The sequence below is a fragment of the Schistocerca nitens genome, chromosome 8 (assembly GCF_023898315.1).
Source record: "Schistocerca nitens isolate TAMUIC-IGC-003100 chromosome 8, iqSchNite1.1, whole genome shotgun sequence".
Taxonomy (NCBI): domain Eukaryota; kingdom Metazoa; phylum Arthropoda; class Insecta; order Orthoptera; family Acrididae; genus Schistocerca; species Schistocerca nitens.
The window spans coordinates 378,254,157-378,326,245 of NC_064621.1; positions in this window are offsets into that span (position 1 = coordinate 378,254,157).

Here is a 72,089-nt window from a genome sequence, read left to right on the forward strand (position 1 = left end):
TAAACTTGCATTTACATCTAAGCTGTTAGTATCCCTGTCACGGAGAATAGTTTACAGTACTGAACGCTCTTCCAGCGTTAGATCGATCTTCGATAAAATAATATGGGCCCAACTCAGGTGTGGCAACTCATGGGCCCTTAAATGACTTCTTGTGTCCAGGCGTAACCTTCTTTGTCGATGTGGCTGCGTAGATAATACCAAACACATCTTGTAACCCCCTTCCATCCGTAATATATCATATACCTCCCAGGAAAGACATTAATAAGTGAAAACCTCCAAGGTGGACAATGACAGATTCCAGCTCAGTGTTAGAGTCGGAGGAACCAACCATATCTCGAGCCTTTTTTTAAACAGGTTGGCCAAATGTGACGAAGCAGCGCTCCATATTACGTGACTTAAGACTTTCGTGATGCAACCAAAAGTGCAGTATGTACTGTATCATATGATGAGGGAAGCGAAATCACTAATGGCAGATATTCGTGAAGTCGTGTAATCTCATACGAGTGTTCTGCTTCAGTAAGTCGCTTCCAACTTGGAATGTTGGCCACTGATTTTCATTTGCCATAAACCTAGAGCAGCTCATAATTTGACAATTCGGCGTCAGTTGGGACGTACTTTATATGAATGTTTTCGACAGTCCTCTGACTGTTCTCTGAAATAAAACTACATACATAGTTCCAAATATTCCAAAGGCAGTTGCAGCAGGAATTTTTGTCAGTTTGGGGATCGGCGCTGCAGCACTAACTGAGGATTTTGGTGTTACACATCGGATACCAACCATAGTGTGAAAAGTTTTTTCGGTCAATAGAATCTATATTTACGATCACATTGTCGAATACAGAATGTATAAAAGAACTGTCTTGAGAGTTTTCTATTGATTTTTGTGTACTAGATACTTCAAACAGTCTGGTATCATTAATGGAACTGAAGAATTCAACAGCTGAAAGCACGTATACAAGACCCCTTCATCCATACTTGTTACATCCCGTTGTCACAAGACCTAGCTGCATGTTAGAAACGAAGGATCCCGGCCTTGCAGCAGAAATAACTGCATGTGCAAGGCTACTGATTTTGGTCTTTAGCTTCGAATGGTCTCACTTCGTTTTTGGACAAATGTTTTTTACGAGAATTAATTGCCATGATTCTGAATCGTCGCTTCCAGCTTTATCTAAAAAGTGTCTGAAGGGGCGTTATGTCTCTACTTCGTAAACGCGTGATCTGGGGTTCTCGAGGATTACCGCTGTGGCAGTTTAAACAATTCTGATATCCTATTGTTTCGATCTTTGAACATATCCATTATAATTCTTCAGAATATCTTCGAGTGCATGCAAACCCTCAAAATGAAATTCTCACAGGAAGATATCATCTTTATCTAGTACAGCAGTACCACAAACCGCGAGACCAGACTGGAAAAACCTTTTAGAACAGTTACCACGATACCTGTTGTCGACGTCTAAAGATATAAGCAAACAAGTGTCTCCTACGCCCCGACTTAATGAAGACAACTGATGCTGCAGTCTCTGCCTTCGTCTATTTTGTAAAGATGGTGAGGCGCTTTCCTTCATTTTGTGCGGATGTACAGAAAAATGATTTTTAACAATGTAGTGTGATAAACTGGCTTCAATCAATTACGTTGTCCGAAAAGTACAAATAAATTAATAGCAATGTATGAAGCGACATCTAAGTGGGACTCAGATTTGCAATTTGGTCACTATCGGCGATTTTCTCTTGTATTTGATCGCAACGGCCAGTATACGAATAATGGCAAGGTTGCGATCCGTTATTAAACGGAAAAGACAGAAAGGGTAAATGGAAGTGTTATTCTTCGACAAAAATGTTGTTTAGCATTCAATCTTTCCTCATTGTTTTATAGTAAAAACCATAGTCTTCCGTCGTTTGTAGCTCTCACACTAGTTCGTATATGCTCATAAATCGCTTGCAGAATCTCTACATTTTCTATCACTTTGAATCACACGATCCTTACACCAGCTGTATACCGTTTCTCCACTAACTGTTAGTCTCTGAGCTGTTCATATCCTTATTCTTCACACAAATCTCAAGCCATTAGGGTTTCTCTAATTACTGTCCTTTATTTCCGTCCCTCTGATTTTGCACAGATATTAATGTCTCTGGGGGTAGAAACCATACAACAGAAAATATTTGGGTACGTGTGGAACACTTGCTTACGCTAACCAGCTAAAACATGATGACCCCAGACCTACTATCAACATAAACCGTCCAGGCGACAGCAGCGTCACCTGGCTAGGAATGACTGCTAGTCACAGACATGCACGGTGCATGCAGTTATCAGTGAGTGTGCCGTCCGTCGGTAGAAAGGGGAAGGCGCGCGATGTATATATGGGTTTGACTCTGCGCGACTTGTCAGGTGTTCGAGGAATGCTGTGGTGAGTGTTTTCAATACGTGGCGAAGTCAAGAATAAACCAAGTCCTGACGAGGAGCTTCCGCATCCGACGACCCACGAATGTGTCAACGTTAACCCCACAACATCGGCAGCTGCGACTGAAATGGGCTCGTGACTATCGGGACAGGATGGTGGCGCATTGGCAGTACGTTGCATCCTCTGATGAATAACGATACCTCCTTCGTCATCCGATGGGAGGACGGCGTCTTCGAAGGAAACAGCTCCTGGACATGTGTACTGCAGGGAGGAGACAAGCTGGCGGAGGCTCCATTATGCAATGTGCTCCAGGGAACATTCACGTGGGCATCCATGAGTCCAGTGGAGCTCGTGCAAGGCTCCATGATGGCCAAGGAGTATCGTACACAGGTTCCAGACCACGGACACCAATTTATGACTACCACGTTTTCCGATGAAAGTGGTATTTTTCAACAAGACAATACGCCATGTCACAAGGCCAGAAGTGTGAGAGAGTGATTCACGGAACATAGTGGCGAGTTCCAATTGATGCGTTGGCATCCCAACTCGCCAGATCTGAACCCGATCGAACACATCTGAGATGTGACTGAACGTGGCTTCAGAGCTCACAGGCCCCCTCCCCGGAATTTACGGAAAGTAGGAGAACTGTGTGTGCAGATGAGGTGCCAACTCCCTCCAGCGACCTACCAGGGGCTCACTATCTCCACGCCACGACGCGTCGCCGCTGTTATCCGTGCCAGAGGTGGACATACTGGCTATTACATATGTGGTCATTATGTTCTGGCTTATCAGTCTATTTAGGGACTTACATATATCAGGTACCACAGACAAAATTAATTCAAGAAAACGGAAGAAAAGGTGACTACAAGTAAAGACACTGAGATAAATTTCATGCCAACGGAACGCCAACTTTATGGTTGCTACATGAAGTGACAGTTGAAGAGAGTCTGTCACATGGCAACATGTTATAATATGGCAATAAAACAGTAGTACGTCAACTATACAGGGTGGTCCTCTAATCGTGACCGGGCCAAATATCTCACCAAATAAGCGTCAAACGAATAAACTACAAAGAACGAAACTTGTCTAGCTTGAAGGGGGAAACCAGATGGCGCTATGGTTGGCCCGCTAGATGGCGCTGCTATAGGTCAAACGGATATCAACTGCGTTTTTTTAAATAGGAGCCCCCATTTTTAATTACATATTCGTGTAATACGTAAAGAAATATGAATGTTTTAGTTGGACCACTTTTTCGCTTTGTGATAGATGACGCTGATCAAACATATGGCTCACAATTTTAGACGAACAGTTGGTAAATTAAAATACAGAACGTAGGTACGTTTGAACATTTGTTCCAGTGTGATACATTCACCTTTGTGAACTTACCATTTCTGAGAACGCATGGTGTTACAGCGTGATTACCTGTACATACAAAATTAATGCAATAAATGCTCAAAATGATGTCCGGCAACCTCAGTGCATTTGGCAATACGTGTAACGACATTCCTCTCAACGGCGAGTCGTTCACCTTCCGTAATGTTCGCACATGCATTGACAACGCGCTGACTCATGTTGTAAGGCGTTGTCGGTGGATCACGAAAGCAAATATCCTTTAACTTTCCCCACAGAAAGAAACCCGGGGACATAATATCCGGTGAACGTGCGGGCCATGCTATGTTGCTTCGACGACCAATCCACCTGCCATGAAATATGCTATTCAACACCGCTTCAACCGCACGCGAACTATGTGCCGGACATCCATAATGTTGGAAGTACATCGCCATTCTGTCATGCAGTGAAACATCTTGAAGTAACATCGGTAGAACAATACGTAGGGAATCAGCATACATTGCACCATTTACATTGCCATCGATAAAATGGGGGCCAATTATCCTTCCTCTCATAATGCCCCACCGTACATTAACCCGCCAAGGTCGCTGATATTCCACCTGTCGCAGCCATCGTGGATTTTCCGTTGCCCAATAGTGCCTATTATGCCGGTTTACGTTACCGCTGTTGGTGAATGACGCTTCCTCGCTAAATAGAACGCGTGCAAAAAATCTGTCATTGTCCCGTAATTTCTCTTGGCCCAGTGGCAGAATAGTACACGACGTTCAATGTCGTCGCCATGCAATTCCTGGTGCATAGAAATATGGTACGGGTGCAATCGATGTTGATGTAGCATTCGTAAAAGCGACGTTTTTGAGATTCCCGATTCTCACGCAATTTGTCTGCTACTGATGAGCGGATTAGCCGCGACAGCAGCTAAAATACCTACTTGGGCATCATCATTTGAGGCAGGTTGTGGTTGACTTTTCACATGTTGCTGAACACTTCCTGTTTCCTTAAATAACTTAACTATCCGTCGAACGGTCCGGACACTTGGATGATGTCGTCCAGAATAACGAGCAGCGTACACAGTACACGCCCGTTGGGCATTTTGATCACAATAGCCATACACGATATCGACCTTTTCCGCAATTGGTAAACGGTCCATTTTTACACGGGTAATGTATCACGAAGCAAACACCGTCCGCACTGGCCGAATGTTAACGTGATATGACGTACTTATACGTTTGTGACTATTACAGCGCCATCTGTCACAAAGCGAAAAAGTGGTCCAACTAAAACATTCATATTCATTTACGTACTACCTGAATAAGTAATAAAAAATGGGGGTTCCTATTAAAAAAAAACACAGTTGGTATCCGTTTGACCTATGGCAGCGTCATCTAGCGGGCCAACGATAACGCCATCTGGTTTCCCCCTTCAAGCTAGACGAGTTTCGTTCTTTGTAGTTTTCTCGTTTGACGCTTATTTCGTGAGATATTTGGCCCGGTCGCTACCAATGGACCACTTTGTATATCTGTCACTTGTGGGTCTTTCCGACAGTAAACCTCAGTCGGTACCATAGTAATTGCTGTACGTGCTGCTTCCTCGTAGTTGCAACTTATTAGGTGGATTCATTACTGCAGATGATTGTTACAAAATTGTAGCCATGGGTTAGTATGCTGCAAAGACAAAGAAACAGGCTTATATCCCCTGAAGATGAAAATGGAACAATGTTTTAGAAATGACTATAGAAAAAATTTAGATTCAAACCATCTATTGAAATAAAAATCTTTTGGCGTGGTAGGCTGGGAGACCACGAATGACAAGCTGAGCCGCCTAATCGGAAAGGTTTTTCGTTTCCTTGGCGCAGAATTGCTACTGCCAGGAGTAACAAGCGAGAAGCAAATGAGCAATCGTACGACAGATATGAGATCCCACGAGTGCTACACAGTCCCCGATCGCTTCGTTCGTAGCTGCTACGACAGGGCACCTGGCGCAATGCCTGATCTGTCCTCTCGCGTCGACTGGCAACTGCTCCTATCGAGAACTCCCTGCGATAGCGCCAGCGTTTCTAGTCAACGGGTTGTGAGCGAGCCTGCGACTGTGGCTGTTTGCGCTTTCCAGAGCGACAGTGTTACGAAGGATACCTCCTGAAATAAAACACATAAAAATAATGAAAATGAAGCTTACTGCGCGCCGCTGAGTACCACGAATGTAAACACAGCGATGGCGCCAGCGGGAACTCTGCAACATTTTCATACTGCCTGTTAGAGGACAAGCTTGCCTTCATTATAGCCCTTCTTCGGAACCTTTTTTTGTTTTAATAGCAATTGGCGCTCCCATTTTCATAACAGATAAATTTCACGACTGGTTCTTATTACAGACTTCGCCTTGCAGTGTTGATTTCATTAATGAAACGTTGGAAGGAGTCTACTTCGTACACTTTTATGTGCCACCCGAATATGATAATAATATTAAAGTAAACTAAAATGAAACTATGATAGTATAAACGATGTATGTCTCTGATTGACTTTATAGAGCGGATCGCTGGTTGTCCACGCCCGCAGAGCCTAAGATACTGCTTCTGGTCTGAGATTGTAGTGTTGGAGTAAGAGAGCCCGTGGTGCATAGTAGTGAGTAGATGTATATTAGCGAAAAAGGACGGAGTAGGCAGTTTTTGTGGTGCGGTCTGTGGAGCCGCCAAGTGTTAGATTAATACAGGAATTACGAGAACATGGAAGCGGAAGTCTTCATGCAGGCACAGTAAAGATGTTACATAATTGTGACTTTCGTTTTGTCAGTGCGTTAGTATAGTTGAGTTGGCTGATAATTGTCAATTGTTGAGTAGCCCCAGAATGTACGTAAACTGATTTGAAGAAAAGGCTAGTTAGATATTTCCCTTTTGTGATGTATCTAAGATTTGTTAACACACGTAATTGTAATTTAAAGATTTGTAATTATTCCTTTTTAATGAGGCTAGATAATACATCCGGTATAAATATCATTGTTTGGTGATCAATTAGTAAACATGGTATAATTCTGCAAGTAATTTAATTTAAATTGTCGTAAGTTTTGAAAAGTCAGACTTAACTTGGAATATAATTCACTAAAAACCAATGTTAGTAATTCACCAAGATCAGTACCGCTACCCTGTCCAGGTCATACGCTTTTCTAAGACGTTGGATTTTCCTTAAATGTTTCCATTTATTAGCCAAATGAATTTCATGTACAATCCAAACTATTACGTTCAGCATTGCACATCGCTGAGCCTGTAGCTAGCTTATTTTAATTTTTTCTTATGACCAGAATATATCCCGTTCCACCGTTGCTGCTTCAGAGGCAAGACAATTTAATTTATTTGTAATGTGCACAAGGACCAAAGTTAGTTTAGAACAGGGCCTGACGAATTAGTGCCTAAGGGGCTGAATGTACACTTCTGGCCATTAAAATTGCTACACCAAGAAGAAATGCAGATGATAAACGGGTATTCATTGGACAAATATATTATACTAGTACTGGCATGTGATTACATTTTCTCGCAATCTGGGTGCATAGATCCTGAGAAATCAGTACCCAGAACAACTACCTCTGGCCGGAATAACGGCCTTGATACGCCTGGGCATTGAGTCAGACAGAGCTTGGATGGCGTGTACAGGTACAGCTGCGCATGCAGCTTCAACACAATACCACAGTTCATCAAGAGTAGTGACTGGCGTATTGTGACGAGCCATTTGCTCGGCCACCATTGACCCGACGTTTTCAGTTGGTGAGAGATCTGGAGAATGTGCTGGCCAGGGCAGCAGTCAAACATTTTCTGTATCCAGAAAGGCCCGTACAGGACCTGCAACATGCGGTCGTGCATTATCCTTCTGAAATGTAGGGTTTCGCAGGAATCGAACGAAGGGTACAACCACCTGTCGTAACAGATCTGAAGTGCCGTCAATGCGAACAAGAGGTGACCGGGACGTGTAACCAATGGTACCCCATAACATCACTCCGGCTGATACGCCAGTATGGCGATGACGAATACACGCTTCCAATGTGCGTTCACCGGGATGTCGCCAACCACGGATGCGACCATGATGATGCTGTAAACAGAACCAGGATTCATCCGAAGAAATGACGTTTTGCCATTCGTGCACCCAGGTTTGTCGTTGAGTACACCATCGCAGGCACTCCTGTCTGTGATGCAGCGTCAAGGGTAACCGCAGCCATGGTCTCCGAGCTGATAGTCCATGCTGCTGTAAACGTCGTCGAACTGTTCGGGCAGATGGTTGTGTCTTGCAAACGTCCCCATCTACATTTACATCTACATTTATACTCCGCAAGCCACCCAACGGTGTGTGGCGGAGGGCACTTTACGTGCCACTGTCATTACCTCCCTTTCCTGTTCCAGTCGCGTATGGTTCACGGGAAGAACGACTGTCTGAAAGTCTCCGTGCGCGCTCTAATCTCTCTAATTTTACATTCGTGATCTCCTCGGGAGGTATAAGTAGGGGGAAGCAATATATTCGATACCTCAACCAGAAACGCACCCTCTCGAAACCTGGCGAGCAAGCTACACCGCGATGCAGAGCACCTCTCTTGTAGAGTCTGCCACTTGAGTTTATTAAACATCTCAGTAACGCTATCACGGTTACCAAATAACCCTGTGACGAAACGCGCCGCTCTTCTTTGGATCTTCTCCATCTCCTCCGTCAACCCGGTCTGGTACGGATCCCACACTGATGAGCAATACTCAAGTATAGGTCGAACGAGTGTTTTGTAAGCCACCTCCTTTGTTGATGGACTACATTTTCTAAGCACTCTCCCAATGAATCTCAACCTGGTACCCGCCTTACCAACAATTAATTTTATATGATCATTCCACTTCAAATCGTTCCGCACGCATACTCCCAGATATTTTACAGAAGTAACTGCTACCAGTGTTTGTTCCGCTATCATATAATCATACAATAAAGGATCCTTCTTTCTATGTATTCGCAATACATTACATTTGTCTATGTTAAGGGACAGTTGCCACTCCCTGCACCAAGTGCCTATCCGCTGCAGATCTTCCTGCATTTCGATACAATTTTCTAATCCTGCAACTTCTCTGTATACTACAGCATCATCCGCGAAAAGCCGCATGGAACTTCCGACACTATCTACTAGGTCATTTATATATATTGTGAAAAGCAATGGTCCCATAACACTCCCCTGTGGCACGCCAGAGGTTACTTTAACGTCTGTAGACGTCTCTCCATTGATAACAACATGCTGTGTTCTGTTTGCTAAAAACTCTTCAATCCAGCCACACAGCTGGTCTGATATTCCGTAGGCTCTTACTTTGTTTATCAGGCGACAGTGCGGAACTGTATCGAACGCCTTCCGGAAGTCAAGAAAAATAGCATCTACCTGGGAGCCTTTATCTAATATTTTCTGGCTCTCATGAACAAATAAAGCGAGTTGGGTCCTACACGATCGCTGTTTCCGGAATCCATGTTGATTCCTACATAGTAGATTCTGGGTTTCCAAAATCGACATGATACTCGAGCAAAAAACATGTTCTAAAATTCTACAACAGATCGACGTCAGAGATATAGGTCTATAGTTTTGCGCATCTGCTCGACGACCCTTCTTGAAGACTGGGACTACCTGTGCTCGTTTCCAATCATTTGGCACCCTCCGTTCCTCTAGAGACTTGCGGTACACGGCTGTTAAAAGGGGGGCAAGTTCTTTCGCGTACTCTGTGTAGAATCGAATTGGTATCCCGTCAGGTCCAGTGGACTTTCCTCTGTTGAGTGAATCCAGTTGCTTTTCTATTCCTTGGACACTTATTTCGGTGTCAGCCAGTTTTTCGTTTGTGCGAGGATTTAGAGAAGGAACTATTGACTCAGGGATTGAGACGTGGCTGAACGATCCGTTACATCCATGCGGATGAGATGGCTGTCATCTCGACTGCTAGTGATACAAGGCCGTTGGGATCCAGCACGGCGTTCCGTATTACCCTCCCGAACCCACCGATTCCACATTCTGCCCACAGTCATTGTATCTCGACCAACGCGAGCAGCAATGTCACGATACGATACCCCGCCATCGCAATAGGCTACAATCCGACTTTTATCAAAGTCGGAAACGTGATGGTACGCATTCCTCCTCCTCACAACAACGTTATACCAGACAACGCCGGTCAACTGCTGTTTGTGTATGAGAAATCGGTGGGAAACTTTCTTCATGTCAGCACGTCGTAGGTGTCGCCACCGGCGCCACCCTTGCGTGAATGCTCTGTAAAGCTAATCATTTGCATATCACTTCATCTTCTTCCTGTCGGTTAAATTTCGCGTCTGTAGCACGTCATCTTCGTGGTGTAGCAATTTTATTGGCCAGTCGTGTACCTGTCACATCACTTGTCGATGAAATTATCGTGTCACTGAGTGTATTGCATATTTTCCCGTCAGTGTAATTACTGCTTTCTCTTCATAGCCTGCTCACCAAATCTATTAGAATCAGAAATTGAAAGCGCTTTGGAAGACTTACGGTCAAATAAGGCAGAAGGGAGGGATAACATTCCATCGGAATTTCTAAAGTAATTGCCGGAAGTGGCAATAAAACTAATTTTCCCCTCGGTGTGTAGAATGTACGAGACTGGCGATATACCATCAGACTTTCGGAAAAAACATGATCCACACACTTCTGAAGGTTGCAAGAGCCGATAAGAGCGAGAATTATCGCATAATCAACGAAACAGCTCATGCATCGAAGTTGGTGACGAGAACAGTGCACAGAAGAATGAAAAATAAAATTGTGGATCAGTTAGATGATGATCGGTTTGGCCTTCGGAAAGGTGCAAATGCTCTGAAAAGCTAATCATTTGCATATCACAGCATCTTCCTCCTGTCTCTGTAGCACGTCTTCTTCGTGGTGTAGTAATTTTAATGGCCAGTGGTGTATTTTAGAGTGACTGTATTTCTTTATTGGGAGTTGCATTGCCCAATCAGTTCGTATAAAGTTTTGCTAACAGTAACACATAGTAAGCACACCACTAGCAGTTACAACATACTACACGATAACTCGAGTTATGTATCCAGTCCTTCGTCACGCATTCAATAATAATATTTAAAGAAAGTTATATATTTTTATGTGTACAGTTCATCCAAAATAATACAAGATTATTTTTTAAAGAACGTTACAACATGTTTTGAAAAATTTGCTTGATTATGGCTATATTAATACACATAAGCGTTTACAGTATGAGCGCCTATGTTATGTTGCCTACATTTCTATAGTATTTCATCGCGGATGGTAGCGTTAGCGTAAACTGTCTACGCTAATTATATCTCATAGTATGACAGGATTTTCGGATTACTTATTTTTTAAATTTTATAGAAATTTAGAAAATTTGAAAGCTTGTTACTTTCATTATTTTTAATCCTACGTATGCCTTAGGGCACCATCCTTAGCAAATTGCACATAGGTAGCACAAGCGAGCGTACAGTGCGCTTTTATACGTCCCGCTTCACCTGTGGTCTTAGCTTTTCCCCTTATTCCATTTCATGAAGAACAGATTACTTTTATTTGTTCATAAATCTCATTGAAATGACGAAAATTACTAAACATCTTTTCGTTTTGCATCCCAAAAAAATGGTTCATTGTTTGTAATTAGACTGAAGAATTTTTAGTTTATTTTGGCAGAAGATTATCTTAGGAAGAAGACTGAACAATTAATGTCGCGAAAGCATAGTTTATAAAGTAACGCAAGACGGGGAAATACGCTGTGAAGCTTCCCTGTTGTCATCAGAAGGGTTCTGTGAACACCACTCTGCTGCTGCTGTAGTACTGACGCACATGTTAAATTTCTATGCGTATAAAGTCCAGTCTGAGATGCAAAATTATGTACTTTTGCGTTATTTCAATTTCACTTGAGAAAAATATCAATATTTCAATGTCTGATAAATTTCTTTTCATATGAGTGACACATCCAGCTGTAGCAGGGAAATCAAGGGAATCAGCTGGAAATTGCTCAACTGGAGCATAGAAAATGGCGATTATTCTTCTGTTATAAAAGACTCTGAATGAAAAGAGGAGTACCAGTTGGCTCACTCCATCTCCATCAGTACTTTTAAAATTCTTTCCAAAAATTGTGGCTTGTTTATATAATCGCTCTTTTTTATGCTGAACGTGAAGTAGATAGTGGCAGTGGGATGGAGATAGATAGGTATTAAAGATTGGAAGACAGTAGACAGTGGTTGGTTGCAGTACAAAAATGGTGAAGGAGTCAATGGCAATATGAGAGAAAGAGAGGTAGAGGGTGCCCATTGAACTTGGTTGACAGTGAAAGAACAGTGCTAGGGAAAGAGTGGAGTGTTCAGTGCCAGTGGAAGAAGAATAAATAGAGGGAGAAAGTGGAAATGGGTGAGAGGCAGTGATAATGAGATACATTCTATGGCAATGACAACGAGGAAGATAGAGCGACAGTGAGAATAGACAGTGGCCGTGGGAAAGAATGAATGAGACAGTAGCTGTAAGAGAGAACAAGAGGCTAAGAGTTACTGTGATGGGAGACTGTGGCAATCAGGCAGGAGAGAGTGAAATTTAGAGATACACGAAGAGATAATGATAATGAGTTGGTATGAATGAATTAGCGAGAATGGGAAAGCGGGAGTAGACAGGTATGAGCGATGGACTATTGGGTTCAAAAATGGTTCGAATGGCCCCGAGCCCTATGGGACTTAACTTCTGAGGTCATCAGTCCCCTAGAACTTAGAACGACTTAAACCTAACCAACCTAAGGACATCACACACATCCATGACTGAGGCAGAATTCGAACCTGCAACCGTAGCGGTCGCGCGGTTGGAGAGTGTAGCGCCTAGAACCGCTCGGCCAGCCCGGCCGGCGGACTATTGGGTCTGAGCGAGTTACAGTTAGGGGGACTTGCTGGAATGAGAGGTAAGTTTTGTTTTAAAAAAAAAGCACGAAAATGTTTGCACCCAAAAATTTTTGGGAAAATTCTTAAAGGCGTTAAAGAAGGTAGAGTAAGGCAGGCAATTCGTACCCCACTTTTAAGTCAGAGTCGTTTAATTACAGAAGCATAATACTCGCCTTTTTGTGCTCCCATATAAGCGCCACCCCGCTGTTTGACTTCATTTTCCTGCTGTTGTAAGGCATGTCACTCATATGGGACAGTAAAATTCTGTTAGTTTTAATACAGGAGCATATTCGCCTTCCTTGTGCTCCAGTAGGTGCTTTTTCCGCTGGTTAACGAACGGCCCAAGTAGTCCACATTTCAGTGCAAAATGTCCGGCAAAATATAACGCAAAACTTGGCTTATCTGATTTTGGCAGTGGCGACCCCAGCTGCGTGCTTTGTCTTCGGCACATTGGTGCCTGGGGAAGACGGGAGTGGTGCTGTCGCAGAGAATGGCGTCCCGGCGGTGCCAGCCGGTGATGTCGCGCGAGCCAGACTGACCGCCCCGTCGCGTCATTGTCTCCTTATCTGCAGGGCGCAGCCGCCCAGCTCGCTAAGCCGGCGCCGGATAATCCTCTTAGCACACCGTGTTTTCCGCACACTCGCCGCTTTCCGGGGTCACGCTGTCCGCCGATCCAGGCCAAGTGGCCACTGTGCGCGTCAGCCGTTGCGAATCCCCTCGCCCCTCCCCCCCCCCCCCCCCCCCGACTACAGCCGCGACCTCACTGGCCGCACAGTTCAGCCATTGTTTGTTATTGGGCGAACGGACGAACAAAGGACCTGCTACCAGCCAATGCAGTAGACTGTATTGTTATACTAAAAGATATCAAAACTCCCCCGAAATATTCTCTGCAGTCTAAGAACATTCAACAATTTTGTCTACAACGACCTTAGTTTTGAATTCAAGTATTTTAGGTTACGCTTTACCATGACTTTTATTAATTTGAACTGAAGCTACAAGTTTATTATTTTTAAAAGTTTGTAAACCATAACAACGCCGCCACTGGACTATGTTTTTAGCGTTCCATACCTCAGTCGGTAAAAATGGAACCTTTGCAGGAACACTTTGTTTTCCGTCCGTTTGTCTGTCCGTCTGTCCAGGCCCTTTTTTTCTCAGGAATTGGTAGAGGTGTCAGGTTGAAATTTATGACACACACACTAAAGTCTACGGTCCTTGTGGGTATAATGAACGTTAGCTTCTAAGTCAACAAAACAAACGGCTGTTTATTTCACATTCTTTGACACTCGCAAACTTACTCATCAAAAAACTTCCTGGCAAATTAAAACTGTGAGACTCGAACTCGGGAACTTTGCCTTTTTCGAACAAGTGTTTAACTTCTGAGCTATACAAGCATGACTTACGACACGTCATCTGAGCTTCAATTCTGGCAGTATCTCGTCTCCTACCTTCCAAAACTTCACACAAGCTGTTCATGTCTCCGCAATATCCTTTCTTCCAGGACTGCCAGTTCTGCAAGGTTCGCAGAAGAGCTTCTGTGTAGTTTGGAAGGTAGGAGACGAGGTACTGGCAGAATTGAAGCTGTGAGGAAGTGTCGTAACTCGTGCTAGGGTAGCTCAGCTGGCAATGGCACGGTAGCTCAGCGTGTTAAGTCGGCTCTCAGCCGTGGCAGCGTGCGGACGGCCCCGCGCGCCGGCCAGTGCTCCGCTGCAGGCGTTGTTTACTTCGGCGTCGTAGCTTTAAGGCTTGTGTCCGTCCACCGTGAACAACATGTCGAGCGCTTACCGCCGTGCGACCCTTAAAGTTTCCTTCCCGGTTGAACCTGCGCGACCTCGTGCACATGAAGTTGAAACGTTCATACGTGAAGAAGTTCGTTTAGATCCTAACCACGTTATCGGAATCCATTTTTCGATCACGGGTAGTGTCGTTCATATTAAAATGACAAACACCGAGGTGTGTGAAGATGTTATTCGCCGCCATGCCAATGGACTTAAGTTCAAATACTCTGATGGTCACGTCGGAGCTGTAACACTTGAACTCGCAGAGTACGGTCAACGCACGATTAGGGTGTTTGAACTACCTTTTGAAGTGCCGAAGGACGAAGTTGTCTCTGCGTTACAACCATACGGTAACGTCATCGGTTACGTAGAGGAAAAATGGCAAACCTTCACGACCTACCATGTCCTTAATAGTGTGCGACAGGTCAAAATTGAACTGAAAAAACATATACCATCATACCTGACAATTGGCGGGGTGCGAGCCATTGTCATGTACGACGGCCAACCCCGAACATGTGCGGGATGTGGACAAGAAGGCCACGTCAGATCCGCCTGCATGCGACGCCGCCTGATCCAGACGCCGGTCGGCGAGGAAGCGTCCCCAGCGGTGATCACTCAGATCCCTGTCACATATGCCAAGGTTGCCCTGGAAGGTAGCACCTCTACACAGGGTCTTCCTGCTCCGTTGACGTCGTCTGATCAGGTAGATGCAACCGCTCCTGAAATTCCTTCTGAGGTGCCACCGACACCAGATCCTGGCCTGCCGAATCATCGCAGCACTGTGAATGAAAATGCTACTGAGATGGACGTTGATTCGGAAGTGGTACCTACTTCTGCTTTCCTTCAGACTGGTCCGGAGTCAGACGAAAGCCACCCGCAATCGGACAACGAACGACCTGTTCGAAAACAAGGGTCGACACGAAAGAGAAAGAAACGTAGCCGTAGCCGTACACCCCCTGATGAATCCTTTCTACAGATGGATACCAGGGATGCAGACCCGAAGATGGACGACAAACCGCTCTTTGGTGACCAAATGTCTGATGCGAAAGACCCGCCACAGGCGACCACTGGCAACGAACACCCCTCATTACTGGCGCCGTCGCCTCCACAGGTCGACGTTGAAGAGAGCCTATCCGATGAGACGAAAACTACGTCTCCTCTCCACGTGGATGATGTGCACAGCCGATGCCCTACCGCAGTATCAGTCTCCTGGGCAGACGACGTGGAGATCGAAGGGACTGGGGTGGACGGTTCTGATGATGGGGCACTCCCATCGCTTGCGCCCGCGCCCGCGCTCGCGCCCGCAAACTCTCCACAATAGCAGCCTCTTCGGCGGACCGGCAAGATCGACGACCTGTGCCTGTGGGACTCCAACACCAGCATTATCGTGTCGCAACGATTAACCTCGCGACCATTCGTGCACCCCACAAACTAGCGCTGCTCCGCGATATGATCTATGATGCGGACATAGATTTTTCAGGAAGTGCATGTCGCCGATTTTTCACCACCACATGGCTTCACGGCGCATCTTTCTCCCGCTTCGGACACCGGTAGTGGTGTTGCCATCATCTTACGCGAAGGTCTTCCTGCCGAAGATGTCCTATACCTCCCCAACGGCAGAGGTATGGCCCTTACTCTCTTTGGTGTACGCATCGTCAACATTTATGCGCCGTCGGGCTCCAGCTACCGTCGTGAACGCAATGCCTTCTTCGCGAATGAAGTTACACCCCTTTTTATGGGACCACACGATGACTGGGTCATGGGTGGAGACTTAAACTGCACGCAGCGACCTCAGGATCAATTGCCATGTCACTCACCATGCGCAGCTCTCGAAACAGTAGTCACGCGGCTAAAATTTGTCGACACGTGGAGACATGTTCACGGTGATCTTTTGGGCTTTACGTACTACACTGCGCACTCCTCTAGCCGACTGGATCGCATCTACATCTCGCGATCCCTAATTCAACACACTCGACAGGCTGAAATCTGGCCTGTTGCTTTCTCAGATCATGAGGCTTACTTCAGTGATATTGTTCTCACAAGACAGGCAGTATGGCACGGACGTGGTTTATGGAAACTGAACACGGCACTTCTTAATTCACCTGACTGTCGACTTCTAATAGAAGACACTTGGATCACATGTAATAGACGCCGACCCACGTATCCGTCTACCATATCCTGGTGGATCCAGTGTGCAAAACCTGCACTTCGAAAAACTTTAATCCGGTATGGCAGCCGGCCGAAGTGGCCGTGCGGTTAAAGGCGCTGCAGTCTGGAACCGCAAGACCGCTACGGTCGCAGGTTCGAATCCTGCCTCGGGCATGGATGTTTGTGATGTCCTTAGGTTAGTTAGGTTTAACTGGTTCTGTTCTAGGGGACTAATGACCTCAGCAGTTGAGTCCCATAGTGCTCAGAGCCATTTTTGAACCGGTATGGCAAAGATGTTGTCGCCTGGAGGAAGAGCACTATGGACTTCTACTACAGGATCCTACGAGAATGCTCCACGATGCCAGCCTCACCGGAGAGCCTTACAAGGATGAACCATGCTAAGGCCCAACTCTCCAATCTCATGCGAAGGCATTTGGAAGGAGCGATAGTACGATCTCGTACTGCTGATCGCATGCCTCATGAACATCCGTCGATGTACCATACCATCCAAGAACGCCAAAATCGACGCCGAAAATTGATTCACGTCCTAACAGATCAAGAAGGGCGTCGCTACGTAACCCAATCTGCAATAGGGAATGTGCTTCACGTCCACTACCAGCAGCTATACGCCGCAATTCCACATTCCCCAGAGTTGATCGAGGAAGTCACACAGCTCAACTTCGGTGGTATCCCAGGAGATGCGGCGATTGACTTGATGTCAGAGGTGACTGATGAGGAAGTCCGCGATGCGATCCGGGCAGGAACCATCAATCGCCCCCCAGGACCCGACGGTCTTGCCCTCGAATTTTATCGCACCTTCCGTGATTTGTTAGAGTCCACCTTCACCTCCATATGTCGGGAACTGATGTCTCCGGAAGTACCTGTGCCGGACGCTTTCATGGAAGGAATTATTATTCCTGTACATAAACCGCATGGTGGCAACAATGTCAGTGATTATCGGCCCCTCACCCTCCTTAACAGTGATATGAAAATCTTCACTCGCCTTTTGGCAGCACGACTTAAAAATGTTGCCCGATATGTTGTGTCGCCAGACCAAGCATCTTTGGGAGGGGATAATAATATCCGCACGGCTTTATGCCGCTACAGGGATATGATCGCCGTTACCCAGGCACAACGCCTCTCTGGGGCACTTGCGTCTTTGGACTTTAGTCAAGCTTTCGATAGGGTTGACCATTCGTTCCTTACGGCCGTTCTCCACCATATGGGTTTCCCAGTCACCGTTATCATGGTAGTGATGCGCCTTCTGCGGGGTGCCTCATCCAGGATTATGTCCAATGGCAGACTCACTCCTTCGATAAAAATAGGTCGATCCGTACGTCAAGGTTGCCCTCTATCAGCAATTTTGTACGCCTTTTCCTTGGAATCCTTGCTATGTGGACTAAGACAACGTTTGGTAGGGTTGTCCATAGATCGCTACCGATTCTGTTGCACGGCCTATGCTGACGATGTAGTCATCTGTTTACGTAACGCCGACGAGGTTCGAGCTGTTTTGACGTGGGTAGCGACTTATGGTGAGGCGTCGGGTAGCTCTTTAAACGTACGTAAGTCACAAGTTATGTTCATTGGCATGGGACTTCCCGTGGGGTGCGTTACACCTCTCACCACCGTTGATACCATTCGTTGTTTGGGAATCGATTTTTCATCTGATCTCCGGCGTTCAGCCATCAACTGCCGACGACTCCTTTTAATGATCAGAGCAGGTCTTATTGACCATCGCCTTCGATCCCTAGATATTCTCCAACGAGCTCGATATGTCAATACATATATCGCATCCCGAGTTCCCCATGTAGCACAAGTTCTACCTTTCCCGCTTACTGTGGCACGTCGCATGTTGGCAGCGATGGCATCTTTCGTCAGCTCTGGGCTGTTGTTCAAAGTTAACTATGCAACCCTTACTCTTCCCCGTGAACGAGGTGGGATAGGTCTGTTTCACCTGCCGGATAGAGCTCGCGCCCTGTTTGTCAGCTCCCAGATGACGGTATGGACACGTTGCCCAACGAGCCTCACTGGTCTCCTCTTGTCAGCATATTCGCCGGTCTCACTGTCAGCCCCAGTGATGATCTCGGATGTTCCGGCCCAGTTCCATTATATACGATACTTCTTTCTGGAACTCAGTTATCTACGCCTCACCTTACCAAGACAGCTTTTACTCAAGACAAAGGCAGTATACAATGTCCTCCAATTAGGTCGTGCACCTAACCCGATTGAACAAAAGTTCCCCCAGGTTGATTGGCGTCATGTATGGCGCGCGGTGTTCGCCTGTTACCTTGACACGAATGTTCAATCTGTCTGGTACCTAACTGTCAATGATAAGCAAATCAACCAATTTCGCCTTCATCGTATCCACCCCGCCCAATCACCTCTATGTTCCATGTGTGGAGTGCCAGACAACGATGAACATAGGTTTGTTTGCGGACCAGCGGCGGAGGTTTGGCACTTGGTTCGACGTATTGTGGCTTTTCTAACGCGGGACATTCCGGATCGGATTACTCCCCTTTCATTATTATTTCCGGAACGTGACTATTTTCCTCGGACGAAGACCAATGCTGTGAATTGGATTCGCGGACATGCCATTCACTACTTATTTGGACAAACTGTAAACTCTGTACTCGACTTTTGGACATACCTCAATGACCGTCATTATGTCGTTGTCCGTCACCCAAAATACAGACAATTTTTCTCGAACTTCCTTGGGAGTGCTTTCCACGAGCCGCCTCGCAGCTGGAATGTGTTAAGCCAAGAGAGAAGAAGGTTTCCTGTTTGAACCAATGATCATTTCTGAACAATTGAACGGAACATACCAATTTCGAGAAGACGTGACTCAACATATTACCAGAGGGGCGCAGAAGGCCTCTGATCAATTACACAACAAAACTAAACAAAATAAATAAATAAATAAATAAAATAAAATAAAATAACATGAAAACAATAAAAATAATATTCAGAAAAAGGAAGATTTTGTTTTGTTTGTAAGGATAGTCCTAACCTTGATTTTCCATAGGTTTAGTCAGGAGCCAACGCCTGAAGTGGACCAGATTTTTTTGTTATAGGATAAAAAGTGGCGGTGGCACTTGGCTTTTTTTAGTTCCATTTTATTAAAGGGTTTTAAAAAAACATGAAAAAAAAGCGTGTTCGGTCAGAGGACTGCGTGCTCTCTGTAACAACAAAACTGAGGCAAGGTATCAACGATTAGCTCGAACGGATGTTTTGTGACGTCCGCCCAGACCAAACGCAACGAACTACATCGAACAAAATGAAAAAAGATGGTAGAGTGTTTGCACGCGAAAGGCAAAGGTCCCGAGTTCGAATCTCGGCCCGGCACATAGTTTTAATCTGCTGGGAAGTTTCATTTCAGCGAACATTCCGCTGCAGAGGGAAAATCTCATTCTGTTTTTACTCATCAAAACCTATAGTGTTTCCCCTTCGTCTATAATCATGAATATCCGCAAGAAGTAGTTTTCGCAGTACAGGTAAAGGGAGAAATCTGAAATTGTAAATTTGTAATTATATCATACGTAAAAACTTATTTACATTTGTCCTGTCTGTCCCTTCATTTGTTACGAACCCTCTTCTCAGGAAATGGTAGACGTACTAAAATTTGTCACATGCTCAGGCCTATAGTCCTTTGGCGGTGTAAAAATGCTAAGCTTCTAAGTCAATGCAATCGAAAGATATGGCCATTTATGTCACATATTTTCACACTCGCAAACTCATTCATTAAAACCTATAGGATATTTCCCTTGACTTTCAACCACGAAATTTGGCAAGAAGGCGGAAAATTTCATATACAAGTAAAGGAAAAAATTTCAGAAACAATATGTGTCTGTGTGTCGCATAAGGTGCAATGCATACAGAACCAAATTTTCAGAACTTTATTAAGAATGATGGAGTGGGGCTTCGTTCTAAAGAAAATCGTTCTTGAAAAATTAATCTTTGATTATTGTAAAAAAGGTATACATCATAAGAAGACTCTAACATTTGTTAGATTCTCTCATTACAAAAATTACAGACACACCTATTAATTGTGTACTTCGTGATATAATGGAAACAATGAGGTCAGATTAATACAAATTCTGAATACCATTAGTTATCTAAGGGACAAAGATTTCCTTCAGTTGACAGTTCTGACAAACACACATTTAATCCTTGCACGCGCATTGGTTACCTTGAAATATTCCTTCAAAACTCATCTCCATCAACACTATTAATAAAATAACTTTATAAACAAGTTTTCATCTCCGTAAAAAAGTATTCGAGATAATTTTTGCGAGATTCACAAATAATATATCTCCTGAAACTTCCTGGCAGATTAAAACTGTGTGCCCGACCGAGACTCGAACTCGGGACCTTTGCCTTTCGCGGGCAAGTGCTCTACCATCTGAGCTACCGAAGCACGATTGACGCCCGGTATTCAAAGCTATACTTCTGCCAGTATTTCGTCTCCTACCTTCCAAACTTTACAGAAGCTCTTCTGCGAACCTTGCAGAACTAGCACTCCTGAAAAGAAAGGATACTGCGGAGACATGGCTTAGCCACAGCCTGGGGGATGTTTCCAGAATGAGATTATCACTCTGCAGCGGAGTGTGCGCTGATATGAAACTTCCTGGCAGATTAAAACTGTGTGCCCGACCGATACTCGAACTCGGGACCTTTGCCTTTCGCGGGCTTCGGTAGCTCAGATGGTAGAGCACTTTCCCGCGAAAGGCAAAGGTCTCGAGTTCGAGTCTCGGTCGGGCACACAGTTTTAATGTGCCAGGAAGTTTCATATCAGCGCGCACTCCTCTGTAGAGTGAAAATCTCATTCTGGAAATAGATCTCCTTCTCGAAGATTCAACTGCTCGCCACTAAGCCTCTAATAAGAATGCCTCAGCACTGCACAAATGACTGGCTAGCAAGTGCCCCACAAATTACACTAAACACAGAGTCAGGGATCTTATCCACTACTCTTGCAGCACGTTCATGCACCTTTGTCCCAGTACAGCAGAGGCGAATTATGTACAATGGCAGAAAACATACGAAAACTGTACAATATGTGTGACTGTTCCTCACCTCCTCCTAAAGGACTGTACCAATTGAAACCAAACGTGGTACTCATATCTCTTATTGTCACACAACAATCGCTGTGGCGGTAAGAACAAACCTGCCTCTCATAGTTCAGGAGATGTGACATCGTAAACAATGAGATACGTAAAAACTGCCGCATCATGCATGACGTTTCAATATATTGCTTCTGTTCTACTTACTCTGTTAGTAATAAATTCACAGATAGGGTCCATATAAGTCACTAAATGCAACTACAAAATTGTCTCGGTACCATGCATTAGTGCAGGTGATACGAGTTCATGAACAGTGCTGCCTAACAGTTCCTTGCAGCAGCCTCCAAACGGCGCTCACAAAAGTGGACCACTTCTGCTTCCCCACCACTTCCATCTGTGCTTTGTACTTGTCCTCCCATAGTGTTCCCAGCCACCATAGGGAGCGCTGTCAACCAACGGGGACAAAACACAACGCGCTGCAGATGTCCGCACACTACCGATCCCGCAGTCCTGCTCTTGCCGTCAGCAAAACGGTTCAGTCTTGCAACCACCTCAGTTCAGAGTGTGCATTTAGCTACGGAGCACTGTATCGTGAGCTCCATTGAGAACACAACATTTCGTCTTAGCTGTCGCTGTACACCAAGCGAAAGGACCATAACGAATGACTGCAGTATAACATTCAACCATTGTGACAATGTCAGAGACTGCAAAAGGTCAGCGAAGTTATTTGGATTTCACTGTATTGTGTATAGGACATCGAGTACCATGCATGCAACTGCACTTAAGTCAAGTAGTATGTTGTATAATAACTCTTAATAAATGTTATCGTTCCTGTTTTGTTTCCACATTATCGTGTGGCCCTGTTAAACAAGTGTTTAATTAATAATAGCTTGCAGTCTTCCGTCTTTTATTGAACATATTCACCATTTAGATGTGCAGCTCCTTGTGTTTACCGTGCATGCAGTTAAAATTGTTTGATGTAAGGTCCGCCAGTCATGCAAAACACCGTTTCTTTCCAGGTTCCCAAACATGTTTCAGCACCACTGTGCCATCATCAGTATCTTTCTGCTTTATTTAATCTGTAATGTGAAGATTTTTACTAAATGATTACAAAATTATGTGGATATTTAGTTCAAACAACAATTCGTTTCTTTTTGTTACTACCTTTATGCTTCGTGTGCTTGATCTTTCAGGACCAAAATGATTACAAAATAATGTGGATATTTAGTTGAAACAACAATTCGTTTCTTTTTTGTTAGTACCTTTATACTTAGTGTGCATGATCTTTCAGGACCACTTGTGCATTATTTATTACAGGTAGCTTGTCATCTGCAAACAAACCGTGTTGATGAGAATAAAAGGGCTTGCCACACGAAAACGTAAGTAAAAACGAATATAGGAGCGAAATGTCGCGACAAAGTAAATTACGTTTAGAGCATAAAACGATAGGTTAACCCCTGACAAAATTTCTCATCAAAATCGTTTGGTTGTAGATGACAAGCTACCAGTAATAAATAATGCACAGGTGGCCCTGAAAGATTATGCACGCTAAGTGTAAAGGTATTAACAAAAAGAAACGAATTGGTGTTGGAACTAAATACCCAATAATTTTGTAATGACTTGGTAAAAATGTTCGCATTACAGATTAAACAAAACCGAAACCCACTGATGATGGCGCAATGGTGGTGAAACATGTTTGGGAACTTGGGAAAAACTGTATTTTGCATAACTGGCGGACCTTACACCCAACAATTTTATTGAATAATAACAGAAATAAAATCTTCTGCTGCCAAGGATATTCGAGCTAAATTGATAGCAACATTCATCTGTAGCAATCCGGATATTTCCACAACACGTTTCAGTAGTTTAAACTTCCACTGTCAGGAGGATTGTACAGGTTGTAACGGGTATAAGTGCAGATATTTTTTATATGTGGTATCTTAACATGTACTTACATCAGTGTGTTGGTTGTTCTAGTGCCGAACAGTCTTCCGAGAAACACGTCACAAACTTTACAACCTGAGGTTTTCTACGTAGCCATTACTGCACGATTAATTGGACTGCGCCTGTCAGTATAGACTAATAGTTTTGCGTCCACACTTCAACATCTGACCTGCTGCCCAGAGGAAAGCAAGCATTTACGGCTTGCTCTGGGCACATCCACTTGGAAGTGCGACCATACTTAAGAACTTAAGACCTGCAGTAGCTATAATTACTTGTCTGCAAATGAGGTAATGGTGATGTAATGGTGTTTAGTGTACCGTCCTCTGTGACCTACAAAAATATCTGAACTTACACCCACTCACTCTGTATGATACGCTCGAAGACATAAAAAACGTCGTACCGCGAAGGAATTATCGAGTGGGACGGAAATCGGTAGATGTGACTTATAAGTACAGAGAAACAAAAGACTACAATTTCAGAAAAAAACTAGATGGTTTATTCAGGACAAAGGGATTCAAAAATCGAGTTGGTACACCTCTGGTCCTTAAGCTAGCAGTTATTCGGCTTAGCAGTCATTGATAGTTGTTGGATTTCATGTGACGGATATCATGCCAAATTCTGTCCATTTGGCGCGTTAGATCGTCATAATCATGATCTGGTTGCAGGGCCCAGCCCATAATGCTTCAAACGCTCTCAATTGAGGAGAAGTGGTTTAACAGCGCAATTCGGAGAATTCGCAGGAAGCAAAGACAGTTGCACTCGCGGTACAAGAAAGATCGGGAGAATGAGGACAGGCAAAAGTTAGTAGAGATTCGTGCTGCTGTAAAAAGAGCGATGACCGAAGCATACAACCACTACCACCGTCATACCTTAGCAAGAGATCTTGCTGAAAACCCAAGGAAATTCTGGTCTTACGTAAAATCGGTAAGCGGGTCGAAGGCTTCCATCCACTCACTCACTGATCAGTCTGGCCTGGCAACGGAAGACAGCAAAACGAAAGCTGAAATTTAAAATTTAGCATTTGAGAAATCTTTCACGCAGGAGGATCGTACAAACACACCGCCGTTTGAGTCTCTTACAGATTCCCATATGGAGGACATAGTGATAGACATCCCTGGGGTTGTGAAGCAGCTGAATGGGTTGAAAATAAATAAATCACCAGGTCCTGATGGGATTCCAATTCGGTTTTACAGAGAGTACTCTACTGCATTGGCTCACTTAGCCTGCATTTATCGCGAATCTCTTGCCCAACGTAAAGTCCCGAGTGACTAGAAAAAAGTGCAGGTGACGCCTGTTTATGAGAAGGGTATAAGGACGGATCCTCAAAATTACAGATCAATATCCTTAACATCGGTTTGTTGCATGATTCTCGAACATATTCTCAGTTCGAATATAATGAATATCCTTGAGACAGAGGAGTTGCTGTCCATGCATCAGCACGGCTTTAGAAAGCATCGCTCCTGCGAAACGCAACTCACCCTTTTTTCACATGATATCTTGCGAACCATGGATGAAGGGTATCAGACGGATGCCCCATTCCTTGACTTCCGGAAAGCGTTTGACTGGGTGCCCCACTGCAGACTCCTAGCTAAGGTACGAGCATATGGGATTGGCTCCCAAATGTGTGAGTGGCTCGAAGACTTCTTAAGTAATAGAACCCAGTACGTTGTCCTCGATGGTCAGTGTTCATCGGAGGTGAGGGCATCATCTGGAGTGCCCCAGGGAAGTGTGGTAGGTCCGCTGGTGTTTTCTATCTACATAAATGATCTTCTGGATAGGGTGGATAGCAATATGCGGCTGTTTGCTGATGATGCTGTGATGTACGGGAAGGTGTCGTCTTTGAGTGACTGTACGAGGATACAAGATGACTTGGAAAGGATTTGTGATTGGTGTAAAGAATGGCCTTCGCGGTACGACGTTTTTTATGTCTTCGAGCGTATCATACAGAGTGAATGGGTGTAAGTTCAGATATTTTTGTTGGTCACAGAGGACGGTACACTAACTCTAAATATAGATAAATGTAAATTAATGCAGATGAATAGGAAAAAGAATCCCGTAATGTTTGAATACTCCATTAGTAGTATAGTGCTTGATACAGTCACGTCGATTGAATATTTGGGCGTAACATTGCAGAGCGATATGAAGTGGGACAAGCATCTAATGGCAGTTGTGGGGAAGGCAGATTGTCGTCTTCGGTTCATTGGTAGAATTTTGGGAAGATGTGGTTCATCTGCAAAGGAGACCGCTTAGAAAACACTAATACGTCCCATTCTTGAGTACCGCTCGAGCGTTTGAGATCCCTATCAGGTCGGATTGAGGGAGGACACAGAAGCAATTCAAGGGCGAGCTGCTAGATTTGTTACTGGTAGGTTTCATCATCACGCGAGTGTTACGGAAAAGCTTCAGGAACTCGGGTGGGGGTCTCTGGAGGAAAGGAGGCGTTCTTTTCGTGAATCGCTACTCAGGAAATTTATAGAACTAACATTTGAGTCTGACTGCAGTACAATTTTACTGCCGCCAACTTATATTTCGCGGAAAGACCACAAAGATAAGATAAGAGAGATTAGGGCTCGTACAGAGGCATATAGGCAGTCATTTTTCCCTCGTGCTGTTTGGGATAGGAGCAGGGAGAGAGGATGCTAATTGTGGTACGAAGTACCCTCCGCCACGCACCGTATGGTGGATTGCGGAGTATGTATGTAGATGGAGATGAAGTTCGGCGACCTTGCCAGCCAAAGTAGGATTTGGCAAGCACGAAGGTAAGCAGTGGAATCTCACTCCATGTATGAGCGGACATTATGTCGCTGAAACGTAAGCAATCCTGGGCATAGAATACCGTTGTCGTACCACTGTGCTGTAAAGTACCGCGGTGACGACGAAAGTGGTCCTCCTATGTAATGAAATGGCACCGCATGGCGGGCGGCAGTCGGCTTGATATCCCACCGCTGTCCGGGGCGCTCCAGCCACCTGGTAACCGGGGCTGAGTTCGAAGCGATACTCGTCACTGAAGACGATTCTATTCCAGTCAACGAGGTTCCAGACCGCAGACGTATCTGGAGACGCCCTAAACAACAGTGGGGTACTAACTTTATTGTCGCCCACCATGCTGCCCAATAACCGTGAGTGATGGTCTGGGGTGGCAGTTCGTTTCATAGCAGAAATCCTGTTGGTTGTCAACTCATACAGCTCAACGATGCGTTGGCAATATTCTACACCCAGTTTTGTTGCCCTTCATGGTAATCCATCCTCGGCTTACATTTCAGCAGGATAATGCCCGCCCGCGCAGGGCAGTAATTTGTACTGCTTGCCTTCGTGCTTGCCAAGCCCTACGTTGGATAGCAACGTCGCCGGATCTCTCCCCAATTGAGAACGTTTCGAGCATTATTGGAAGGACCCTCGAACCATCCCCAGATTTTGCCGACTTAACATGCCAGATCGACAGCTGGACAGAATTCGGCTCGAAGAATTCGGCACGATATTTCCAGGAGTACATACAACAAATCTATGAGTCAATTCAAAGCCGAATAACTACTGCGATAACGTCCAGAGATGGACCAATACGTTACTGACCTGCTCAGTATGTGAAGCTCTTTATCTTGAATAAATCATCCATTTCTTCCGAAAATCATTTGCTTGTTTGTACATGCACATCACATCTACCGAATTCCGTTCCATTCGGAGAATTCGTTGTGGTACGTCGTTTTTTTTTTTTTTTTCTTTTTGTAGCGTGTACGGACTTTATTAGAAACTCACTGGACAAAATATTGTAACATTCCTTAACAGATCACACTGCTAATTTGTGAATGCTGTAAACGATTTATCATTGGTTCGAGATGGTCATGTGAACCCATCCTCTCATCGCTAACGTAAGCCATGACAGTGAAGTGCGGTGTATATGCCAGCTGGTTGCACACAGCTGGCGCAGTAAGACAGGAGGTCTTACAGACCTGACAGAATGATTGAAAGGAGCTCTCTCCTTTAGGCGTGCTCATGACCATATCGTTAATCAATCTATCCGATTTGTTGGTGTTTCAACGCAGGCTGTCCAACATATTAACAACAAACAGCCATGTAACATGGCGTTGAAGCAATAATCGTTAAAATATCCTAACCGGAGACGAGTGTCACTGCTTATCCTTCAGTGGGTTTCAGACTCGTCAAGAATGGGCAACTGAGAAGTAATTGCAAACAGCTTTTCATGGAGACTCACGCGCCGGTGCTGCGTGTCACTAATTTTAATTTTCCTCAACGCTGGTCACATTTGAGTTCCACGTCTGGAAGTAGTCGTTTCTACAGCTCTCTGTTAAATATTCTGATAGCATTAGCGAAGGTGATTATCGAAAATGCAATTACGTGATTTCCGATTCCACAGAAAAATATTCTCGTTTCAGTGGTGAGCTACTACCGCACCACATCAGTTTTCTGGTAATAATAGTGGAATATACGGTTCTTTTGGGACAAACTTTCAGTGATAACTTTTTTTTTAATGCCCTAGGCTTGTGTTAGGAAAGAGGAACACTTGGATTCAGTCCGCTCTCATGACGCTGACAATATGCTTTTCTCAACATCTTTTTTCTTTCAGAAAATTTAATTACAGAACGAGAAAGTGCCGCCCTTCTGTGAAACTATGACCTGCTATCTGTTAGTTGATGTTTGACTGACTGTTTGGTGAGTTATTAGATTGTCTTTTCTTTGTAAAAATTCGATAGTGTATGCAGGTGAGTGAAGTTGTAAAATAGGCCTAATGCTTAGCAAGACACACCTATCAAAGAACAAGTGTCTTATACGGTTTGGGTTGAATACTGGTTTAGGAGAGACAGAAAACCAGAATGAATGACGGAGAACCAGATAGTCCAAAGAGGATGTGTAGTAGTGAAGCTACCGCTTACCTCAAATACGAAGACGGAAGAACCATTTTTTCTGTGAGTAGGGAATGCGGATACAGCTACCCTCGCTCGGACATTGGCGATCACTAGGAGGGAAACACTCGCGAGATGGTCTCATCAGATGTGGCTGTTAAGATTGCCCTAAAGGCATGTAGGCATGTTACCATTTATCATCGTAGAGCCTGTAGGAAGTGCCTGTCACAGGAGTCACCAGTGTGCGAACACAAAAAAAAAAAAAAAAAAAAAAAAAAAAAAAAAGACGAAATTCCCAGCATCAGAAATAGTACAGCTTAGCAGAAGGAGATTGCTTTCCACAACGTTTACATTTTTATTTGTTTGAGGTGTATTACAGTAAGTACCTGACAACTAATGTAAGCCTGGAACTAGATATGCTAAATAACTTATTCGGTAATAAATTATTGACAGTAGGCCTTACCCTTATTTAAGATTTTTTTCTGTATTTCTATGCTCTTCATATCTTTTCCTCATTTCTTCTTTGTGTTCCGTACCACGAATAAGATTGAAAAATTGTGAGCATTGTCTATACATTCGACAACTGTTGCACATTCACATCAGTGCTAGAGCGCCGCCGTTTGCAGCAGTTTAAAACAAAAGGACTAGCGTTTCGTAAGCAGTGAAGGAGCCGAGGGGAAATTCGCAGCAAGTCCGCGAGTACAGAGGCGAGATGCTTGCGTACCGGCTGTCAAACCGCCAGCGCCAACCTAATTAACAGACACGTCTGAAATGACTCGCCGATCTCCAATAAGGGCTCCAAATCTCCCCGGGATCTAGAGAGGGACTTAATTAATTTCCTGATTCCGCGGGGAACGCCAGGTGTCGGGGGCAATGCGCGCTCCAGCAGGTACGCTCGGATAGATCAAAATACGGCGTCTGCTATGCTTAAACCGGGCGCCCGGAACGTTTCAGCCGAACCGTCCAATTACACCTCAGAGTAATTAAACTGATGAAGCTCTTCCAGCAGTCTTTGGGGCATTCATTCAGTGCTTCTCTCTCGTCTGCCACTCGAGTACGGGAACCAACAAATTACTTCGCGGCAAAAGCTCCGTGGGACAGAGAGCTTCCGCAGAAAGCACAAGGGCTCGCTTGCGGCGGGAACTATTCAGGCGCAGCTGCTGCCGGCCCTATAGCCAGTTAATTTCGGATGCCCATTCACAGCGCAGTCGTCTTTCCGCGCTAAGCGAGGAAAGGAATGGAGCGGTACCTACTGTATTCTACGTAACATTTCGCAGCCATACACGGGGACATCGGCACTAAATTATAATACTCTCTAACATTAACCGGCAACTACGCTACTGGCCATTCAAACTGCAGCAAACTGAAGAAGGCATGCAACAAACGCCAAAGGGTCACGAAGTGTTTTACATGCTTCGACAAGCGAATGATTAAAATTCAGTGTAATGTCGAGGAGGATGTATAAGTAACGTCCTGTACATATTGCCTGTAAGGATAGATTACACAGCGAGTTACTCATTTATAGATGGTATTTAAATGTTTGTTTGTGAGAAGATCGTGTTAAGCCTCGTGTAATAGAAGGACAATGATTACCAACCACCGGAGGTATGGTCATGTCTTGTTGAGACTGCGGTTTATCGTGTGATACAGGTGCTCACTCTCATGCGATTACGGAATCGCTGAGTTCAGGACAGCCATAGTCAACGCCTCGCAGGATCTCAACGGCCTTACAAGACTAGCGCTCGAGGGGACAGACATTGATCGTTCGGTCGTTCAGTACCATACAGAGACGTTTGTATCAAGGAAAATATCGATACCAATTTTTTCTCCCAAGTTGCATTGTAACTACTAGGGCCTGTCATCTTATGACTTTATGCTGGCTGTAGCGCTCCACAGAGATATCTTAGCAGCAAACTGCCGCACGCGAAGTTGCATCCGGCCCGAATCAGGTATTTGTTCGGCCTGTGGATCTCAGCATCATTTTATAATATTACCCATCTAGCAACTAACCGACGAACCCAATAGGACAACTAACACTCTAAGAGCTTCTTAAATAACATAGTTTTCCTGCTCACAAGGAGAGGTCCGCAACGGTGGGTTCGACTTTTTGAAACCATCTATACGGTGATGTAGGTTCAAATCCCAGGTATAGCCCATTGCTGCCATTCACCATAATAGGCCCTTATTTGGGAGTAACTGACGAAAAAAAGTTTGCGTCCACACTCAGTAGCGTTAAAAACGATACAAAAGACAGTCCGTTCGCCTGGAATAAGGGGTAGGATAATAGCTTCACTTGCAGGAGCTTGCGCCTTCGAATTTAGCAGATTGATACCATTTTTTTTATTTTTAAATTTTCCGAAATGACTTTGATCATCATTTTTATTCAGTTAATTTGTTTAAAGGTACTTTTTTATTTCCATTCCTTTGTTACATAATTTTAATCACAATATCAACTGCTTCATTTGCTCTAATTTTTATTTCTATAGCTCTTTTTCCACTTGAAATTTTTGTTCGTGTGTTTTTTATTAATTGTATGTATTAGTTTCGACTTAATTTCTTTTATCAACATGTTTTTTCGGACACGTTATTGCATTCACAGTATTCATTTCTAATTTTGTTTGGATTTCGTTATATTACAAACCCTTCTTTCATTTAAATCTTCGTCTGCATTAGTTTGTCCATAGTGCAACAGTTATTTAGGATATGCTTTAAATGTCTGTATGACGGCTAAAAGCCAAAAAAACTGCAGATCTGATAACGAAAAATACTTCTTTCGGACCCCTACACAGTCCATATAATTAGATGATTTGGTATTTTTTTAACTGACAGATCGCAATTTTAAAAAAATTGAATATTGTAATACATAAACATGTTTAAATTCACGTTCACGAAAATTACGATTGGCGAAAGAATTATATGGGAAGAAATGAAACAAATGATAAAGTTCATACGATTATTAAAATAATACGACAAAGGAATACAATTAAAAAAAGCACATATAAACCCAATAATTGAATGAAAGAAATGATCAAAGTCGTTTCGATAAAGATTTTAAAATAAAATAAAGTAACTTAATCTGACAAGATTCGAACTCACTTGCGTTTGAAACCTTTATCCTATCCATTACACCACGCAACTTTTTTAACGTTAATAAGCATCACGCAAAATTCAGAAATTTCCTCGGTCAGTTATTCACAAACTGGGGCCCAGGGTGAGTGGCTCCAGGTTGTGATACCTGGGATCTTAACTTACATCGCCGTGTATTTGGTTTCAAAAAGTCGAGCCCACCAGTTGGGACCTGTCCGTTTCAGTAACAAACAAATATTCTTACAGACACAGTAATGTTTTAGGCTGTGCTTAATTGTAATTGACTTTGGTGAATTCGGCCGTGATCTGAGTAAAAGTTGGCCGCTTATCCCAGGGGCAGGGAGCTAAGTAGCGCGGCCATTGTAGGGTTAGAGGACTAGAGAAGGTAAGTGTTCGGGCACTGTTTGTGCATTCGCGCAGAAGAAGAAGATGGTCAAGTGGCCGGTGAGTCTCAACTATATATATACTAAGATGGTATGTATATAGTTAAGGCTTACCGGCCACTTGACCATCTTCTTCTTCTGTGCGAATGCACAAACAGTGCCCGAACTCTTACGGGAATCGACAACGCGCCGCGAGTAATGAGTATAATGGGCGGGGGCACTACGAATGTAGTGCGGCACAATACGTTGAGAATGTGGGAGGCGTGGGAGGCGTGCCAGAGAAAAATCCCTGCAGTCGCGCTATCCTCTGTGTCCTCGGTGGCTCAGATGGATAGAGCGTCTGCCATGTGAGCAGGAGATGCCGGGTTCGAGTCCCAGTCGGGCACACATTTTCATCTGTCCCCGTTGACGTATGTCAACGCCTGTAAGCAGCTAAGGGTGTTCATTCATTGTAATTTCATTCTAACGAGCTGCATGGTCACCGATGGTATCTGTTCTTTCGGACTAACCTAAGGACATCACACACATGCCCGAGGCGGGATTCGAACATGCTACCGTAGCGGTCACGCGGTGTCAGACTGTAGCGCCTAGAACCGCACGGTCACTCGGGACGCCGCTAATAAGATTCTTATTTGTTAAATCATTAATAGTTTCGGGCTGTCCCCCACCGGTACTGAATCGAGATAGTGACAGAAGAAAAAGAATTTCACTAATCGTCTAAGGACCTGATGAGCTATGTTCATTCTTGAATGACTATATTAAATATGTTCTTGAAAGTATAAACAGTTCCACGTATTCAGAGATGGGTGCTCTGCCCGAAGCGGGAATAATACTAAAGTGAGAATTCTTCTTGCACTTGTCAAAGACAGATTTCATTCTATAAACCAGTACTTCCATGTGAGGTCAGTCCTTGCTTGTTTGTGACAGAGACTTTATTGTCATCAAGAGAAAGCTAAGGAAATGTGATATTGTATACACAGCGGTGGAGTATGCACCAATGATTTCCAATAAAAACAATAGCAATCGCTGTTGTACATAGGTTTATTTCTAGGCAACCAGTTCTGACGTTACACTATGTCATCTTCAGACCTAAACTTCGTGTAATCCCGAAACCTTCGTGTGATAAATATAGCAGTGCCTTTAACTGGTCTCGAAATAGCTATTACGGGCAAACATGCTCGTTGGAAAGCAACTGTTCGTGTGACTGTTTGCAAGAATGTGTAAAAGAGGCTCGTAGCTTCGTGGAAGAGGAACTAAAATACTTTATGTCTTCTGAACTACAATATAACTTTGGACAGAAATAAGTCATGGTTCTCTTTTATTTGAAATTCCACATTCCCAGCTGACGACCGAAAGCCTACTTGCTACGATTATTGTCACACATATTGCACAGTCGCGTGATTTGGAGGATGCTCAAGTGTTGCATCTTATGTGATTTACTTAATAGGGATTTGCTTAACAGAACTTTGCCAAAAGTAACGTGGCTGATTGCAGGGGGTCAACGTGCAACGAGGAGATAGATTACAGGTCGGACGGAGGACCAGAGCAGATCTTCGTTGTCGTTGTTACACAGGTAAGGTGCAATATCAGGGCCATAACGACTATAACAGTGTTTCATATTGTCAAGGGAACAGTAAATATTTACACACTTCTAAACAGATTCAGATTAGTATCACTAACTGCACATGCGTATTTTACATATATGTCAATATCAAAGTCTTCATTGTTGAAAGGATATCAGTCACAGATGCTAGGTTACATTTCGTATTGGATTCAGAACATCGTTTTTAGAAAAATATGTTTCATTCCACATGTACAGCATCGCACAGGCACATTCCACGTTCAGATGTTAGCAGAGGCATTACATAAAAGCATCACACATGATAGTTACAAATTGGAATTTCAGACGTAAAGGTAACACAATTAGAAATGTAGATGTCAAGGTTCTATCGGCATCTAGAAGTGTCACAACTGCGAATGAAATTTTCGCTATGGTGACTCCCCTTGAGTGATGAAGGAAATGTAGTATTGCTCTTGACACCATGGTGTATCGAAAACATCGCCGAAATACATATTCAATTAAACATGCGGACTTCATTTTACGGTTTTCCATGCGGTAACTTTAACTAGAAATCTGACGATCGCAGGAAAAAGATTTAGGGTTTCTGTAAGCTCTCGCTGGTGCGAGTTGAAAGTCATTCTGGTAGGAAGTTCATAAAAGTTTTCGCCGTTCATACATCCAGGAAGGATCACATTCCAAAAGTACGGAGAAGAAAGAAGGGGTGCAGAGACCATGATGACGGTCCACTGAAGCGGAAAATCGGATCTACTGAACTGAGAAATAGCTTCCCACTGGCGCCGCGTCAGTACCCTCGCCTCCCAGTCTGAGGAATGTCGATATCGCAGCGTGTTCTCTCGAAAAACGTTTTGCACAGTGTGTGGAGGCCAAGTGAAAACGTTGACTTGTGAGAAAATTTGTTCCTAGTTGTATTTAAGAATGTTTGAGTCTATCAGCAAATGAAAGATACATAGGAAGTCACAATTTGCATTCCAGAAGGGACTCCCCACTGAGCATGGTTTCTCCCATTTCACTGACAGTGTATTAAAACATTTCAATGACAACATTTTATATACTAGAATCATTTTGTAATCGAAGCGATATGATTATGCAAATCACTACATTCTTATGGAGAAATGTGAGGATCGTGGCCTTAGAGGTCTAATGAGCAAGTGCTCCATTTCATATCAAACTGATAGGAAGCAGAGGGCCGTGTTAGATAGCTCATGTGGCATTCATGATGAAGCTTCTTCTGAATGGGGCTAAACTGTTACTGGCATTCCACAGGATTCAATTCTGCGTCCACTCCTCTCCATGCTGTGTGTAAACGATCTTCTGCCTTACACCAGCAAAGCAGAAATTATGTTCTTAGCTGACGATATAAACATCGTAATCGCATCCAACTGAAATGGAACACTAGAATGGGCAATAAATGAAATATTGGAAGGTATTACTGATTTTTTCTCGATTACAGAAAACTCACTTAATTTAGTTCTTTACAAGGTGACGTGTAACATCATAATTAACAATACAGCACAGGGATAGAAACTACGATGCATATTGATCAGAACTTGCAAATCACATACTACAGATCATTTGAAGGACTTGAGCTAGCAGTATCTGCTCTACATGCTAATTCTGGTTCTGAAAGTTTCAGAAAATTAGTATATTCTACATTTACATTTATACTCCGCTAGCCACCAAGCGGTGTGTGGCGGAGGGCACAATTCGCACCAAAGCCATATTCCCCCCCCCCTCCCCATCCCCTCTGTTCCAGTCGCGGATCGAGCGAGGGAAAAACGACTGTCTGAACGCCTAAGTACGAGCTCTTATTTCCCTTATCTTTGAATGATGATCATTACGCGATTTGAAAGTTGGTGGTAATAATATATGCTCTACATCCTCGATGAAGATGGGGTTTCGGAATTTAGGGAGCACCCCCTTCCGTTTAGCGCGTCGTCTATCTGCAAGTGTGTCCCACTTCAAACTTCCTATGAGATTTGTAACGCTCTCGCGGTGGCTAAATGTACCAGTCACGAATCTTGCCGCTCTTTTTGGAATTTCTCAATCTCTTGAATGAGACCCAACTGGTAAGAGCCCCATACAGACGAACAATACTCTAAGACTGGACGGAACTAACGTGTTGTAAGCTATTTCCTTTGTTGAAGGACTGCATCGCTTCAGGATTCTACCAATAAACCGCAATCTAGAGTTCGCCTTACCCGTTACTTGTGTAATCTGATCATTCCATTTCAGATCATTTCGAATAGTCACACCCAGATACTTCACTGATGTTACCGCTTCCAAAGACTGATCATTTATTTTGTACTCATACATTAATGTGGATTTTCGCCTTGTTATACATAGTAGGTTACACGTACTAATATTGAGAGATAACTGCCAGTCATTACACCACGCATTTATTTTCTGCAAATTCTCATTGATTTGTTCACAACTTTCGCATGATACTACTTTCCTGTAGACTACAGCATCATCGGCAAAAAGTCACAGGCCGCTGTCAATATCATCAACCAGATCGTTTATGTAAATCGTAAAAAGCGGAGGACCTATCACGCTGCCCTGGGACACACCTGAAGATACGCTTGTTTCTGTTGAAGTTACCCCGTTCAGGACGACATAGTGCTCCCTGTCTGTTAGAAAACTTTCTATCCAATCGCATATGTCACTGGACAGACCGTAAGCGCGCAGTATTTGTAGCAAGCGACAGTGCGGAACTGAGTCGAACGCCTTTCGAAAGTCGAGAAATATGGCATCAGCCAGGGAGCCGGTATCTACAGCCTGTTGTATATCATGCGCAAAGAGGGCCAGCTGTGTCTCGCATGACCGCTGTTTCCTAAAACTCTGCTGGTTTCTGCAGATGAGCTTCTCAGAGTATAGAAAGTTCATTATGTCTGAACACAAAATGTGTTCCATGATTCTACAACAAATCGCTATCCGTGAAATTGGCAGGTGCATCCGATTTTCTACACTTTTTACAGATTGCTATGACCTGGGCTTTCTTCGTCCCGTGGAACTTTCCGCCGTTCCAATGATCTCTGGTAGGTGACGGATAAGAAAGGTACTATATTTCTAGCATAGTCAACATAAAATCTCACGGGAATACCGTCTGGGCCAGATGCCTTTCTGGCGTCTAAGGATCTTAACTGTTTTACAATCCCAGATACACTAAACACTATGTCAGCCATCCTTTCGTTTGTTCGGTAATTGAAAAGGGGAATGGTGCTGCAGTTTTCTATCGTAAACGAGTTTTTGAAAGCTAGGTTTACAATTTCGGCCTTCTGTTTATCATCATCAATTCATTACCCGTACTGTCAGCCAAAGAAGGTATTGAATTATTTGTAGCGTTCATAGATTTTATGTACGACCAAAATTTTTTGAGGTTGTTTTTGGAATCTGCAGATAAAATATTGCTTTCAAATTCGTTAAAGCAGTCTCTCATTGTCCTACTGACAGCTGCTTTCATTTCGCATAATTTATGTTTGTCAGCGTGGCAGTTACTACGTTTAAAACCGCTGTGCAAAATTCTCTGCTTTCTCAGCAACTTCCTAATATGTTTGTTGTACGAAGAAGGATCCTTTCCCTCCTACATACTTTTTCTAGGCACATACTTCTCTAGCACATGGTGGACAATACCTTTAATTTCTGACCAAAGATGCTCAATATCTTTGTGTCCCGCGGTGAATGCTTGGAGCTGACTATGAAGATATTCATTAATGACATTTTTATTTGCTTTCCCAAACATATGCTGGCTACATATGTCACTCACACACATAAAAAATTCATTGTACAGAAATGTCCTGTATGTTATTTAGTATGTACAATGAGCAAGCAATAAAGGAAACAAAAGAAAAAATTGGAGTAGGAATTAAGGCCCGTGGAGAAGAAATAAAAAAATTGAGGTTTGGTGAAGGCACCGAAATTTTGTCAGAGGCACCAAAGAACTTGAAAGGGTAGTTGAACGGAATGGACAGGTTCTTGAAAGAAGAAAACAGGATGAATATCAACAAAAGCAAAACAAGGATAACGGAATGCAGTAGAATTAAATCAGGCGATACTGAGGGAATTAGATTAGGAAACGAGACACTTAAAGAAGTAGATCAATTTTGCTATTTGATCAGCAAAGTAACTGATGATGGCCAAGTAGGGAGGATATAACATGTAGGCTGACAATGGCTAGAAAGGCGTTTCTGAAGGAGAGAAATTTGTTTACATCAAGCATAGATTATGGTGTCAGGAAGTATTTCTGAAAGTATTTGTATGGAGTGCAGCCATTATGGAAGTGAAACACAGACGATAAACAGCTTAGACAAGAAGAGAATAGAAGGTCTGAAATGCGGTGCTACAAAGAAAAAAATGCTGAAGATTAGATGAATGGATTACGTAATTAAATTGGAAATACTGAATAGAATTGGGCAACAAAGAATTTTGTGACACGACTAGAAGAAGGGATCGCTTGGTAGGACGTATTTTGAGACGTCAAGGGATCACCTGTTTAGTACTCGTGGGAAGTGTGGTGGGTAAAAATAGTAGGGAGAGACCAATAGATGAATACAACAAGCAAATTCAGAAGAATGAACGTTACAGTAGTTGCTCGGAGATGAAGAGACTAGCAGCGGACAGAATAGCATGGACAGCTGCATCAAACTAGTCTTAGGACTGAAGATCAAAACAAAACTATCCTCAAACTTTTTGTAGGCACATGTCTACAAAATTAGACACGCTAACATCACCTTCAAAATACATTTACTCTCTTATGGAACCTCTTTTGAAGAATAAGGCACTATTTGAAAATAATAGTGGCATTCGCAAATATAAAACAAGAAACGATAACAGCGTCCACTATCCACAACTTAACCTACCTCTTACATAGCAAGGAGCCATGAACGCAACCACTTAATTTTTGACCAATTCCCCTATGAATAAAAGGTAGAAGAAGAGTATGCAATTTTCAAAAATAACTAAAAATCATTTATGTACGTCAAATCCTTCGATTACATTGAGTAATTTCTGAGCAGACTTATGTATGTGGTTCGGTTCAATTTATGACATTTGTATACATATTAAGATTAAAAAAAATTCGAACTCATACCTAACTACAGAGATACTAAGAGGCATAGTTCTCTCACTAACATTAGCCTAGTGCTTAACAGGGAAAGTAATGAAGTTACCTCTACCCTAATGTGATCGGAACTACAGGTTTTTCGTAGAACAGCTTCGGATTCCTGGTATTTCAACTGATCAGGATTTTTGGATCACTGTACGAGTATCTACATTCCGCTTACACAATAGATGAAGAAATAAGTGAAAATATCTCTGTCAAATAATATCCAACACTAAATGGATTAAGGACCTCCACAGGAAACATTTTATTATTAACGAAATGCTGCTAGGTATTATTGTATTTTCTGTATTTCAGATATTTCTCAGACCAGGGACTTAAAAATCTCTAGTATCTCCAAAGGTAAGACGTGGATATAGTGTAAAGACGCAATGTGTAAAGGCCACGTAGTCCAAAAAGAATATAATGTAGATGCGAACGTTTGCCATCACAGCATGTACACTAATATGAATTAAAAGATGAGAAAGTGAAAAGTATTCTAAATGCCGGTATATAAGCGAATGCACGACATTCGGTTATACATTAGACAGTCCAGATGTAATAATAAAATTCAAAAGAAATTTGAAGATCACTATTACTTGTTGTTAGACAATTCTGTTGTTACAAACTTTGCATTACGTGACGGTAGTCGTATTTTAATGGATAAATCTGAGAGGAGTCAATGTGATATGGAAAGTAGTCAAGGATGTGTATCTTCTCTAACAGAAATACAGTGAAACGACTTAACAGTATGAAATACAGTGGTGTGCAACGCTTAAGAGCGAGAGCAGTCACTGTATGAAGTATCACTGCCAAGTATGATCGCTCTATGAAACTTGGACCACACACAGAAAGAATTGATGCAGCATAATACAGAGGGTAACTGAAAGAAATACACAATGAATCAGAAATGACATTTTTAATCAAATATAATAAATACACTAATGTCACAGCGAATTATGACGGTCTACTGGGCGTTAAAAAGGATTGGAATGGTTCTTAATAGGGTGTGTGATGACCGTGGACGGAAAAACACGCTCTGTAACGTGCTCTCATTTTGGCCGCAAGGTTCCCGCGGAGTTTTTGTGGCTGGGCGTTCAATTATTCCTCCATCGCGGCTACCAACTACTAGATGGTCGGTGGTGCATGTGGAGAGACTGCAGTGCGTCTCTCTAACGTCTCCCACACGTGCTCAGTGTGACTTACGTCGAGGGAAAGGCCAAACAACTCCATTCGCCGAATATCCTGTCACTCCAAGAGATCCTCCACCCGCGCTTTAATACGGTCGGGTGTTTTCATAAAATTTAAATCAAGTCCCCAGAAAGATACACATGGGGAAGGGGGGGGGGGGAGGGGTTGAGTGCGTTGTTAACCTCTGAGTGCACCGTATGCATGGATTTGGAGGTCAGTACGAGTACGCCACTGGAATGTTGTGACTTACGCTCCAGCCCCCCCCCCCGTAACAAAGGGACCACCAAAACCTACACCTTCGAAAATGATGAATCTGCCCCAGTATTGCTAGAAATACAATCACATAATGCACCATGGGATGTTATCGAACTTGATCGTTTTGGTGGAACAGGAGTTAAGGTGTGGGAGGCATAATGTTGCATGAGCGTACTGACGTCCAAATCTTTGAATCTTTGAACACGGTACACTCACCCTGCAACATAACTCTGACACTGTAGTGCTACCCCATGCGCGTCTTTTCAGTGGTGCGTTCCGCCTTGACTTCAGCTTTATGGAGAAGTTATAGCAGCACGTCCATGCATGTGCACCAATGACCATTCAACAGTTGTCAACTGCCCTCTGGTAGAGGAACGGAACACCCTATCGCAAAAACTCCTCAACAATCTTGTGGCTAGCATGGGAGCACGTTGCAGGGTATGCGTTTCCATACGTGGTGATCACATTTCCATTTACGAACCATGTCCTGCCTTTTGTAATGTACAAGGTACCATCACAAACGCAATGACTATAGCATAATTATCATCCGAATAAAAGTGTCATATACGTTCGCCATTTCGTACTCGTATTTCTTTCAGTTACCTTCTGTCCTATACTATACCAGTCTACGCTTCATCCAGCAGTAACATATCATGGGGAAGCTAATTTCGTCGTTAAGTTTGGAACACCAGTGCATTATTGCATTATAGTATTAATATTAGTTGTAAAATAACCTAAAAATTCCAGAAAACTAAAAATTAGTTTTAAAATATTCTGTGAAGAGACTCTTCAATGGAGTAGAAGAGAGTGCCGTAATGAACGTTATTCAGTTCAGTCTGACTAAAATGATGGCCATCAATTCAGATCTTTATATGCATTGTTCTTACTCCTAATACTGATACTACGTATTGAGCTATTGGGTGGAAATAGAGATATTATTTGCAACAAATTTCATTAATAAATAAATATACTGAGAAGCAGTGATTACAATACGAAGTTCCTTGAACACGTTTCTGCATGATGTTCTTGAATTTACTCCTCAAATGAGTTTGGTACATACTTTAGGATTCAAAAAACTGGAATTGAATAGCGATCTCTCACACCTCTCCCCAAAGTAGACGGGAGGCTCAAAAATATTGCTAGCTAGTGACTGTGATAGACAGAGGGGGGGGTACGACCATTCATCCTCTTCTCACAAAATCAGTCGTCGACGAAGCAAATTGGAAACAAACCTTGTTCCAAGGGATGAACCTGATCAAACAGAATGACTACATAAGCCATGGCATTAATGTGAACTTTATAGCAACCATGGGACCCAAACTATAACCGAAACCCGGACGCAGTTTACTTTCGGGACGTGACTCGGTCAGAAGTTAGTATGGTACAAGACTCTTTCGCGCAAATGACTTTCTACCTTTGCCCCAGAGTACCTGTTTAAGGTTTTATGGCTTCGGCACCACGTTTTACTCTTACGAGCTTTTCATCAGTGATGTTGGGAGTTTGGAATTCCAGCTCGCGCTGCAGTTCTCAGCTTATGAAGCTCCCTTCGTTTTGTTTTGGTGCTGACAGGGTACGCGAGTGCGACATTCACATGTGCAGTGACTTTTACAGCTGTCGTTCTCTGTCTTTCGTCACTGACCTCGTCAAAGGCCATGTATCATGACCGCCCAGCACACATTTTCTTCCACGTTGTGACTTTGCCTGAGGTGTTTCTTCTGCTTTCACTGTAGCTGACATTCTCATCCGGACAGAATCAGAAACCGTAGTGATAATAGAAGCACTTCTCTTTTATTCCTCAGTCTTTGTAGCACAATTTTAATTACAGGACGCTTCGATCACTCTTTATTATCTTCAGATTTAAAATAAATTAAAACCAAATATGTAGCGTATAATATTTTAAATAAGTAGAAAAGAACTGAACGTAGATGTGGAGTTTACCTCAGTAGTGGCGTTAGCAACCAGTCGTTTGTTCATAACCTGGTATCAAAACTGTGTTTTGCACTTGCGCTCAGTGTTTTAAATTCGTGGTGGTGGGGGACGGGGAGGGGTAGGAAAGGGGGAAAGTGGAGAGGAATTGGGAAAATGGAGAGTGGGTGGCTGGGACAGGAGAAAGGAACCAGGAAGAGAGAAGTGCCAGATGTCATAAAATCAACAATAGAGGTCTTGCTCGTTAAAGTAGTAAAAAGTGTAATTATTTAAAAATGCTCATTAAAATATTAGTAGTGTGAACTGTAAATGGCACAAAATGATATATTACAAAATGGGGCCAGGGTGATTTTGAGCGGTGAAAGAAGACAAGTGGGGGTGGGGAGGGGGGAGGGCTGAGGATATAATGGGTTTAACAAGAGAATTCATGTACTAAAATGGCAAAAAATCAATTTTGCATTCCGTTTACCGTGTAAACGGTGTACATGTAAGATATAGTGCTCCTCGAAACACCAAATACTTTGGCTGACTGGGTTGCGAAAGCGACCACCAAACGTGTATCAATAATTTGCCCACGTTCGAATTCACGTAGCTCCAACATGATGCACACGCAACACTGTTCGGACCACGAGTGACACTTGCGACGTATCCTCCAGTTTTCAGCTGGGGAGAGATAGGCCAACCTTGCTGGCCAATGTAGGATTCCGTAAGAACGAAAACAAGCAGTTGAAACTCTCATCGTAAGAGGGCGGGGACTATCTTGCTGAAATGTAAGGTCAGGATGGCTTGACATGAAAGATAACAAAACGGGGCGTGTAATACCGTCGATGTACCGCTGAGCTGCTCCCCCACTGATAACGTTAGGAGCATCATCAGCTGGGCCCTCCAACCAGCTCGGGATCTTGACGTTCTAAAGCCAGTTGAGCAGACGTAGTGCGTGATTTGTAAGTGAAAAATAATGTTACTATGACGAGATCTAATCGGTCTCTGGTGTGAAGCATTGTGCTACATATACAGTGAGTGCCGATGAAGTAGACATGGCCTATGATAGCCACGTAACTTGCATGGCCGCAGCTATCCTGCCTGGGCCTTTGAAAGACTGGCTTGTTCAGGTGGACCTATGTTGGAAATTAAACACACGCAAGCATCCGTGGTTAGTTCTGTCTGTGTACAGTTTCCGGTACTCGCACCTTGTTGGATTACATCGCCATAGGGGAGGTTTGGCAGAACGGGTGATTGGCCAAATGTATGATCAACACGCTGCAAAAGTAAATTCCGAAACTTCTGGATGGCACAGAGGCTAGTTGGAAGTCTTCCTACACCACGTGGCTATATTTTTTGCCCGGTTCAGGAATTCATTTTAAGTTACAGCCCACTTCTTTACTATTTTCTGAAATGTTGTGGGATACCACTGAGAAGAATAGGAATATGTTTTCCGTGGAATTCAGAATTAATTTTGGATGGGAAACTAACATTATTTGTGATACAGCTCTTGAAGTTTTATAGGTGGAATGAAAATTCCATGAAATTTCTCGATTGCAGCTGGATGACAGCGACATCTTGCCACGGTGTTTCGGCTGACAACCATTCAGTCAGCTTTAGCTGAGTGTTGTGAGGCAATAAATCGTGATAAGGTGTCGACGTCACCGAGTTGCAATACCGAAACTTCATGGAATTGTTCCGACATTTAACTGTTTTAAGTCCTAGGTTTTACGAATATCATTATGTTGAAAGGAGATAGTCAATCATCAAGATAAAGATACGTGGAGTTATTTTTTAAATTGTCAACAATATTCAACGTACTGCCGCATTTAGCGCGAAACCTTTTGTTCAGTAAGTTTTTGCTTGTAAGGGGGCCATACCTGCTCGTAGTCGCCATTTTACGCCCAAATTAATGGTGTATGATGTGGGAGCACCAAATTGCAAAGAATTTAGAAAAAAATAGCGGTTATGGTGTGGGTCAGGCGAGACATGAGTCATTTAGGCTGGCACAGTGTACGGACAGCGCCTGACGCAGCGGGAAGAGTACAGAACTGTTACCCGAGGGTCTTGTCGTCGAGTCCCTATGCGGAAAGCTCCGATTTGTTTTTAATTTTTACGTTACTTACGTTGTAAATCAGCGAAAATAATGCTCAATGCATTGTACTTATTAATATGTTCATAATGTATGAGAAGAAAATGCAACGGAAATTTGATGTTGCAAATAAATCTCCAGCACATGATTGTGCTTACAGCATCCACAAGGACGCTGCAAATAACTTTCCAACAAGGGGCTATAATTAAAGCGTACAGGACGTCGTATCCCGTTAGTTTCATTTTTACCTTCGAGTAGCCCTCGCCATCTGCCCGCGGTCACATGTTCCCGGTGAAGGTAAAGTCGTCCCATCGGCCGTTAGGGATAACGCTAGATCGCAAATCATCAACTGCAAAATAATAAAACTATCTGATTTTGTATATTAAATTCTCGTGTATGCCCTTACAATCCCTTCCTGGAAATTTATTTACAATCCCAAATTTTCCTTTGCCCTTCTTTCTCTTGCCTTTTATGATAACATTAATAACTGCAATATATTGAGCATTATTTAGGTTTCTTTTCGATGGAAGTAAAGTAAAAACAGAAAATAAGTTTGCACACAGGGGCCCGACACCATGCTACTCGGATTACCTTTCAGTAATTTCTCTACAGCACCAACCGCTACCTGGAAACTATGTTAACGTAAAGGCTCGTGCTTCACCCAACCCCCTTCTATTTCTGGCCAAGCCCTTAATATACCATTAATTTGACGAAATTGGTTATGACGAGTAGGTGCCGTCGGCATAAACACTACATTTTAGGATTTGTTTACCTTTACAACTGCTAAAATGTAGTGACAACTAAAATGTAATTCTTTGGTAATATTACTTATGTTACTTCAGCTATCATTTATTGCGTCTACATGGTTAATTTCATTTTTATTTTATTTTTGGCTAGAAAGCTACCCATTCGTCTGGTTCCGTGAACTGCAAGAATGTAACTAAACTTTGCACAGAATGAGTGAAACAAACATTTCTGAAATATTCTTATGTAGCTCCCTCTATTTAAATGCGTAGTCTGTTAAGTAACATCACGGAGTTACTTGAACAACAGGAGGCACACACGAGAATTTCACGAAAGGCATCAGTCATTCAGCCGGTGCTATGAAATTTACCTGAAATTTACAGTAGCTCAGATGGTAGAGCATTTGCCCGCGAAAGGCAAAGGTCCCGAGTTCGAGTCTCGGTCGGGCACACAGTTTTAATCTGAAAGGAAGTTTCATATCAGCGCACACTCGGCTGCAGAGTGAAAATCTCATTCTGGAAACATCCCCCAGGCTGTGGCTTAGCCATGTCTCCGCAGTTTCCTTTCTTTCAGGAGTGCTAGTTCTGCAAGGTTCGCAGGAGAGTTTCTGTGAAGTTTGGAAGGTAGGAGACGAGATAATGGCAGAAGTAAAGCTGTGAGACCGGGCGTGACTCGTGGTTCGGTAGCTCAGGTGGTAGAGCACTTGCCTGCGAAAGGCAAAGGTCCCGAGTTCGAGTCTCGGTCGGGCACACAGTTTTAATCTGCCAGGAAGTTTCATATCAGCGCACACTCCGCTGCAGAGTGAAAATCTCATTCTGGAATACTTGGAAACGTTGAAATGGGACGTTCTGCCCCATCCGCTGTATTCTACAGATATTCTTCCCTCTGACAACCACCTTTTTCGAAGAATGACACACGACCTAGCTGACTAACACTTGCGGTCATAAGAACAAGTGAAAAATTGGATCGATTCATGGCTTCCCTCAAAAGACGGCTAGTTTATACACTGCGGGATTCGCATGCTGCCCTAAAGCTAGGAGAAAGCAGTGGCCAACGATGACCAATACTTTGAATCGTGAATTTTTTGTGATTTTTTAACAATAAGGTCCCGAACTTCGAGAGAAAACGGCGGAAGCAAAGTTGTGGACCTAGTATCGAAGTCGACTGTTGGTGACGTAATTGTGGAGTGGAAACGCGAAGGATCGAAAGACGCTGCAGACATCTTGTACTGATGAACAGGGACCGTCGAGACTTTCAGGAAATGGGCTGTAAAAATCGCGTGGAATCAGCGGAAGTAATCCTTCGCGAGTTCTGAACTTTTGTCAGCAGTCCTCCTGGCACAGTGACTATGCTTGATGTATTAGAAAAAAGGGAGTAGAATGGCCGGTTAGCTCCCCAAAAGCCGCCCATATAAAAAGTCAATGCAAAGTGACGCTAGATGTATTGTAAACAGAAGTGCCATCTGACAATGGGTGACTGGAAATGACTGACTTGGAGTGGTGAGTCACGCTATACACTGTGGCCATCTGATAGAAGGGTTTGGATATGGTGAATGCCTGAAGAACGTAAACTGCAATCGTGTAGAGTGCCAACAGTGAAGTATGGAGGCAGTCCTGTTCTGGTATGGCGGTGTTTTTCGTGATTAGGGTGTGCTCCTCTTACTGCGCTTAAGAAAACCCTGAATGCGGAAGGATTGCGAATGCATTTTCAGCATTGTGTAGTGCGTACAGTAGAGGAACAATTCAGAGACGATGACTGTATCAGCATGACGATGCAACCTGTCATAAATCAGCATCTTTGAGGCAACTGTTTGTGGTCAGTGACATCGCTGAAATGAACTGGCCTGCCCCCGGTCCCGACCTGAAAGCAATGGAACACCTTGGGGATGAATTATAACATCGGCGTCGCTCCAGTTCCCAGCGCCCAATATCACTGCCCTCTTTGGCTACAGCTCTTGGGGAAGAATGGTCTGCCGTTCCTCCACAGACATTCAGACACCTCACTGAAACAGGATATCAAATCAAACTCCTTTCAGCCGTCAATTTTCAACCTTATCTGAGCAACGAGTTCAGCGTTTTACTACGCCGTCTTCAGGCCCCAGACATACGTGTAGGAATAATCTACCTCACTTGTGATCAAAGCAGGGGCCAGCAATACTGGTTTTATAGTTCAATTCTTTTATCTTGGCGGCTCGCGCATGCCCGCCCAGACGCGGGAGATTGCTGCGTTGCCAGTTGCACACGACGCACGCGCCAATAGAAGCAGCGCCATAGTTAGCATAGTTCGCAAGCTTACGTTTAGGGGGGAGCGCGCAGTTCATGATATGAAGTAAAGCCACCACGGCCGCATTAACCCTTTCGCTGCTACAAAGACGTCCTCCCTGCATTCCGCGCTGTGCGCGCTTTTGTCACTGCACTGCTCGCCTGTGCAGACACATCGTGTTCCGACTGCTTTGACACTCTTATCATTCGATTTCACAAAAACTATTTGGCCCAAAAATTAGATTTTTACATGTCTTCTTGACTGATACCTTCCCCCCCTAAATGACTTAATTTTGTTTCGATGTTCAACGCAGTTATTATGCCGAATTAAATATAGTAAACCACTGCACGAAATTTTGAATAGTTTGCACAGGTAAAAGTCCATAGAGTATACTTTCCATATGGTCGATTTTAGTTGCCACAATGTTGAGAATGAAATGTGGACAAGATACCTAAATTTCATATAAAATTACTACATGTAATGCTGCATAATAACTGCGTGGAACATCGAAACAAAATTAAGTCATTTATGGGGCGAAGATATCAGTCAAGACGACGTGTAAAAATCAAATTTTTGGGCCAAATAGTTTTTGTGAAATCGAATGACAAGTGTGGAAAAGCAGTGGGAACACCATGTGTCTGCACAAGCGAGCAGTGCAGTGATGACAAAATCGCGCACAGCGCGGAATGCGGGGAGCACATGTCTTCAGCAGCGAAAGGGTTAATGAAGGGACAAAGCACTAGAAATTTCAAAAAAATTGCATTCAAACGAATATAATTCGTGAAGTAAGGCAATTCGATATTGTTTTTAAATAATGAAAATATTAAGCAGCGCATAAGGTTTGAACGCATAAACTTTCGCGTAGAAGCCCGACACCTTCACCGTTACGCTAACGCAGCTCGTCGAGCTACAGCATGCCATGAGAACTATAACACGTCACGCAAAATAGTGACAAACACTGTTGGTATGACTATGAATTACTCACGCTTCGTCGAAGTACAATAGGAAATAAACAATAACCGCTGTTCTTTATTGCGAAAAAGCGGTTCGTGAGGTTGATACAAACACCTTTCCTTGCTATCGCCTGAATTAGGAGTCTTATTGCTTGTTTGGTTTAATTAATTAATAGAATATGAAGCAATTGGTATAAAGAATGCTTTTTCCAAACTTTCTATAAAAGAAAGTCTGCTATCAAGACATTGCTTTTGTTCTATTACTTTATTTATGACTGAACGTTTCTAAAACTGAAGACACTCGTCCATGCTATGCACTGCAGTCGAGATCTGGCAACGTCGTTCTCTGTTCATTGGCTGACTGTGTTTTGTGACGTCAGATGCGCAGAACGAACCTAAACTCGGCCGCCAACATAAATGACGCGCACTTGTTAGGGGACTGAAGTTGGGATAGTAAAACGCTGAAACTGGTTGCCCAATAAAATAAGGTTGAAAACTGACGGCTGAAAGATGTTTAATTTGATATCCTCTGTCGAACAGCCGAGTCCTGCCACCATCGAAAACAGATGAACATACAAAGACCTCACTGAAATGGTCCCCATAGAATTCAAGCGATCATATTAATGTCCACTAATGGGTTTCCCGAAAGTGTAGATCCCTCAATCACTTGATCTCCATTTACCTCATAGGCGGATTTTTTTAAAAAAGTTTTCTGGAAGTATAAGACGTTGCCACTTGTCCCTTACATTTCTTTTTATTAATGGTTGTCTAACGTTCTCAGCTAATAAATCTAGAAACGGCGGTTGTTACGGACAAAGTATGTAACTAAACCCTGGTAATTCTGGCCGACCATTGAATTAGCGCCCTGGTACATTAGTCAGCAGTGAACGAGACTGCGCTGTAAATCTACCGAGAAGAAAGGCACATAGTTCTTCTTGTACAGTTCACGCTTCTGATTGTGGGACCGCGCCGGAAACAGAGGCAGAAGTCATTAGCCGTTTAGTTTTATAGCTACCCGTAAAAGGCGTTACTACTGAGGGACGTCGTGTTTCTAATTGTCACATCCATTAGTGAGTTAGGAATGAGTAGAGGAGGGCTTAATGTTAAGCGCATCTGTGAAACAAATGGCTTCTGCCTCAGACATTTACTGTCCCAGGAGGGCTCGGTGGAGTTCTCTGCCCGGAGCCGACGTCTGTTAAATACCGTGGTTGCAAGCGAGTCTGCAGAGTGTTACACGGCTGTGGAGGTAGTCTTGTGATGAGATATGCGTAAATTACTTTTAAGTTGATTATAAACCTTCCGAATGCATAACCCAGTCAGGAGATAAAATAAAATTCAATCTTTTCGTCCATTGTCGCAGGTGTCTTTTATCCGTGGTGTTTCATATTAGCCCATCTATTCCTGTATACATATTGTGGTTATTTAAATAATATATTGTTAGTGCATATCTGTCAAAAATAGATGCCGCAATGCATCCCAGAATGGATTTAAATTAGACCGACTTAACCATAGGTTGACAGAGCCGATTTCCACCAACATGTGAAACGGTTCCCACTGAACATGACTAGATGTCGACAGTATGATGGTTTTTCGACATACTTGGTCACCAATATAGCGTTAGAAAACGTCTTTCTCATTAAACAGCTGTTGTACAGCCTCCACCTTGACTAATGAGCAGTCCTATTGTGCAGTGTCATTTGACAAGTCGTCATCCGTGAATAAAAAGAATGATTAAAAAAGTTGACCACAAACTGAAGGTCGTGATAGATAAAGGTAACTACAGCAACTTTCCAATATAAGCTTATGGTCTTGGAAGCTGTCCTGAGCTGCTGAAAGCTGTGGCATTTGGGGAATAAAAATGACAGCTTATTCACATGTGCCCTGAATTCAGCAAAGATGATGTGCAGCTTACACAACAGTGTTGTGCATTACAGGCGGTGTTTCAAATGCCGAACACCACATTCCGTACAGGCGTATCAGATTGGTAGATACATCTGGTGTGCTCTGACAAGAACACAAGCACCGTACGAAGCTAATCAGATGTTGAATGTAATCTGTAGATTTCTTTACAAGAGACTGGTGCCACGTACATGAGGATTTTCTTAGGACTCGATTAAAAAAAAAAAATTAAGAGGCGTCAGATAAGGGACGCAAAGGAGCCACGCAATTGGACCTGCACTCTGCTTCCAACACCTGGGATGTGAGACATTAATTACTTCAGATACTTGCACAGGAAGTGTGCTCATGCTTCGTCTTGTTGCGTCCAGCCGTACGTACAAAGAACGGTACATTTTCTTTGCTGTAGTTGTGGCGCACGTGCATTGATTGTCCATGGTACTTTCGACATTTCACATCTCTCGGTGGCTTAGGATTATTTCCGAGACCGTTAGTTCCTATTGAAAGGCTATATTTCGTCTGATCTACCAACTCATTCAATTTCTATGTAACTCTTTGAATCACCCTGTATACGTGTGTTGTGATAGTTCCACAGCCACTTTTGGCCTTTAAGTATCACTACTGTGAATTGGTTGTGTGGTGGTGGTGGATGGCGGCAATGAGTGACACTGAAGTGGAAGCTGGAAGAGAACCAGACCTTCAGTTGTCTGTGACATCACTAGGTGATTGTCAATGTACAAGCAAACGCTAGATGGGGATAAGATTGAATTACATCGGCAAATTCAGACCTGCTGAAGTAAACATTGAATCCGTCACACTTCCCTCGCCTCCCTCACACCCCCTCACACACACACACACACACACACACACACACACAAACACACACAAACACACACACAGACACACACACACACACACATTCTGTGTTAGGGGTAAAACTGTCAATATATGCGTAATTTTGTTGTTGAGGCACAACTAGGAGCCTGATTTGATTTAGGAAAGAAATATTTATCAAATACTGTAATGAGCAGTCCTGAATTCTAACTACCTTATTACAATCGATTTTCTCTGTTAACAATGTGTAGCACATGTCGTGTTTGAGACACATCCTTGAAAAATCCAAGTTCCTTGGTTTTGCATTTGAAGCTATAAAGACAAATTTGATATATAAAATTTGATGAGAAATACATTTCGAGTACTGCAACAAATGTTTCTTAATCAGAAACAGCTTATTTCTTGTTCTTTTATCCTCAAAGGTTGAGAATATGGGTTTCCAGAAAACTTTTTTTTTTATGTTGCTGCATAAAATGGTGTAGAAGATACAGTGAAACATCAGAATAAACTTCATTTATTACGTTGTTTGCAGATGCGTAATAATCCAGCACAAATTTTTTTACGGTAAAGTCTTTCTGGACTCGTCGATCAAATCATCAACTACATCTGCAAAAAAGTCTTCCGAGATGAGCTGTACTGCTGAATCAAAAACAGGGCAGCAAATTCTTAACTTCCAAATATCTGGGAACCACTCCAGCACAGGTCCAAGTACCTTGATGTCTGGCGAAAAGGGAAGCCTTCCTTTCAGTACCGGTATATACTTCTGAAGACGAAGAGCCGGACTTTAGTGACGTCCCTTGAGAGGTAGAATGAGAGAGAACTAACGAATAAGTTTCGGACTTCGTAAAGGACGCCTTCTACTAGGGCAGTTTTAAGGAACCTCAGTTTATGCTAAAGCAGGGGGACGGTTTTTCACTGATTGGACTTTCCCCTCAGGTGTCGACCACGACAATCAAAATTAAAATGGAGAACACGTTAGAAGATATTTTTATCAAGAAACTTCAAATAGTCTCTCATAAAAATTTAGCACATTCAACATACAAAAGGCGTACGCAGAGAACGCATTTCACATGATTTGAATAACAGGGAAGACTTGAGAATGTTTCCAGGCTCCTACCCAAGTGGACCCGAAGGAGATCATGATGACCCCCATCCCCAAAGGACACTGTTTATGCGGTATTCCCCCCCCCCCCCCCCTTCCTATTTACGCGCAAGAATCACAACACCCTGCAGACCTATGTACACAGTAGTAATCCTAAGCGTAATACTGATAATGGAGTGCGTTCACACTTCGTATATCGCCTGTATACGATATTGTCAGATGGGACAGTTTCTTCCTAAGGTAGTTCTTGGATAAACTGTTCCATCAGGCCATCTAGTACATCGAACTAGGATTTTACACAGTATTATGTATTACAACATAGCAACCTAAGAAATCACAAATTTAATGTGACAAATTGTATTAAAGTGATTCGAGTGTCAGAAGTGCCAGTGTGAGTAAACTGCACTGACTATGAACCAGCCACGTTAATACTGGCGTTGCAAGTACTACTGCAGCTCCGGGCACTAGTTGTGACAGTAATAATAATGATAATAGTAATAATAACTGCGACATTAATAACAATAATGATAATAGGAAGTATAGGAAGAGTTCATATGTCTACATAATAGATGTTTTCTGATACAGCGGGTTCTGGGAAAAGGAAATCTGAGGAGACAATATCGGCCAAGAATACAAGGAAATGAGGAAGATCAGGCTGGACAGAGGGATATACAAGAGAAATGAGTGAGTACAGGGACAATGGTAATCTCACTGTTGCTTTAGTACATACGTCATTACCTGTCTTCTGGAGATGGTATTCAGTTCTGTAATATAATGCTGGTGGTTATTCCAGAATCGGGTTCCTGCAACTGAAAGGGGCTTCGAGGTCGTGGCTGAACGATAGGGTGGGACGAAAAGGATTTTGCTCTGATGGGAACGGATGTTTCTTCCACATTCTTCAGATAATAGCCTTAAGATGGAGGAGAAGAGATACGAAGGACAATATTCGTTGATAAGACAGTAGAGAAGACAGGGGGTCGATTACTGGAGCCAGCGGTGTAGTTCCAGAGTGTAACGCTAGCTGCGATGACAAGGAACGTGTACAACCGCTGTGTTTTACGTCATAGGTGTAGCTCTTAGAGTAAATTACTGTCCTTGTGTAACATTTCTTTTTAATTGGAAGAACTCCAAATTAAAGTCAGAAATCTATTTCCAGTACAGCATCTTCTCGCAGTGGGAGTACCTCGAAATGATGATCGAAATCGTGTATTGCAAACGAGGTACGCTAAATGTTTCCCTAATCTATTTCGTTTCTTACTTGTAGACAAATAGTTTCAGAAAATATCTGTTTGATTTTTATTTCAAAACTTGCTTTCTATACTTGTTTATGAGAACAAGGATTAAAGTAAGTATAGCGATGATTCACAATAGTAATGTTAATAACTTAAGGTAACTGTAATATTTAGCGAAGTAATACTATTACTATAACTATTTGTCCACTGAACGATGGTGTACATATAAGTGCAGAGGAGACAGTCAGTCATGGGATCTAAGTGAGATAGGGAGAGCAATACAAGCACCTATAGAGCTCTAACCAGGGAACCTCCCCATTGCACCCTCCTCAGATTTAGTTATAAATTGGCACAGTGGATAGGCTTTGAAAAACTGAACTCAGATCAATTGAGAAAACAGGAAGAAGTTGTGTGGAACTATGAAAAAAAGAAGCAAAATATACAAACTGAGTAGTCCATGTGCAAGATACGCAACATCCAGGATAATGTCAGCTCATGAGTGCCGTGGTCTCGTGGTTAGCGTGAGCAGCTGTGGGCCGAGAAGTCCCTGGTTCAAGTCTTCCGTCGATTGAAAATTTTACTTTCTTTATTTTCGCAAAGTTATGATCTGTCCGTTCGTTCATTGACGTCTCTGTTCACTGTAATAAGTTTAGTGTCTGTGTTTCGCGACCGCACCGCAAAACCGTGCGATTAGTACACGAAACGACGTGCCTCTCCAATGGGAACCGAAAACATTTGATCGCAAGGTCATAGGTCAACCGTTTCCTCCACAGGAAAACACGTCTGACATATTCTATACGACACTGGTGACGGTATGTGCGTCCCATGAGAGGAATATGTTGTCGACCCACCTAACTTGTAACATGGGTAAAAAGAATCTTCTACCTTGCCCGATTTAGGTTTTCTTGTAGATGTGATAATCACTCCCAAAAAAGTGATGAAAACATAAGAGTTTGTCACATAAACTGCAACAAACGAATGCAACAGTTTCACAGTCGCACAGTTTTCCCTGTCCTCTGTCAAAACATATGTTTTTAACGTTTTCAAATTTTTCCGTGTGTAGACCGTCAAATCCTGCATATGTCCAAGCAAATCTGAACATGTCCTGGAATTTTGGAGAGAGAAGTTGATTATGTGTGAGTGCCTGAACTTTGATAATTGTCTGAAAATAAGAAATTAAAATTTTCATTCGAGAGGAGACTTGAACCAAGGACCTCTCGTTCTACAGCTGCTCACGCTAACCACGGAACCACGGCGCTTCTAAGGTTATACTTTCCTGGGTGTGGCATATCTTGGCCACGGACTATTCAGTTTGTGTATTTTGCTTATTTTTTTCATAGTTCCACACAACTTCTTCCTGTTTTCTCGATTGATCTGAGTTCAGTTTTTCAAGGCCTATCCACTGTGCCAACTTATAACTAAATCTGAGTGGGGTGCGATGGGGAGGTTCCCTTGTAAGGAATACGTTAAAGAGCAGAGTTTTGAGGAATAATCAACATTCTAATGAGAACAATAAAGTATTTGAACTGTTTCGTTCCGTTTTTAGCTCAAAACAAGAAAAGGAAATTTACGACTATTCGATGCTTTTGGAAATTAGATTTTTCGACGTGACACTTAAAGGCTCTGTGCTGTACAATAAACAATCAGAGACGAATAATCTTCCTCATAGTTTAACAAGGATAGCAGAATAAATGGAAAGGATGCGTGCTCTTTGAATCTGAAAAAGGTTTCAAACACTGAGGTTGAGCCATGCTGAATGACCACGTGGTTAGAGGCGCCATGTAACGGATTGCGCACCCACTCCCACATAAGGTTCGAGTCCTCCCTCGGGCATGAGTGTGTGTGTTGTTCTTAGCGTAAGTCATTTTAAGCAGCGTGTAAGTCTATGGACCGATGACTTCAGCAGTTCGGTCGCTTAGGAATTCACACACATTTGAACTTTTGAACTGAGGTTGTGGTCAGTTGTCCATGATGTGTTGTCGGAATCCATGAACAGTGAACGAATATTGGTCGGAACGAAAATGTCCATTTGTTCAAAATCTGTGACTAAAATCTACTTGTATCACTTCTCACTACTTTTTCTCAGCAGAAATAATGAATTTATTCTTGAAATATTAATATTATACACTGAAGCACCAAAGAAACTGGTAGAGGCTTGCGTATTTAAATACGGAGATATGTAAACAGGAAGAATACGGCTCTGCGGTCGGTAACGCCTGTGTAAGAAAAGTGTGTGGCGCAGTTGTTACATCGATTACTGCTTCTAAAATGACGGGTTACCAAGATTTAAATGAGTTTGCACATAGTGTTATAGTCGACATACGAGCGATGGGACACAGCATCTCCAGTTGTGATGAAGTGGGAATTTTTCCATAAGACCATTTCGCGAGTGTACAGCGAATATCAGGAAACCGGTAAAATATCAAATCTCCGACATCGCTGCGGCAGGAGAAAGATTCTGTAAGAACGGCACCAACGGCGACTGAAAAGAATAATTCAACGTGACTGAAGTGCAATCCTTCCGCAAATTGCTGTAGATTTCACTGCTGGGCCATCAACAAGTGTCAGCGTGCGAACCATTCAATGAAACATCATCTATATGGACTTTCGGAGTCGAAGGCCCTTTCGTGTACCCTTCGTTACTGCACGACACAAAGATTTACACCTCGTCTGGATCCATCAACACCGACATTTGACTGTTGATGACTGAAAACATTTTGGCTGGTCGGACGAATCTCGTCTCAAATTGTATCGAGCGGATGGACGGGTACGGGTATGGATACAACCCCGTGAATCCACGGACCCAGCTTGTCAGCAGGGGGCTGTTCAACATGGTGTAGGCTCTGTAATGGTGTAGAGCGAGTGCAGTTGGAATCGTATGAGACCCTTGATATGTTTATATGCGACTCTGACAGGTGACACGTACGTAAGCATCCTGTCTGACCACCTGCTCGCATTCATGTCCACTGTGCATTCCGACGGACTTCGTCAATTCCAGGAGGACAATGCGACACCCCACACATCCACAATAGCTACAGAGTGGTTCCAGGAACACTCTTCTGAGTTTAAACACTTCCTCTGGTCACCAAACTCCCCAGACATGAACATTATTGCGCATATCTGGGGTGCCTTGCAACGTGCTGTTCAGAAGAGATCTCCACCCTATCGTATTCTTATCGATTTATGGACAGCCCTGCAGGATTCATGATGTCAGTTCCCTCCAGCACTACTTCAAACATTAGTCGAGTCCATGCCATGTCGTGTTGCTTCTGCGTGACCGCTGGGACACTACACGATATTAGGCAGGTGTGCCAGTTTCTTTGGTTCTTCAGTGAATTATGTAATTAATTTTTGTACTCTCAATGTGTAAATTTTACTGTGAACAAACTCCCAGTATGCATTTTCAAAGGGAAAACTGACTCACTTATTTGACGCCTTTGGGCCATGTGTCCATTACGTCGGAACTTGTCGGAGACAGTGGTCACTTGAGAACTTTTGGGATTGTTGATTACTGTGGTGTCACCGCCAGACACCACACTTGCTAGGTGGTAGCTTTTAAATCGGCCGCGATCCGTTAGTATACGTCGGATCCGCGTGTCGCCACTATCAGTGATTGCAGACCGAGCGCCGCCACACGGCAGGTCTAGTCTAGAGAGACTCCCTAGCACTCGCCCCATTTGTACAGCCGACTTTGCTAGCGATGGTTCACTGTCTACATACGCTCTCATTTGCAGAGACGACAGTTTAGCATAGCTACGTCATTTGCTACGACCTAGCAAGGCGCCATATTCCTCAAGAATGTATTCTGAACAGATACTATTGTGAATCATGTACCGTCAAGAGCGACGTTCATCATTAATGGATTAAAGTTATCAAACTAATTACGTCCGCTTTCTGAATTCTAATTCCTTGTCACGTTCCAGACCTCACGTGAGCATAGTTCTTCCCTCCTCACGCCAGCCTGCGTGAGCTAAAACGCGTGCATTTCGGCCTCCTCTAGTAACACGGTGTTGGCTCTTCTGCCAACACAATAATTACTTTTGTACAACGAGAATGAAAAACAGCACATTGGTAGGAGGATAATATGCCTGCACTCCCTGTGATTTCTATCTCGATTGCGACTTAACTGAAAAGTTTCCAAACCTTAGAGTGGCCGTTACATCAGCCCTCGCCCGAGTGCAAAGCCGTGGATGCTACAACTTTTCCCGTAATAACGAGGGTAAAGAGCGGCGGATGAAAGCTAAGATACTGCGCCTTGAGGGAACAGAAGATTAAAGATAAACAGCTGGTGGCGAACCTGCATGGCAGACTCCCAAGCGGAGCGGGTGTGTTGTCAGTATTTCTGGGGAAAACGAGTCGTGGGGCAGCGCAGCAGAGAGGGGTGGAGTCGTGGCCTCGGGCGGCGCGGTCGCAGAGCTCTGCGTGTCCGAGTCGGGGATGCCCTAATGGGCGCAGCTGGCCGCGGGCATAGGCGCCGGACCTGGACCTCGCCCCACAAGTAATCACGCGGCCAATTTACCAGGGGGTGGGCGGTTCCACCCACTCTGCCAGCCCTCCCTGCGTCCCGCGCCAAGGGCGGTAACGCAGACTGTCTTTTCAGACGGTACATTGGAATATTCACTTTTTCAATGCAAAGCGCCTTTTCCTTGCTGCAATGTATTGTATTTGTTTCAGACGATCGTAGCCTCTTACTTTCAGACACCATCAGTGGAATGTGGAATGATACAGTTTTCTTTCAATGTGCGATATTATTTGAGAGGCAACCACATGCCTTGCTCATACTGTGGCATCAAGCAGTCAGGCCTGCAAGATGAGTGGTCTGCCAAGCGAGTGGATTCATTCTTATTTATCGCGTAACATGAACTCTCGTACTCACAATTAAGTTACAAATTATCCTCCTGTATGAATAATACGCAACGGAAACGCACATCTGCCTATCAGTAATTTACAGAACTCTGACTGTTCACTACGCACTGGCAATACCACATTTTCTTTTTTTTTATTTATCGGCTTTTATCAACACGTGGCCATCGCACTGAATATGAGTGGCGCACACATTATAAATTCTGGATATCATGACAACATACAATTCGAAGGAAAAGGCCACCAATCTTTTTCTTTTCACTATCTTATTTATTCCGATAAATTCTATAACCTAAAAACACAAATTCTATAACCTACAACAATAACACATGAGAAATTCCGCCCAGTGGGCATGGCTTTACGTTGGCGAATCTCTATCTTATGGTCTCGTAATTATTTAAAGCTACAGTGCACTTTCTGGATAGGATGGTGGATCATTTATTATTTCTCACACTTCGACTCTCACAATCATCATCACGAAACTTTCCTCCAGACCGAGCAGTACAACAAGAGCACACATAACCCACTACCTCCGAAACTACTTTGCTACTCTCCCATGCAAACCACACATACTTAAATTACATGACATGCACCACACTGCAACATGAAATACTACACAGGGAATAGTCACAACATTAGCACTTTCAGCTTTCCCACTTTAAATAATATTTATCCCAGTTTCACACGACACTGCCCCACTTCGTAATTCTACTTTCCTACTATGAACTCTGGGGATATATGCACGTCTTCCTGTGCAATGCAAGCCAAGTGGCGTTGCTGGATAGACGGCTGACTCACCTTGTTTCTCTCTCAGAGTGTTATAGTTTGAATCAAGCGTCACACGGAAACATATCTCGCAAAGTAATATTAAGAACATATTCATCACACACACGAGTCCGCAACTGATACCATGGACGAGTACTTCTCTTTATTCTTTGTCTCATACACAGATTGAGACTCACACAGTACTCACCACGTGGAAGTACTCGCCTCTAATTTCAAGTCCTGCACACGCTATTTCTTAAATATTTCAACTTATAGTACACACGCTAGTAATTCAGCTTAACTTAAGCACACGGAAGTATTTCAACTTATTGCTACACGTGGTTTCATTGTGACCGTTTGTCACTTCCGAAGATTACTACGATCCCATTAATATTACCTGCCTGACATTTAATTCTCCCCACAAAAGTTCCTGAAATAGAGAAATTATTATTTCAAACTACTCTTAGACATTCAACATGCATACCATGTCTCCACTCTTTTGTCTTTACGGAGCACAATTAAGACAGGTCTTAACAGCACAAGATCCAGCGGCAGAGTGCTGAAACATGGCCGTTCTTCAGGTTCTCTCGCACCTCTGCCGAAGTGGGGGACCACCTTGCTACTGTATTGGTCAGCCACATTTCAGGCGCTCAAAGCTTAGGTAAATTTCATCTCTTTGGTCCCACCAAAGGTGGCCAAAGGATCGTCTCAAAGATGATCATATATTCACATTCACTACCTGCAGTTAGCAGACGACCATACATTCATTCATTTCACAGATCTCACCAAACTGGATGTAGGGATTTATTTTGAGGGAGTGCACATGTGATAAATTAAATAAATAAATTGTCATTCTTTCCCACACTGGTATCCGGCTTCGCTGTATTAATTGAAATTGAATTATTTTACAAAAAAAATGTGTTGTTCTGACAAAAATAATGAAGTATGTTGTATCTATTTTCAATGTCAGGCGGTACTGTACCCTTTCATATTATTATAATTATTATTATTATTATTAGCGAATGTTCCCATTGGAGAATAATAAGCAGGTTAGTCTTCAGGCCTTCTTAGGGTCCCGCTTATTTTCCCAATATTTCTTCATTTTCTCCCTGAAGGCCTTCTTTCCTTCTTCGTTCAACTTCAGGCGGTCCGGTTTTGGTTCTTACTCTGGAATAAACTTCCACTTATCAATTTTGTTTTTGAATGTATCCCCGTCTGCTGTGATTGTTACGTCAATTTTTGCTTTTCTCCAATTCATCTTAACTTTAGATACCCAAGGTATTGATGCTTTAAAGGATGTCACATAGTCCAATAGACGTTTAGCTAGTCTGTTTCCTGGTAATCTGTCTAGGTGTCCATAGAACTTCATTTGTCTCTTTCTGGTGTCATTTTGGATGTTTGATACATTTTCTGTTGTCTCGATGGTTGCAGTCTGTATCCATCTTGTACCTATCGTGGTCCATGAATTTTCCTAATGATCTTTCTTACTACTTAGTTAATTTCTTATAAGTCTAGTGTTTGATTCAATGAGAGTGTTTCACTTGCTTAGGCGACTGTCGCTTTGATTACTGGGTTGTAGTGCCTGATTTTAGTGCCTTCTGACAGGCTTTATTATTGATTACTTACAACTGATCGAGTTTTTGGCTGGCCTCTGCGTTTCTTCTCTTCTGTTATATGCTGGAGGTCGTACTATAACTTTACTTACGAAAAATGAGCAAATTTCCACGTCAAGAACTTTTTTCTTCACAATTTTCATGTTATTTTCGCAAACTGCTTTGGAGCACTATTATCATTCTAACTAGCTGCAGATATTTTACACCGAGATCTGTGTGTTCAGAAACTTACTGGTGGATTAAAACTGTGTGCCGTACTGAGGCTCGAAGTGCATACCTTTGCCTTTCGCAAGTCAAGTACTCTACCGACAGAGCTACCCAAGTACGACTTACGAACCGTCCTCGCAGCTTTACTTCCGCCAGTACCTCGTCTCCTACTTTTCAAACTTCACTGCAGCTCTCCTGCTAAACTTGCAAGACTAGCACTCCTGAAAGAAAGGACATTGAGAAGACATGACTTAACCACAGTATGTGGGACGTTTCCAGGATGAAATTTTCTGTCTGCAAGTAAGTGTACGCTGACAGGAAATTTACTGAAGGATTAAAACTGTGTGCCGTACCGAGACTCGATCTCGCATTCCGGATACTAAGTGTTCACTTTATGTCTCTTTCTGTTTAGGCTGTTTATGTACATGTTGCCAGCACACACACACACACACACACACACACACACAAACACACACACACGCACGCGCATGCGCGTGCTCTCGTGCGCCCGCGTATATTTAAAAAGACGTTAGGTTTCGGCTTATAAGTAGTCAGGTTGGCAACTCGTACGTAAAGGAACCAAACAGGAAGAGACATAAAGTGAGAACACAGTAGCTAAGGCTTTAAATCGCAGTTTTCGGTAAGGTATCTACAGCTATAGACAGAAAAATAACAGTATTCCACAGCAGCTAGCGCAAAGAATGTGAAAATCGTGAAGAAAAAGTTTGTAACGAGTAAAGATGATTATGTTTCGTAAGTGGAATTATAGTGTGACCTCCAGCTTGTTGACAGATCAGAATGGAAATAATCACTCATTTACGTAAAAAAAAAAAAAAATACGTGAACGGTTTTACACTCTTTAAATATCGCATATCGATAGAAAACCGTATCATTCTAGATTACAGTGAGGATGCCTTAAAGTAAAAGGCGAAACGCGTCTGGAACAAATGACATATATTGCAGTAAGGAAGAGGGGCTTTTTATTTACAGAAAGAATATTTCTGTGTTTGCTGCGAATGATGGCCACGCAAACAAACTTGATATTATGGAAGCCCGTTGTCGTCCTCAGAAGTAATGTCAAACGTTCCATTGATATTCTGAAACAGGTTTCACATTAATTTTTAGCCAATATTCAGGAATGAGTCCATGATAACGCAATCTGATGTGGAAATTTTAACGACGTCATATTGCATTCGCAGGTGCAACGAGATCTTCCTTGGATCTTTCATGATGCAAATAGATGGATAAGTATAGTGATCGAAGGGGAAGTAATGAATTAAAAAAATTTTTCAGGTTGGAATTTGAGCACGGCTATTCTACTTACTAGGAAAATGTGCTAACCGCTACATCAGTGTAACATCGTAGCTCGGATAGCTGCACGGACCACCCTTGTCGAAAGCTCTCCCTATCACATACCTCAATTCGCGCCTTCAGCCTGTTAACACATATTTCAGCTCATATGTCTCCAGGAAAATGTAATTCCTTCTGATAAAAAGATCACCTAATCTGAGGTACAGTCATGATGTCCCCATTATGTACAAAGTTGGGGCGCTAGTTCCACATCGCAGAGTCTCGGCAGTACTGGTGATTTAAGAAGGGCAAAATGGTCTGAAGTCCACCATAGAGGTTTCCGCTATGGAAGGCATTAGACTAGCGTAATCCGTGTGGTTCAGTTTAGTGGTTAAACTTCTGCCTAATAACCACGAGACGTGCGTTCAAGTCCTGTTCTTGGCACAGATACTAATTCATTTTTTCATATTCTATCCTTGTCTAAGATAGATTTGAGTCTTTTATGTCTCCGGGAAATCGTAATTCCATCAGATCAATAGATGAATAAGTTTTATCTAGGAATGATTTTGCATTAATGAAGGGACTAATGGCTTCACATTGTACGCGACATTCGTATAAGAAAATGAATTTGTCATCTGTACGATCTGAAACTAAGCATCCAGGACAAGAACTTTCAAACCCCACCAGTGACGAAATTTATTTTCAGGAGAGACCGACCTGACGACGTGGCTGCCGCGAACAGTGTGCATCAGCACACTGTATCACGCTGGCTTACTTGATAGCTGTAAATGTTGCGAAAGACGACACAAGAGTATTTGGCAAAGAAAAGCACGTGTATACGTTACTGAAGCAAACCAGCCAATACAGAATAGGTACCATGTGAGAAACACGCACTGCTTCAAGCATATAAAGGCTCGTGGTTGTATTCATACAATAGAACACTCTTGATGCAATGAAAAGACAAGCCCATATTTTGGTAGAAAGGTATTCAAATGTTGTTTTTTACAGGACAGATGACCCCTTGTCGGTGACTACGATTCGTTTCAAGTAAAGGATAATAATTAAAAAAAGTTCAAATGGTTCAAATGGCTCTGAGCACTATGGGACTCAACTGCTGAGGCCATTAGTCCCCTAGAACTCAGAACTAGTTAAACCTAACTAACCTAAGGACATCACAAACATCCATGCCCGAGGCAGGATTCGAACCTGCGACCGTAGCGGTCTTGCGGTTCCAGACTGCAGCGCCTTTAACCTCACGGCCACTTCGGCCGGCAAAAAAAAGTTCAAATGTGTGTGAAATCTTATGGGACTTAACTGCCAAGGTCATCAGTCCCAAAGCTTACACACTAATTAAGCTAAATTGTACTAAGGACAAACATACACACCCATGCCCGAGCGAGGACTCGAACCACCGCCGGGACCAGCCGGATAATAATTGTCAGTGGAGTTGTTATATAAGGAGGCCGAAATCTATTACACTGAAAGCGTTCTTTCTACTTTTAGTCGAGCGAGGGAGCTTGAATTCAACCAGTGTTCATGGCCGTGTTAATCAAAATCACCATATAATAAATCACGTGATTCCGAACTGGGCACAACGGGCTGCTGATTTTCGTTATACTACCAACAAATACTTGACGCTATAATTTATCTGTACAACCATGGACCAAGAGCAATACGATCCGCAAGAAACGAAAGTGACGCATGTGAAATGCACAGTTTAAGCCAAGGGCATGCACTAACCCCACTGAGGTATGAGCAGGTCGCTGAATTGCACCATCCACCGTAGCGTAAACTAGCACCGAGGTTTCCCCCTCAAATCAAAAGTCCAAAGCAGGGGTGGCTTTCTTTCTGAACCACGTTGTCTCAAACTGAAATATCCGCTGCGAGCTCTCTTACTGGTTATGGCTGACCTCCATGAGACATGTCATGGGCAGCTGCACAGAGGTAAATACAGCACGCAGCCAGGCAGTGCAGCCTTTCAGAACTACTGTACTTTGGAGGGAAACTTAAGAATGGAGAGCGGTGCACTTACGCCGAGCGGTTCTAGGTGCTACAGTCTGGAACCGCGCGACCGCTACGGTCGCAGGTTCTAATCCTGCCTTGGGCATGGGTGTGTGAGATGTCCTTAGATTAGTTAGGTTTAAGAAGTTCTAAGTTCTAGGGGACTGATGACCTCAGAAGTTAAGTCCCATGGTGCTCAGAGCTATTTGAACCATTTATTTTACATCTAACATCACATGTTGTTGTTGTTGTTGTCTTCAGTCCTGAGACTGGTTTGATGCAACTCTCCATGCTACTCTATCCTGTGCAAACTATCTCCCAGTACTTACTGCAACCTACACCCTTCTGAATCTGCTTAGTGTATTCATCTCTTGGTCTCCCTCTACGATTTTTGCCCTCCACGCTGCCCTCCAATGCTACATTTGTGATCCCTTGATGCCTCAGAATATGTCCTACCAACCGGTCCCTTCTTCTAGTCAAGTTATGCCACAAACTCCTCTTCTCCCCAATTCTGTTCAATACCTCCTCATTAGTTATGTGATCTATCCATCTAATTTTCAGCATTCTTCTGTAGCACCACATTTCGAAAGCTTCTATTCTCTTCTTGTCCAAACTATTTATCGTACATGTTTCACTTCCATACACGTCTACACTCCATACAAATACTTTCAGAAACGACTTCCTGACACTTAAATCTATACTCGATGTTAACAAATTTCTCTTCTTCAGAAACGCTTTCATTGCCATTGCCAGTCTACATTTTATATCCTCTCTACTTCGACCATCATCAGTTATTGTGCTCCCCAAATAGCAAAACTCCTTTACTAAGTGTCTCATTTCCTAATCTAATTCCCTCAGCATCACCCGACTTAATTCGACTACATTCCATTATCCTCGTTTTGCTTTTGTTGATGTTCATCTTATATCCTCCTTTCAAGACACTGTCCATTCCGTTCAACTGCTTTTCCAAGTCCTTTGCTGTCTCTGACAGAATTACAATGTCATCGGCGAACCCTAACGTTTTTATTTCTTCTCCATGGACTTTAATACTTACTCCGAATTTTTCTTTTGTTTCCTTTCCTGCTTGCTCAATATACAGATTAAATAACATCGGGGACAGGCTACAACCCTGTCTCACTCCCTTCCCAACCGGTGCTTCCCTTTCATGCCCCTCGACTCTTATAACTGCCATCTGGTTTCTGTACAAATTGTAAATAGCTTTTCGCTCCCTGTATTTGACCCCTGCCACCTCCAGAATTTGAAAGCTAACATCACATAGTAAAAATAATACATAGGTTTGTTGCTGTTGTTGCATCTTCACTAGCTTACTGTAGATTTGACTGTAGAAACACGTCATTCATTTACACAATGTCTATTCAGAAGCCTGTACATGTTATTCAGCTGGCACACACACAAAATGAATTCAGTGCTTTTATATAGGATGGGGCCCCTCCACGCCCACACCGATGTGGTGAGCTAACTAAAAGTTCTACTGTCACCTCCGTATAACATGTTAGTATTCGAATCAGGAGTCACAGGATGCGGGCTGTGATATTGTCCACATGTCTGGGTAGGATTACTCATTGAGAAGGTCCCTCAGGAGACAGAAAGTGGACGAAAGCGATCAAAGGGTAACGGTTTGTAAGGGCAGAAGGGGAAAAGTGCCAAGGCAAGCGCCAAGCGAAAAAAACGTCTGCGACAGTAGTACGGGTAGTAAGGGCAGTAGCGGCTTGCTAGCTGCGACAGTGCATGCATGGTGAAGCTATGTTAGTGCGAGGTGTCGTGCATCGTTAGCTTTGCCGCGGCGGGTGCTCGTTGTAGATGGGTCAGTCCGGGAGCTGCAGCTGGGCTCCTGTGAATTATCCTGGGCCTGCTGCAGCGGCTGCTTCCCTGTAACAGCCCGAGGTCGTCTTACATTAGTGGGCGATCGGCCATAGATCAGCCTACAGTGTAGGGTGTGTGTGTGTGTGTGTGTGTGTGTGTGTGTGTGTGTGTGTGTGTGTGTGTGTGTGTGTGTGCGTGCGGCTAGTTTGCATGCTGTGTACAGTACGGCTTCCCTGCGATTGCCTGTTTTTCGGCGGGTCGAGCATCTGGGGTTGCCAGTAGTAGCTGTGTTGCAGGGACTCGCCAGTACTGTTGTGTCAGGGTGCTATGGGTCATAGATGTTTAATTCCTTGCTAATAGTGTCTTTGGTCTATTATATTTCCATCTATGGTTGTGGTCGTAGTTATCCAGACAAAGAATAAACGGATTACGCGAGTGTCTCGTGTTTCTGTACAGTCGTGTGGAGAGTTTTTGGTTGGTTGGTTGGTTGGTTTGTAGGATTGAAGGGTTGGGTTGTGTTGTTTTGAGAAGAAGACCAGACAGCAAGGTCATCGGCCTCATCGGATTAAGGAAAGATGGTGAAGGAAGTCGGCCGTGCCCTTTGAAAGGAACCATCCCGGCATTTGCCTGGAGCGACTTAGGGAAATCACGGAAAACCTAAATCAGGATTGAAGGAACCAGACTACAAGGGTCATCGGTCCAGAGTTTTTGGAATACCTGCAAGAGGATAACTAGCCTATATTCCCGGTGAAGATCCGCGGTGCGCGTGTAAAGCGGAACATTGCTTATGGTTCTGAGTACTTTGTTCTGTATGAGCTGCAGACGGCGCAGGCGTGTGGGTGCAGCGTATCCCCAGACGGGAGCAGCATACGTCATCAGAGGTCTAATAAGTGTGGTATACATGGACCTGGACACCCTCCTATTCAGTGTGCTACGCCTGTTAAGCATAGGATAGAGTTGTTTGAGCCTCGCGTTTGCTTTTTTGGACATGTGTTGAATGTGGTCCCCCCAGAGTAGTTTCCGGTCCAGCCAGACACCGAGGTATCTGACCTTCTCACGGAAACGTATTGGGCGTGCATGTAGTGTTATTGGGTTGCACTGTTGATGTTTGTGCAGTAGTTTCGGTCTTCTAGTGAACAAAACGGGTTCGCACTTGTCGACGTTTACTCTAACACGCCATTTCACCAACCAAAGCTCTGCCGCTCTGAGTGCAGTCTGTAGTCGTGATTTAATATTAGACGGCTTCCAGTCTTGTGCGAGGATGGCAGTGTCATCCGCGTAGATTGCCACCATCGTATTGCGTGTAGCTGGAAGGTCATTAATGTAGAGGTTAAACGGTATGGACCCTACGATGCTTCCTTGTGGTACTCCAGCCTGAATACCATGTCGTGTTGATTGTTTCCCCTGCACGTTGGTGTTGAAACTCCTGTTCGTGATATATGAGTGTATGAGACGTACGAGCCCGTCGGGGAACTCTGCGTTGCTGAGTTTGCGTATGAGGCCGTTGTGCCACAGACGGTCGAAGGCCTTTTCGATGTCCAGGAACAATGTCCCAGTTGCTTTGTTTGTGTTTTATCCGTGTGTTATGTATTCAACGAGGTGGAGGAGTTGTTGTGTTGTCGAGTGGTGATTCCTGAAGTCCAATTGCTCCGGCCTCAGGGTGTCGTTTGTGATGCAGTGCAAAGTGCGTCGTTTTAGTTTTACCTTCTCAACGATCTTTCTGAGAGTGCTCAAAAGACTGATGGGTCGGTAATTTTGTGGGAGGGAGTGGTCTTTCCCGGGCTTTCTGAACATCAGGACCTTGGCCGTCTCCCAAAAGGGGGGGGGGGGGGGAAGGGGAAGTGTTGGTGTTTAAGGATGGCATTCGTGATGTGTGTAAGGTATTGTACTGCTTTATCCGTGAACTCCTTGAGGACACGGTTTTGAATGCCATCGTGACCAGGGGCCTTTCTAGCTGTGGTACACATGATGGCCCATTTGACTTCAGCTGTGCTAGCCTGTCGCATGTCGTTGCATGATGGTTGGGCCAAGATGCATGAATGCTGGAACCGAAGTACACCCGCCGCTGGAGCTACAGAGAGGGGATGCTTGCATCTTATTGGCAGAAGCGTAATCGTTCGTCTGCAGCGCCCTTGTGCCCAGTGGCGGCTGTAGGAGCCGCGACGGCGTAACTGGCGGCGTGCGTGTTTGAAAGTGCGGCCGACCGGAAAGCGGCCGATACCGCAGAGCGCTGGAGCTCTGTTCAGTTTAGGCGATTTCTGCTGATTTGCAACACCACTGATACTAAAATACAGATGTATCACCTTTATAGTGCTGCGAAAATTATACTGGAGCAACAGCCCTGTAATTTTTTTAAAAGGAATGTTTGAATACAGAGTCAGCGTTTCTGATTTTGCTGTGTTATCCGCAGTATCAGTCCCTTCAGTCCCTACACCTATGATCCTTTACCTATGACCAGGAATTCTATGCATTTTGTAAGAAATTCTTTGACAATACTGTGCTACGGTATTCGTTGAAAGCTTCATGCAATTCCCCTTGCTACCCAAACGCGTTTGATTCAGCATATCTCTACAGCCCTATACTTTGTTTTATAAATTGTATGCACAAGTACGTGTTTCTTTAGAAGTTGAACAAAAAGGCGGTATCTTATTGCAAAACTGTATACACCGAATTGCATTACAGAAGCTGACGAAGCTGTACTGAAAACTGGTGCTGAAATTAAAAGTATTCCTGAAGGCCGATAAAGAATTGGGAAATGCATCCTTATCGGATGTTTCAAATGCCAATGAAATAGCTGTGCAGAAAATGGAATATCCACTAACTACAGAACCTGGGCTTTCAATTGTACCTGAAGACGTTTTACGACCTAACTGACCTCTGCTGAGATACTTCTGGCGAGGGAAGCAATAATCCAACTTTTCATAATAAATATGACGAGAAGAGATGTGGCTGCCGTCGAGACGATGGCTTTACATACATCAAATCCAAGAGCTTAAACATACCCAGAGTCGTTTAGCGACGATGAACGAGCTATAGACTCAAATGACCAAGTAAGGAATGGAACTTGTGATCCTGGTGCTACAGTGGTACGAATATTTTGAATCGTTACTATAGATATGGGATTGTAACAATGATATATATTCTATTACTTGTGCAAGGGAGAATATAAAGAACAGCGTAGCCTACATTTGGCGAGACTTGGATCTTTGTACAACGGCCGCTTCATGGGAGAGGAAGTTAGACGGAGGCCGTTCATCATCATTATCATTTAAGACTGATTATGCCTTTCAGCGTTCAGTCTGGAGCATAGTTCCCCTTACAAGATTCCTCCATGATCCCCTATTAAGTGCTAACATTGATGCCTCTTCTGATGTTAAGCTTATTACTTCAAAACCATTCTTAACCGAATCCAGGTACCTTCTCCTTGGGGTACCCCGACTTCTCCTACCCTATACTGCTGAACCCATGAGTCTCTTGGGTAACCTTGCTTCTCCCATGCGTGCAACATGAACCCACCATCTAAGCCTGTTCGCCCTGACTCCTACATCTATACAGTTCATTCCCAGTTTTTCTTTGATTTCCTCATTGTGGACACCCTCCTGCCATTGTTCCCATCTACTAGTACATGCAATCATCCTAGCTACCGAGGCCGTTAACTTTAAAAATTATTCATTGGTTCCTGTGGGTGGAGCGTAAGTACAAGACCAATTAGAAAACTTTTTCCAAAACAGTGTTGGTTGCAAAACTGGATTTTTTTATTTAAGTTATCGTCTTTTGTGACTGTAGTACCATTCGTAATCATAAGGGTGATTTAGTGTATTCTGTTTGCTTTTTCGTTGTAAACTGTGCCTTTCAGCCATAACCATAGGCATAAAATCTATAGACATCAGGGTCAGTGACACTGGTGGCCAAAAACGTGGCCATCTCTGACTGTCTGTATTCCGCGGAATGTTAGGTCTAAGTGATTTGTCCCCTGACGACTAGATTTAGCAGGGGCACCGATTTGCTGGAACGGTTTAACCATCCTGTAGCCAACGGATCCTCCTCTAATAGTTCTGAGATGCTGTGACACAACAGACCCTAGCAACAATGTGTCTATCACATAACATCACACTTTTAAAGAGAAGCGCCAGGAGCGTTTCGGCTTTTTCTGCTGTGGTAAATCGCAGCGTCCACTCACGACCTGTTATTAGGACTGTCACGAGACCAGTTACACGGATGGCACGGAAATGCTTTATCATCCCAGTTCCAGCACCAGCCGGTGTGGCTCTCGGAGAAGGGCGGTCAGCTGTGGTGAGCCTACACAGGTGGTCGCGAGTGACCAACCCTGGACCGGAGTGTAATAGTTACTTTTTTATTCGTTGAGAAAACTTACAGGACGGTGGCCTTTCGAATCTGAAACCAATGGAAAATTCAAGTAGAGTGTAATAAATTCCGTTTTAATTATAAACTGTTTAAAGTTTCAGGACACCTTTCCATGATTCTCTTTCTTTGTAACTGAAAAGTGGCAAGAGTTGGGAGTTCGATAGGGCACATATCACAGGACTGGAAACTTAATTAATGCTATACGTGTATCTTGGGATAAAGTCTTTCAGCCAGTGCTGTCCATATCTTCGAAGGGGCATCTTCTAATACGAAATACCATGAGGCCAGCTTGAAAAGTTTATGTATGTTAACTTAAGTGCAGCTTAAAATCAAAAGTGTCAGTCCATATATAAACACATAGCAACCGGATTACAAACGAGATATGGCATGAACTTTCTGGCTAAGGACGCCCACTTTTTGAATTATTCACATGTCTTAGGCAACTTTCTTAGCCAACTTCGTACAGCTGCCTTGCTACTGCAACTTCTCTATTTTGTACTCTCTCCTTTATGTCTTGATATTTACGTCATTTTCTATGGTCAATATTATGTTCTTTCTTTTATCTTCAAACCCATAACGTGTCTATATCTATAAATCACTTGCTGTGACGGGCAACTACATTTATGATGAACATTTTTGTTGATCAATACTTCAACAGCAGTGTCAAAAGATTTACATGACTAGTTTCGTGATATGATTATCACATCTTCAAGTAACAAAGCGTTGACCTTACAGTATGCAATGTCCTTAAGACTACATCAGTGTAAATCATTGAGTCACATGTCTTCCAACACGAAATTGTAGTCACATATTACTGAACAGCCTCAAAAAACAAAGAAAAAAAAAGCGAAAGACGTAGGCTTGATATACGCGAGACAGAATAAACGAGCCCCATCCTAGGAAGACTTCCTAGCTGGTTCTTGAAACTGTTGAAGAATGCTTTCTCGGGAGAGCTTTGTGTCTATGCCCAAGTTTTTACCAGTTCCGTTTCTTCAGCGCCTCTGTGACAGTCTCTCACCGTCAAACTAACCTGTGACCATTCGTGTTGCCCCACTCTTTTTTTCTCTTCTTAGACCTATGTGGAATGACACCCATAACTTGACAAATATTCTAAAATGGGTCGCACGAGTGATCTGTTAGAAACCTGCTGTAAAGACGAATTATATGTGCGAAATACTCACCTTCGTGGCCGATGTCGCTAACATAAGCTGATGAGGTGGCGCTCTACTCGCGGGTAAGCTGGTTCGAATCTTGATGGGGGGAAAATTTCCAATGCTCGTATTTGGCCGACAAGGTGAGGAGAGGCGGTGGCGAGAAGTTCCTGATCACCAGACTTTGCACCAATGTCCTGTTTCAAAAACCAAACCTCTCTCTACAGTGTCTCATGAAGTGACGGCATGTGATCGTGACCCGTCCGTAATATGGATTCGCTTTGTCGGCCCCGCTGGTGATATTCGCTGGGAACAGCCAATGTACCGGCACGGGGTTTCACCTTCTCCCTTCTCTCATCTTCATCGTCATACAACACAAAAATTTCAACTGACACTATGAATCCTGGAGGGCCGTCCATAAATCCGTAAGAGTACGAGGGGATGGAGGTCTCTTCTGAAGAGCACCTTTCAAGGCGTCCCGGATGTGCTCAATAACGTTCATGTGTGGGGAGTTTGGTGCCCAGTGAAATTGTTTAAACCCAGAAAGCGTTTCTCGAGCCACTCTGTAGATATTCTGGACCTGTGGGGTGTCGCACTGTCCTGCTGGAACTGTCAAAGTCCGTCGGAATGCACAATAGACATGAATGGATTCATGTGATCACACATGATGGCTCTGAGCACTATGGGACTCAACTGCTGAGGTCATTAGTCCCCTAGAACTTAGAACTAGTTAAACCTAACTAACCTAAGGACATCACAAACATCCATGCCCGAGGCAGGATTCGAACCTGCGACCGTAGCGGTCTTGCGGTTCCAGACTGCAGCGCCTTTAACCGCACGGCCACTTCGGCCGGCTCACACATGATGCTTATGTACGTGTTACCTGTCAGAGTCGTATCTAGACATATCATGGATTCAATATCACTCCAGCTACACACGCCCCACACCATTACAAAGCCTCCACCAGCTTG